The 71,888-nt window shown below is 35.1% G+C and overlaps 6 protein-coding genes and 2 non-coding genes across 13 annotated transcripts; 3 read left to right on the top strand and 5 right to left on the bottom strand.

Annotated features, from left to right (window-relative positions):
• Window positions 1-8,934: 8,934 nt before the first annotated feature.
• On the bottom strand, window positions 8,935-10,247 carry LOC148206571 (senescence-specific cysteine protease SAG12-like). Its single transcript, XM_088113819.1, has 2 exons — window positions 9,762-10,247; window positions 8,935-9,673 (listed from the first exon to the last, which is right to left on the bottom strand). The coding sequence occupies exons 1-2, from the start codon at window positions 10,192-10,194 to the stop codon at window positions 9,105-9,107; spliced, it is 1,002 nt and encodes a 333-aa protein (XP_087969945.1). The 5' UTR covers window positions 10,195-10,247; the 3' UTR covers window positions 8,935-9,104.
• A 429-nt stretch (window positions 10,248-10,676) lies between these two features.
• Window positions 10,677-10,749, bottom strand: TRNAA-UGC (transfer RNA alanine (anticodon UGC)). Its single transcript has one exon. It is a non-coding gene; the product is annotated as a tRNA-Ala (tRNA).
• A 14,868-nt stretch (window positions 10,750-25,617) lies between these two features.
• On the top strand, window positions 25,618-25,690 carry TRNAA-UGC (transfer RNA alanine (anticodon UGC)). Its single transcript has one exon. It is a non-coding gene; the product is annotated as a tRNA-Ala (tRNA).
• A 429-nt stretch (window positions 25,691-26,119) lies between these two features.
• Window positions 26,120-27,432, top strand: LOC124827235 (senescence-specific cysteine protease SAG12-like). Its single transcript, XM_047300245.2, has 2 exons — window positions 26,120-26,605; window positions 26,694-27,432. Exons 1-2 carry the CDS (start codon window positions 26,173-26,175, stop codon window positions 27,260-27,262), a joined length of 1,002 nt encoding a protein of 333 aa, XP_047156201.2. The 5' UTR covers window positions 26,120-26,172; the 3' UTR covers window positions 27,263-27,432.
• A 9,966-nt stretch (window positions 27,433-37,398) lies between these two features.
• On the top strand, window positions 37,399-39,285 carry LOC148206569 (protein FAR1-RELATED SEQUENCE 5-like). Its single transcript, XM_088108094.1, has one exon. It carries the CDS (start codon window positions 37,399-37,401, stop codon window positions 39,283-39,285), a length of 1,887 nt encoding a protein of 628 aa, XP_087964220.1.
• Window positions 39,286-43,353: 4,068 nt separating this feature from the next.
• LOC148206568 (uncharacterized) lies at window positions 43,354-46,052 on the bottom strand. 2 transcript variants are annotated; one of them, XR_015783609.1, is made up of 3 exons: window positions 45,001-46,052; window positions 43,995-44,830; window positions 43,354-43,910 (listed from the first exon to the last, which is right to left on the bottom strand). XR_015783609.1 is itself a non-coding variant. In XM_088104385.1 (3 exons), exons 2-3 carry the CDS (start codon window positions 44,046-44,048, stop codon window positions 43,488-43,490), a joined length of 477 nt encoding a protein of 158 aa, XP_087960511.1. In that variant the 5' UTR covers window positions 44,049-44,117; window positions 44,201-44,338; the 3' UTR covers window positions 43,354-43,487. The 2 variants fall into 2 exon arrangements, 1 of the variants encoding a protein (XP_087960511.1); XM_088104385.1 differs by lacking the exon at window positions 45,001-46,052 and having other exon boundaries at window positions 43,995-44,117; window positions 44,201-44,338.
• Window positions 46,053-49,240: 3,188 nt separating this feature from the next.
• Window positions 49,241-51,923, bottom strand: J20 (DNAJ-like 20). Its single transcript, XM_047313398.2, has 2 exons — window positions 51,432-51,923; window positions 49,241-49,587 (listed from the first exon to the last, which is right to left on the bottom strand). Exons 1-2 carry the CDS (start codon window positions 51,843-51,845, stop codon window positions 49,438-49,440), a joined length of 564 nt encoding a protein of 187 aa, XP_047169354.1. The 5' UTR covers window positions 51,846-51,923; the 3' UTR covers window positions 49,241-49,437.
• Window positions 51,924-59,989: 8,066 nt separating this feature from the next.
• Window positions 59,990-67,524, bottom strand: LOC124837916 (RNA recognition motif (RRM)-containing protein). 5 transcript variants are annotated; one of them, XR_007028785.2, is made up of 10 exons: window positions 67,418-67,524; window positions 66,610-67,149; window positions 65,623-66,057; window positions 64,937-65,456; window positions 62,525-63,873; window positions 62,395-62,449; window positions 61,775-62,304; window positions 61,336-61,410; window positions 60,969-61,114; window positions 59,990-60,400 (listed from the first exon to the last, which is right to left on the bottom strand). XR_007028785.2 is itself a non-coding variant. In XM_088104384.1 (7 exons), the coding sequence occupies exons 2-6, from the start codon at window positions 67,142-67,144 to the stop codon at window positions 62,409-62,411; spliced, it is 2,880 nt and encodes a 959-aa protein (XP_087960510.1). In that variant the 5' UTR covers window positions 67,145-67,149; window positions 67,418-67,524; the 3' UTR covers window positions 61,771-62,304; window positions 62,395-62,408. The 5 variants fall into 5 exon arrangements, 1 of the variants encoding a protein (XP_087960510.1); XR_015783607.1 differs by having other exon boundaries at window positions 61,820-62,304; XR_015783608.1 differs by having other exon boundaries at window positions 64,937-65,294.
• Window positions 67,525-71,888: the final 4,364 nt, after the last annotated feature.

The raw sequence follows: 71,888 nt of genomic DNA, 5'->3' as shown, positions 1-71,888 counted from the left end.
GACGATGCGTGCGATCACACATGTGCTTAAACCTTTAAAACATTTTTTTTAATTTTAAAATATTTATAATTTTAATATATTTTTTTTGTAATTTGTATGGAGAACGAAACAAACGAGTCTAATAGATATAAATAAAACAAAGTGGTGTCTAAACCACTTTTCTTTCTAATAACGGACTGGGCCTAAGCCCAAGCGGAAAGCACTGTGAAAAGGAAAATAGGGGGTGCAAGGAGGAATATCTTTCTTTGTTTTTTTTTTCGTATCACAGTTTGGCCCAATTTTGTCCAGAAATCCCTAGGGGTTTGCCATCTCCCCTTCATTCCCCACACTATTCTCATTCTCCAGAGACCCCAAGTCCCTTTCCCCTCACGGAGATTCATCGCCGCTCCAGCCAGAACCGGCCACCGCGCGTTGCCATCCAGACCATCGCCAGCTCTAACGCCCGCCGACGAGACCATCACCGGCCACCGCTCTAGCTCTTCCCCTCTTCCTTTCTTGGGTGCGAGAGAGGAGCTCGCTTTTCTCCCTGCAACGTCGTCGCCGCTGCCTCCACCGAAGTCAGCCGACACGGGGGAATCGCTAGCCACTACATCGGACCCTCATCCTTGCTTCTCTTCTTCGCGCGTGAGGGAGATGATCATCTTCTTCCTTTTTCGGCAGCCAGCAGCCGGTAACAGGGGATTGGTGGATTGGATGTCACGGAGCTTGAAGGCCGCGAGTGGTGGCTCTCTCTACTTCTCTCTCTGTGATCTGTTTAGTTTGGGAATGAGGTGTGGTGTAATGGTGATAGGAAGCACGGTAGGGGTAACAAAGTGAGTAAATTCTTCCTTGTTTTTCCAGTTGTTGAAGAAGATGAAGGTGAGAACGAAGGGTGAACTGGTGATGATGTGCAAGTGAATAGAGGAATTGAGAGTCGTGTGAGGGGCGAGTGATGGTTGGGAGTGATGGGCCGAGGAGTGGCAAGATATGGCCATGAGTGAATCTGGATGGTGAAGTGGGTGATGGACCGGAGCAATGAAGCGTGGCGAGCAAAATGGTTTTTGTTAAGTCCAATGGGGTGGATGATGTTTGGTACGGGTCAAGAAGAGAGTCTCGTTCCTCCTTAGGCCGTGATCATAGTCTATGTGATGGTTGTGAGAAAACGTTGATGATGGATGGATGGAAAACAAGGGCACAGAACCGGACAAAGTAACATCCTAATATAATTACATGTTTAATCCAAAAACCAGAAGACAGACCAAACCAAGCATCATCGAACCAAATGCAAGCCAACAACAATACTATGATCCAAGATTGTAAACATTTATGCTGATGAGCAATGAAGCTTGAAGACTTACCTTTTACGTTTTCTCCTGTATTTCCTTGTACCTCTCCTCCTTGTGAATAATGTCTCTTGTTCCTAGAAATGGATGATCCTCCCTCCTGTATCCTCCTCTTCCCTCTCGGTTGTAATTTCTTGCCCGTTTTTTTAGCTCTCAAACCCTGTGCTTTCTCTAGGTTACCCGTGATGACCCCCCGGAGCAGGACAGATAGTGGTTGGTCTTTTGAAGGTGAGAAGAGTCGAGATTCCCCCTTCCCTTCTTCACGCTTCAGATCCAGCTTAGAGTCAAAAGCCTAGCCTGTCCAATGGTTGCTTCTTGCTTCCTGCCACAGACTCCTGTTTTGCTCCACTAAGACAGTGTAGGTGCAGCATGCATGGCGAGCAGAAGATTTCACCAGAATGGGAGATGGCGTGGAAAAAGAAAGCAGAGAACGTTGACCTTTGCCATTTTTTTCTTTTTGTCTAGTTTTAACATTTGGCGAATAAATTAAAGTAAAAGAAGACAAAAACAAAATAAATTGACGTAAAAAAAAGAAGATTAAAATAAAACATAATGAAAGAACTCTAAAAAAATAATCGAAATAAGATTAAAATAAAATAAATGAAATAAAATACAGTATATTAAAATAGACTCAAATACAATAACTTAAAATAACAAAGTAAAATAATAAAAAAAAAATAACATAAAATAAAATAAAATAAATTTCATCAAAACTATATTATTTAGTCACCCGGACGAAATTGGGTGTTGACACACTGTTGTGCAATTTCACAACTAAAAACCTCAATTTACAGTTCATTTTTTCTAGTGCAAAGTTCAATCCAACTCTGATTTTTGAATTTGTGCATTTGTAATTGGTTTGGGTTGTAACAAAAGCTAGGTTGTGATTTGAATTGAAACATGTGAAAAAGAAACATTATACAGGTGCTAAAAGGCATTTACTCTAATCCTGTGACATTAGACGGGTCCTAATTGATGGTTGACAAAGATGCCACACCAATGCAGGTATTATTTGTATAATGAAATTTTCACTTATGTTTTCTGATCCTGAAAGAATTCCTGTTTGAATGCATTCTAGTGTTCTAGTTTGCTGCTATATGGCTTGAATGAGTGGTTGGAGTGGGTGCCCATATATATGAATCTGAATCTGTGTATGTTTTTCCACCTTTTACAGATTAGAGTGGGTGCCCATATATATTCGCAAAATCCAGTTCTTCACATAGGAAGTCCTCTTAACCTAAGCATAAAAGGTGTGGACATTTTGGATGGTTGCTACTAATTTATTTTTCTAACAATGTCTTATCTCTTGAAAAAATTTCTTTTCTAAAAGGTTGTACATGTCAGAGATGTAATGAAACCATTTTTAGCTTTGTCTAACATGATTTTTAGAGTTACTTTGTTAACCCAGCACTGGAGCAAACAATTATTTCAATTGCTTGACTGAGTTTTGAGTTCAGGGCATTTCATCTTTTCCTTTTACAAAATTATTCCATAGTGGTAATGGATTTTACCTTTAAGTTTCAGGTTTGAGTGATACAATTTAGGGACAGTGGTTTACTACAAATAGAAGTGTAGTATCCGTTGATACACTATCTGGGATGGCCAAAGTTATCGAGCAAGGTTCAGCCCAAGGTGCTAGATTATATATCCACCCCTGCTTGACGAACCTAAGCCTGAAAGAACCCAAGCCTTCCCAACTCTATGATTTCGGTGACTTGGGACTGAGTTCGTGTTCATTACAGGGTTAAATTTCCAGACTGAGAACTTCAGATTGGTGATTCCCATCAATATGACCCCCTTTTCATCTTTTAATGAGGATATTTATGTTCAAAGAAAAGGTTATTATAAACCACGAATCCGAATGATGGGTTAAACGAAGTTAATGGAAATATATTAACGTTGTTAATATCCTCTCAGACCACAACCAATCACAACATTCAACATTCAATTACCACAACCAATCACAACTTACAAACATCAAACATTAGCAGGATTGAAATTACATTGCAAATAGGCATTTTCTTAAATAAAACTAACCTGGTTCGATTTGCAGAGAACGAGACGACTTATTCGTCCAAGCCCAGAGCTGAACCAAACCTCTACCTCGCTGAACGGACCAACAAGCCTTTCCTTAGCACTGTCGCCTCCTCACGCCAACGTCGACAAACCACGAAGCCTCCGCCAACCACCAAACCCTCGTCCCACCACGATTCAACTCTAACGGAGCCTCCTACACACCACGATTCCGCAAGACATTGGTCAGATTGGGGGAAAACACACAAATTAAAAAGAGGTTTTGTGCAAGGAATTGACAAAAAATACTAAGGCAGACACTAACCACGTCATCATAGAAATCACGGCAAAGCACTCGTCCAACGATTTCCTAGCTAGGATTGATGCGAAAACCAAGTCTTCGAGCAAGTGTTTCGTGCAATGGAGAAGGGTTTAGCGTTTTCGATTTTGGAGAAGGGACGAGCTGTTGGTGGGAAATGAATTGCAGAGAGGGAATACGGTGATTTGGGGCAAAATTAATCGAAGAAATTACCGAAGGCTGTTAGGCCGTCGATACTTTAATTCCTCAACTCATTACCGAAGGCTTTAAGGCCGTCAATAAATTACCGTCGGTAATCAGCACTTTTCCTGTAGTGTCTGTTGTTATTTGCTCTATTGGGTAAAGAAGTAAGAGGTTAATTTAAGAGGTTGGAACGAATAGGAAACAAATTAGTGCACGTATGTTCTAACAGTGTGTGTGTGTGTGTATGCGCATGTCATCACAGTCAAGGAACAGGAAACGAATTAACATGTCCCAGACGAACAAGAAAAGGTCCCAATTATGCACGAGTCAATTGCAAGAAAATCATGATTTTGGTAGCTTAGATTTTGCTTCCCACTCATACCGAGTTATGAGTTATCATGCGAAGACTTAGTTAGGTTTGGTTTCAGAGACAGAGAGTTGAATTTTGATATGCAATGCAATGGAAATGCAGAATGTGTGGGTCACTATGTTCCCTTCCAATGGTGGAAAAAGACCTCAAAAGCTAACACTCAATACAACTTTCCTTTCACTTTTTATCCGACCAGATGTTAAACTTTTTACTTTCTAAAAGTATGATAAGTGGTTTACTTATTCTGTGGTTCCAAAAGAAAACAAAATTAAAAATAATAAAAATGAAAGCACAAGCTCAATTATTCAACTGAGGTGTTTGACACATATCATTATAAAAAATATAAATTGTTTCGGTATAGTAGTTGAGGCCGAGATACGAATCCAATGAGTCACGTCCTCTCCTTCCAATAATTCAGTTATCTTCACGTCTTCTTCCTATTTGGAACTCGTCAGGGAGAATGGAGTGGGTACCTGCGAAGGCACTCCGACGCTCAATTCAGAAAAGGGAAATCGTAGAACTCTTTCAGTTCAATAATAGAAGAAAAATATATTTCTATCCTTTCTTGATATTCAGAAAAACGTACCTTTTTTCCTTCTGGATTTTCATATTTAACCTAGCAGTAAGATAAAACCGTTTACCTGAAAATCCGGTTGGTTGGAGAACTTAACTGCTTGGAAAATACAACCGCTTGGTCGTACTTGATATTGGGTTAGCTGGTTCCACGATTTGTGACATCATGGCCACCTATTTCTAACCATTTTATTCTTTAATTTGTCAGGATTTAAAAGATTCATTTTGACCAAAATTGACCAAACACTTGTTGACTTTTACCTTTGACTGGGTTTAATCAACAGACGATCGCTACAAGACGATCTATGATATAACGATCGCTCTTTCTTGTGGTTAACCAAACATTTGTTGACCTTTACCTTTGACTGGGTTTAATCAATAAACGATCGCTACAAGATGATTTGGTGAATATAATATAACGATAGCTCTTTCTAACGGGTGGACGATCGTTCGGGAATAGTCATATGACAGCTCATTATCCTTGGTGATCGTTTGGGTTGCTAGTCGATCGATTCAAATATCCTCCCATACATAAATTAATTTTAAACACGAAAAATAACTATCATTATATTAACTAATTTATATATATCAATTTGTAACTTAAAGTTAGGCTTAATACCCTCTTTCGTCCCCACTTTCATTAGATAATGTCAATTCAGTCCTCATTTTTAAAAGTGTTTGGAATATGTCTATAGTTAGTAAAATTTGCGTCTAATTTGTCCCTTCCGTTAAGTATAATCAAACGGAGTTAGTGTGTTGATGATCTAGCACCATATATTGATGACGTGTCAATTTTGTGGGTGCTGACGTGTTACTTTCTTTCAGAATTGGGTCTTCTTCTTTTTGTTTGTCTTCTTCTTCTTTAATAATTCATTCCCTCATTTTCCCACCTCACATAACCAAGCTCTATGTATGTATAATCAACCTCAAAAACATCAAATTCATGCACAACAGAGGTTTCATTCTCATTCTCATCTTAAATCAAAAGATCTTATATCATCAAATCATCAACAGCTTCCAAAAAGAAGAAAGAATCAATTAATCTGATCACACCTCGCCGTGCAAGCTGGATCAAAGACGCAATTATTAACGCAATTGAAGTGTTCAAAATCAGCAGCTCAACAGTTAGTCTCACTGGACAAAACCCAAACCCTCCTCCTCAAAAGCCTAAGGTTCCCTTTAGCTCAAACAAGAAAAGTAGCGTCTTTATGAAAAGCCGAGAAGCCATACTAGGAGTAGTTGCAGGTGTCCTTTTGCTCTCTTCTATTCTTGTTTTCTTCCTCTTCAAATACAAAAAGAATATCGCCCTTGAAAGTGGTTCCAGCAAAAAAGGCGGAACTTCTCGCGGGGGTGGCTCATCGTCACTGCCAACCAACCTCTGTCGCTACTTCTCCATAGCAGAAATCAGAGCCGCCACCGATAACTTCAACGAACAATTGATGGTTGGAGTGGGAGGCTTCGGGAACGTGTACAAAGGCTACGTAGATGAGGGTTCAGTACCTGTTGCAATTCATTAGGGGTTCTCTTTTGATATTTGATTTTTTAGAGTTGGGATGCAGAGTTTCGTTTCGCTCTGTTTTTGGGAAAATTCTTGATTTTTCTGATTTCGATTTGGGTTGAGGTTCTTCCATCTTGCTGATCAGTGGCAAGAAGTACGGTTTGATTTCCTGTTCTTGCGTTCGTGTTTGCGGAGTTGCAGATTGTTATCTGAAGTGTTTCTATGCACGTTTTAGGGTTATTTGTTTTGCGATGTCTGATCTGTAGTGACGATGCTGGTTGGACCAGTGGAGCGACGAGGGTGGTCTTGGCGTGGACGGCGAGGTCGAAGGCGTCACCGGAAAGGGAGAGGCGGATGTTGGCGTCGCTGGGGAGGGAGAGGCAGATGTCGGCGTCGCCGAGGAGGGAAAGGTTGATGTCGGTGTCGCGATGTAGAACCCTAAATCAATTTTCCCCTAATATAAAAACCCTAACTTTAAAAACCTCAATAATATGGTGTTTTATTAACAGCTCAGCACCGTACCAAACAATAAATTGACACGTCATCAATATCTGGTGCCACATCATCAACACACTAACTCCGTTGATTACACTTAACGGAAGGGACAAATTAGATGTAAATTTTACTAACTGTAGACATATTCCAAACACTTTTAAAAATGAGGATGAATTGACATTATCCAACAAAAGTGGGGACGAAATAGGGTATTATGACAGCTCATTATCTAACGGGTGGACGATCGTTCGGGAATAGTCATATGACAGCTCATTATCCTTGGTGATCGTTTGGGTTGCTAGTCGATCGATTCAAATATCCTCCCATACATAAATTAATTTTAAACACGAAAAATAACTATCATTATATTAACTAATTTATATATATCAATTTGTAACTAAAAGTTATTAACATGCAAACAAAATTTTATTAAAAATAAAAAATTATAATTAATTTTTAAATTAAACTTTAAATTTTATCACGATCCTATTTTAAAAGCATCACATAGAACTTATTGTTTTTATTATAAGATTTAGTTTGTTGCATTACTAAAATTAACTCGTGAATAAATTTAAAATTTTAATACTTATGAAAAAACATTCCATAATTGCTTTTAATAGTATTTGATTGACATTTGTCTGTGCTGATTTTAATAGCCCTTTGCTTCCTTTTATTTGATGTATGTTATATATGTAATTATTTGTTTGTTTGGATATATTCTTGTTTTGAATTAGTCTTAGATTCCCGTTTGAGATTCAATACAAAAATTATTTACTATCTCCAGATTTTTCTGAACAAATGTACGTTTTAAAAATGAATAGAAAGGAGATGGTAATAATAATTTATAAGTATTAAATCTTGAATTGTCCGGTTGGACAGTTTAAAAAGAGTAATAACTTTTTCATAATTTATTAATACATATAAATTTTAATATACATGTCTTAAATTTCATGAAATTTTGCAGTTGTGTTTTGTATTTATCTTTGGGTGCATATTTGATTGTGATTTATAATCACTTTCATTTCATGTAACCTGAAGACCAATGCGAAATGTTGGCAAAATTTCGTGAAATTTTAGATATGTTGTTTAAAATTTATATGTTTAATAAACTAAAAATAGTGAATCTTCTTGAATTGGATAGGGTCACACCTTGAATACAAACACGAACAAAGTGATCATTAAAGATTATTGAAATTGTGTAAACAATTTCAGTAAACATGGGTACGGATCGAGGGTGGATTAATTTACCACGCATCAGCATTGAGTACGAGAGGTAGAAGAATTTATAGAGTTTGCGCAACCTAATGCGAGTACAAGTGGTGATGATGAAGTCAAGTTCAGATGTCCTTGTGTGAACTGTTTGAATGGGAGGAAGTTGAACGCAACTAATATTAGGGAACATCTTACCTGTGATGGTTTCGTACGAAGTTATACAACATGGATATGACATGGCGAATATGCCTCGGTTAAGGTCATAACCGAGGTAGAATAACCCCCTATGGCCTCGGTTAAGGTCACACCCGATGCAGAAAGGCTGGCGGACTGAAAAAAAAAACAAAAATGCACTCTACTGTCTCAGTTAGGGTTACAACCGAGGATATAGAAGGGGACTTTATGCCTCGGTTCAGAAGGAACCGAGGCAGTATGTCCTACGAAAAAAAATAAAAAAAATAAAAACATCTACTGCTTCGGTTAAGGAAGAACTGAGGCAGTATCTCACCCTTTTATGCCTTGTTTCACACCCGGGGCAAAAAGTAGTAGACTTATTGTTTCGCCTGAATATGTCTCGGTTCGGGAACCGCTGTCTATGGACAAAAATAACCGGTGTCGTTTTTCCTTAGTCCTTTTAGTGTCCTTAGAAAATATTTATTTGTGATCATTTTCATTAGATCAACCGTACGTCAACAATTAATGTTTTAGTAAAAAGTTGTGAATTACAGAGTACATTCAATCATGTAAGAACACAAATTTTGATAGCATTTTTAAGTTGTGTATTTGTGATCATTTTCATTAGATGAAGCGTAGACGTCAACAATTAATGTGTTAGTAGTTTTTTCTTACTACAAAGGTCACGAGTTAATTGTATTGTCAATAGTTAATTAGTGTGTCATGTTTTATTTTTAATTATTAGTTAGTAAGGCTGAAAGAAAGAGGAAAAGTCTAAATTGAAATGATATAATATTGCATTAATAATATAACAAAAGTGAATAAGAATGATTGACACAGACAGAGCTGATGTCAAAACATAGAGCATGCTACATAATTGTAGCTTAATTAATTGAACGAGAAAAGGAAAGAGGTGCGTATAGACGTAATGAAAAATAAGCGTACTTAGAGTAGGGGATAAGTGGCATGCATGTTGATGCCGCATAGACCTTCGGGGACGCCGGTGTTCCTCATAATCTTCATGTAACCCTCCTCTCCCCATCCTTCACCCCAAGAATTTCTTATCAACCAGTACTTGCCATTTGCATCCTCATCATACCCAATTGCAGTAACAGCATGGTTAAGTTGAGTTCCACACTCACCACCGAAAACTCCTCCCTTGTAAAACTGAAATGCTTGTCCACTAGCATCAAGGATTACAGAAACGGGTTGCCTGCTCACTGCCTGAAGAAGTTCCTCCTCCCTCTGCTGAGGCACCATTTCGAAACCTCCAATCCTGGCTGCAGGATTCACAGAATGGCAACTCCCAGTTGTTTCCTTGTAAGGGTATTCTGCATCAGTTCCAAGACCCATGCTTTTTATATACCCAAAGGCGTTTTCCAAGGATTCTCCGTGGCATCCGTCATGGCTGGCACAATCCACCAATTGTTGCTCAGACAACGAAATCAAGTTTCCAGTTTTTATTTGGGTAATCCCCTCAACTGTCGCCACAGCTGAAAATGCCCAGCAACTCCCTGCCACCTCAAATCAAAGTCATCATCCAAAGGAATATATATATTAATGCATGAAATAGGTAGTTAGGGTGGCAAAGCAACAACGTACCACATTGGCCTTGGTACTTAATTTTGTTAACGGCTCCTTTCTTTCTCCAATCCAAGCTTGACGTAACGACAGAGAGACTGCGGTTGATGCTGGAGGAAGTTGGTAGAGTGTGTGGGTTATAAAGAGCTCCTGTGTGAGACGCGAGGAATTCATCGTTAGTTAAATCAGCAAAAAGGTTTACGCTTAAAGTGTAGCTCTTGTTTTCTTGGCTGTTGTGTTTGCGTATGAAGTCCAAGTTGTCCTTGAATATCTGTTGGCGTCTGTCCTTCTCTGCGCTATTAGCATAAACACGGCCATGCAGGACAGCCCAGTCTTCATGCAGTGCAGCAATGGAAGGTTCAGAGAGTGCCCGGGATGTAGCACGAGATGTGCATGTCCACAAATATATGAACAAGGTAACAACTACAGATTTTGTGTCTAGTGTTGATGCCATTGCAATCAGTCGGTTAGCTAGGAGTGAATGAATGTGTTTAAGTGATTGTGAATGGTTATATTTTGTGAAGAAGTGTACAAGTATAAATAGAATACAAGTAGGCACGTCCCAGCGTGCCCGATGGGTTACAACTTGACAGATCATCTCCGGCAATCAAGCCACTTACGCACAGACCAAACCAAACAACATCATGACTTGTTGTGTTACCGTGTTGCTTCGTTTGCTGTGTCTGTCATATATCATATGCTTGTCTTCGACTCTTGTGGACAAATTTAAAACGCTAAGTCATTACAAAATCATTTGTTAGTTTTACGTTAATCTTCCTTTTTAAAATTCTTAAGAAAATCATTTACTTTTTCTATTTAACATTTTATGTTAAAACCCTGCTGTAAAGTGTAAAAACAAGTAAAATAAAATATCAAAACTATATATAGTGGCCAGATATAAGATACTTGTGATTTAATTCAAAAAGTCAAAAGAAATGGAGATGCAGGGGATCGAACCCTGTACCTCTCGCATGCAAAGCGAGCGCTCTACCATTTGAGCTACATCCCCCTTGTATAATGCATTGTCACATCAATTAATATTTTATATTATTCATTGTATACTGCCACTAATCTAACAAACAAATTTTGTATTTATTTCTTATGAGTTATTTTATAATTGAATTATATTGGTTTTAACTAGTAAAACAACTTGTTTACTTATAATTTATTATTCTTTATAATTTTTTTTAGAAAATTAAATTTATAGATTTAAAAGTTTGTTTAAATTAATATATGATCTACGAAGGAAATATCTTTTATTTTTAAAATTACTTTTAAGTATGAGTTTGAAATTATTTTAGAATTTTTATTTTTTATTTATTGTAGAATGACAAAAAACAAATTACTGATTTTCATCAACATATTCATTCATGAGATAGTCATAATATTGTATTGACTTGTCACTTTCTATCTCCTAATTCGTTTAATATTTCATTTAGTGATACAAGTTCGATATATGTGACCCATTTTTTTGAGATGAATGTAAGCAGTTTAGAGATAAATGAAGACCTTAGTATTGATGCAAAGTGACTCTAGAAAGGGGTACAAACATATTACAATAAATACAAACAATGTAAGGACTAAGGAAGAGAAGAATCCACACAAGAATCTATATTGGTTCACAATAAATACAAACATATGCTTAAGAAATACATTAATAAAAACCTTTTGACAAGCATAAGTATCAACCACTCTTGGATACTGTTCAGACTTTGACAAATGTACCAAATTGTTCATGTAATAAATCGGTAAGACCGGAGATTGTTTCCCAAGAGACTTATGTCACCAAACAATCGTATAATTTCTAACTAACTTAGACAAAGAATGATTCCATAATTTGGGTTTTAGTGCAATTAAAGTAAATATAAGACAAGAATGACAAAAATGAATTTTGGTAACTCAAACACTTAGGAATGGAAAGATTAGAGATGATATGGAATTATATTGTTTGGAGTATGATTTCACCTACTTCACTCTTATGCATGGTAATTCACTTTCTCTTCATTAAAATGTCAATGTCAATCTATAAATTTACTCAAACACAATCCCTTGGTAGAGAGAGCCTAGACTTTCTTATTAGACTTCAATCCCTTGGAAAACCTAACAATTGTTTCCGCATTAAGAATTGAGATTAACGACAACCAAAGGTCCTAACTCTATTCCTAGATACAATTTCCTTTTGGTGTTTAATCCAGTTCCAGATTCACACAATATTTCCGTATTTTAAGCAAACCCTAAAATCATGTCATGGTTGATTACATCATAATAAGCTTTAAGTAAAGGAAGTAAACACTAACAATGATGCATATAATCATTCAAAACATTGTAGTTTACATAAGAGATTAGTGGTTACATCAATCCCTAACAATAAATGAAACTAGCTCTCCATGAAGGAGAGCTTAAGCCTATAACAATGGTGGAAATGGAAGAAGAAAGATAACCCAAAGAAGAAGAAGGACTATTCCCACAACTCCTAGGTTGCCTCCAAGTGCTCCAACAGAGAGAAATTGCTTTTGGGTTCCCAAAGATCCAAATCCCTTCGTGTTTCAGCCCTAAATAGACCAAATTTGCCACATCAGCGTCGCCACCGCTCAGTTGCACCCCAGCTACAAAATTACAGTGACAGAGCGCTCAGCTGCACCCCAACTGTAGTCTAGTGGCAGCGTTCCAGAGAGTAGGCGCTTAACTGCACGCTAGCTGCACGCCAACTACACGCTAGTTGTGGATTCCAGAGAGTAGGTGCTCAACTACATGCCAGCTGCACCCCAATTATAGCAAGCCGAGATGAATGGGGCTCAACTGCACCCCAGCTACAAGTGTCATGTTCAATATTCTTCTTTTCACACTTCTTTTTGTTTTTATGGTTCTTTGATTCTTTGGATTGGCACACAAGCTTCATGTGAATGATCTAAACATAGTAAAAAGTGGGGATTAGTAATGAAATTGAATCAATACAACTCAAGATGTAACTACTTAGAAACACAACAAATTGAGGCATAAAGAAGGTAGAAAGCTAAGAAAGAGTTGATTTTGTTTACTTATTCATAATAGAAATATAGGTAAAATTCAACATTATCAGAAACAAAGTGGCTCGAGAAGGAGGAGTGAATAGATCTTGTAGACATTTAAAATTATTTTCTTATAGACTTATTACAACAAATATAATTAATGTAAGGAGTTAAGAAGATAATATTGCACTTCACCTCTACTTGAGACTACGTCCAGTTTCTTAAGTCATCTTCTTAAGAAATTAATTAAGAAACACTCCTACGCTATCATTAACATTATTCAGTTATCACTACTTAACCAAGACAACTTCAATATTTTCAAGTTAGTAGTTAACAAACTATATAGGTTAAGTTAATCCTGAGTTGTATCCCAACAATATAGAATTGATTTTATGGATTTTTATGAAATTATATACAAAAGGTTAGTAAACCACAACACAAATAATAAAAGATAAAAGTAAAGATCTAAACTATTAGAATTAATAAATAAGATTGATATGAAAAAAGTATAAATGTGAATTTGATAAGAATAAATGAAATAACAAATTAAGAAAAGACTTTTAAACAATTCTAATAAAACATGTTAATTCCACAACTTTTCCAAAATATATTCATCATCAATTATCTATAGATTTTTTATTTCAAATTAATTATAGTAAATTCTTAATTAATTGGCGTTCTCACTATTAACCAAAGTATATTCTTTTAACTGCTAACTAAGTATTGTCAAAGCGATGCAACATAATGATTAGCGTGAACAACATACCAAGAGCGGGTGAATTGGCTTCTAATCACAAATCGTGCCTTTAGATATTTTCTCTTTTGATTTAAATTCCTTAACAATAAATTAAAACAAATAAGAGAATAAGGAAGAGAGAAAATTGCACAGGTGCTTTTATACTAGTTCAGATCGCAAAGATCCTATGTCCAATTATTAATCTCAAATGAGAATTAATGATCAACTACCACAAACCAACAAACTGTTACAATCATAAAGAAAATAAACAAGTTTAAGGTTAGAACACTTCTCTTTTTATCCCAAGAGATGAAACTCACTTCCCTTGAAATCCACAAGGGATGAACACCTCCTATGAATGTTTCACGAAGGATGAGCACCTCCTTTGAATCTTCATAAAGGATCACAAACTTTAACTCATCAACAACAATAGCACTCAATCACAACTCCCGTGAAAGTTATCGTTGTCGCAACCGGGATCGCGACGGGACGGCGAGCCGAAAACAAAACAGGTTTGAGAAAAGATTTTGGGAGTTGCACCATAATTTATTATGGAAAAACTATGGAAAAACATAAAATAAGACATGGTCTGCGAAAACTGGATTTTAGGTTCAGGAATCAGTTACACATAAGGAAGGTATTAGCACACTACTACGCCTTCCCAAAAGCAGTACCTTTAATTAAATGTATAAAGTTGACGTGGTTTTTCAAAATATTTAATTTTCCTAAAAATAATTATATAAAGAAACTAATAAGAAACAAAAAAAATATTTTTTGATTTATGAACCCGACAAGGATTGACCTTCCTCCTATGTATATCCATTTAGAATGGACAATCAGGGATCACGTAGTTCTTTATCTAGAAAAAAGTTTGTGAGTTTGTTTAAAAATCACTATGGATTGATTTAGATTTTTAAAAAGTGAACCCGACAAGGATTGACCTTGCTCCTATGTATATCCATATGGAAAATCAGGTATCACGTAGTTCTGGTAAAAAAAAGGTTTTTAGTTTAACAAAATTGACATTTTTGGTTTTAAATATTTTTTATTTTTTATTTCAAGAATGGTGGGAAAAAGGAAAGAAACCAAGCCATAGGCCGACACGTACTTATATTAAAAAAAATTATGATTTTAAAAAAACATTATTTGTGTGTAGTGAAAATAATAATACCTTTTAGAAAAAACCTCCAAGTACAATAAAAAGAGAAAAATAAGGGTATAGAGGTAACATACCTTTTTAGCTTTTGATACTCCCTTAGTGCTTCTTTAGTAGTTGTCTTTGACAGAATCCTTATGTGTGAGAACGTATTTTTTCCATACTCTCTTTCTATTATTTCTGCATGTCTCTCTCTATTTTTTTTTCGTCCCCCTTATCAATGATAAGGTGCGTATTTATATACACACATTGTAATATTATGGTAATCTTGTCCTTAATTGTGAATTAATTGACAACGAACAAAATAGGGAAAGAAAATGTCTTGGTTCCAAGAAAAAGAAATCAAATAATATTCAAGACATTGATTATAATTATTGTCAGAAAAATTGTCCATTTTTTAAATCATATTTTCCTCTTTAAAAGCAATTGACGCAACAAATTATATTAATATACTATTTTAATTACTGCTTATAATTATTGCCATAATATTGATTCAAATTATTACTATATCAAACTAATATTTCAAAAATATTTTCTAGTGATGTGTCCTGCATTAAGGAAATTTATTTTATTATTTTCCTTTTTCCTTTTTTTTCTTTACGCACCATTAATTATTATTCTCTTATTTTTGTTTTTTATCTTTACTTTTAATTTCTATTTTATTAACTTACCCGGACGAAATTGGGTTTTTACACTCGCTCTATGCGAACACCAAGTTCTCAAAGCCACAACACAAGGGTTACACAAACCCTAAAACACACTTATCATAACACACAACAAAACAGATAAGCTTTTAAACATATACATTTTTCGTTTTTCGTTATTTTAGAATGAGAGTCTCAATCCAATATATAGAGATCTCACTCAAGCATACCTTCAAAAATTCGGTGTCAGCTCAATCAAGTTTTATATAAAAGACCTACGAGAAGTAGAAAAGAAAGCATTAGCAACTATTTTTTATGCAATTGTCATCCACCACATCCCTCACCTTCTTTCCATCTTTCTTACTTTTTCTTTCATTCATTATGTCTTTCATCCATCCATGGAGGACTAAGCTTCTAGAGTTGGTTCCATTATAATTTTATTATGGATTCTAAGGTTAGATTAAAATAATGTTTTTGTTCTTTTAATTATTATTTTGGGTTTTCATATATTTATGTCTTTTATCTCTAAATCCCATAAAAAATAATGGTTTTTACATCATAGATAATCAACAAGGTGTTTTAATCTATATGCATGTTGATTATATGAGTCTAATTGTTTAGTTTTAATTGGGAATATATATTGATTAAAGTTAGAAACTTTCATGTGATTAAATGACTTTTTGTTACCAATTGAGAATGTACTTTGATTAGTAGTAAAAACTTTAACAATAATTAATCAAGAATGTACTTTGATTAATTAACCTTTTACTTAGTTGGGAGGTAAAAGAATATACACGATTAAGCATAATAGAATTTCATTGAGAATGTATTTATTTGTTATAATTTTTAAATTTATTCTATTTACTATGTTTTGAATTATGCCTCCTTGATAACTCTCAAATTTCTCCTATTTTTCTTAGATTAGAAGTTATTCTAAGATCTTTTAGTTTCTAACACTAGTGCAATGAAAAGATATTGCCTTAGTTGCTTTGGCTTTATGACAGCGGTTGTAGAACCGAGATATATTCAAGCGAGGTAAAAAGTTGAGACTTTTTGCCTCAGTTCAAAAAACTCGAAGCTGTAAGCAAAACAAAAATTGGGTCTATTGCCTCGGCTGGATCTAGAACCAAGACAATAGACCCTTTTTCGCCTCGGTTTGTACCAGAACCACTATCTAAAGTATGTTTTCTTTTTAAAAAAAGTGATCATTTTTGTAACCATTTTAGATTTGCACACAAACACTGTCCAAAAACACTGCACACAAAATGCAAAACACTATCCTGAAACACAAAAATAAACACATATATAAACATATCTGCACACAAAACACTGTCAAGAAAATATTGTTTTCTATTTATTAAGAAAACAAAAAACATGAAACGTCTAGAAAACACTGCACACAAAACGTTGTGCAACAAACAACCAAACGAAAACACGAAAACCCTAAAACGGATCTAACCTTGAAGGTGATTTTGGGGTTGAAACAAAACGAAATGAACATCTCAAAGCGTTTATTCGAAGAGCACCTATGCACAAAATCAATTGGTCAAATTGAAATAAAATTATTTCTAAGCACTTAATCAACAAAAAATGAAAGAAAAATTAGAAGAAATGTTGAAGATGGTGGTCGCGAAATCGAAGACAAGAGAGAGCGGCGCACAATATGACTTCTTTCCAAAAATGCCTCTGTTCGCAAAATTTTAACATAAACGCATGCTATTACCTCGGTTGTTTTTTTAAACGAGGCAGTAAGCCTCTACCGCCTCGGTTCTATAAAGAACCGCTACCTAAAGTCTATCCAAAAACAAAAAAAGAATAAGTTATTTTATGTCTCGGTTCTCTAAACAACCGAGATCGTAGACCCCTTTAGGCATCGATTCTTTTTGAACCGAGGCATATACGTTTACGATAATTACAAAAATGTCACGGTGTCATTTTATGCTTCGGTTGTGACAAAACCGATGTCAAATGGGCGAGTTAAAATCCTTATTTTTTACTAGTGTAATTTTGTAGAATTAGGATAGTTTAGAATTTTTGCTTTAATTTTAGAGTTTATATATAAATAGTGTTAATTTTTGTGTTTTTAGATAATAAATAGTAAATAGTGTTTTTCTCTTTTCTTTAAATGTCAAATTAAAAATATTTGTTTAGAGTTTTGTTTTGTTATTATAGGATTTTTTTTTCCTTTTGATTAATCCTTGCCTATTTCTTTCTTTTTCCAGGAAGACCCCTAGTCAAAGGGGCCGAAAAATTGGTCAAACTAGATTCAGGTTGGTGTTGAATTTGGCCGAATTGAAATGGGCTAGTGCATATTTGAAAAAACTTTATTTTGGGCCATCTGCATTAGGCGGAAGCCTTTATTGAAATATAGCATTTTGTTTAGGAGAGTTGCTCTCCTCCCTTCAAACCCAAACTAGGTCATTCTCTTTCTCTCTCTCTCTCTAATGCTCCATTTTTATTGCTTACTCTTTCCGACTAACTACTTCCATCAATGCCAGGGACCAAGAACAAGAAGAAGGAAATGACAATCCTTCTTCCATCTCCATGGATCGCAAAGTTCATCTGCATGTTCGTTAGATCACTAAGTTCAATTTGGCGAGGATTTGCTAAGGAATTAGGATCATAGAACAAGAATGTTCCCTTGAACTGGATCGAAAATGGATGGGTGTGTTACTTGGAATTTAAAGGGACCGATCACATTCAGTTTAAATTCGTCACTGTAAAAAAGGACTCGACTTTGGTCTGGGAAGCGGGGGAATACAGAGACTTGAAGTTGCTTGTGGCAGGTAATTTTGCCACCCTCGCTGCATGGGATGCAACCCAAGAAAATTTGGACTTGCACCCTTTGGATGAACCTCCATTTTTTTCTCTATCTCCTCCTAATTTTCCCTTGCACGATTCTTCAATGGATGTCAACATCCATGGACGGATATCGAAATACGTTTGTCTTTCAACGGATGTCGATATTCGTCCATTGATGTTGACATCCATTTAAGAATCCAATGCATATTCACATCCGTTTAAATATTACTGAAGGACAAAAGAGGAATGAAGAGGTGTAGGGAGCTGTATGTGGTGGTGGAGGGAGTAACTCTCTTTGTTTAGGCTTGGCAGATGAGGCTCAGGGGGTATAACTCGAGAATGTCTCATTTCCTAGAAAGAAAAAAAAAACCTACGTGCTAGGGTTTTCATAGAGCAAACCGAGAAATAAGAGAGAATGAAAGAGGTAGAGGAAGCCATGGCTTGTGTGATCTGAATCAGCACTTGATTACTCAAGGCACGTCACCGGAGGAGGTTAAATCAACAAAGGAAATGAAGAGGGTGATCGGAGAAGGCTGAATCAGTAAAGGAAATGAAGAGGGTAATCGAAGGGTTGAAGGCGCGACTCGAAGCAAGACGAAGAGAGGCCATCCAATTTGAGGAAGTACGAAGTGTTGAAGGTTTTTGACTCATCTTCCCTTTCCCCTTTCTTCCCTTTTCATTGTTTCTCTAGTTGACGCTATAAAAGGGTATGTAAATAGGATTTTGGGGGGTTAGACAGTGTAATGCAGACGGTGAGAGACTCTGCTTGAGCGAGATATCTAGTTAGGTTTTTTTTCGCATTTTTCGTAGATTAAGTCTTCGTGTTCTTGAATTGTTGATGAAGACTCACGATGGTGACAACTCGTGAGTATCTCAGTAGTGCTTTTCTATACCAATTTCTTGTAATCTTTACTTTCCTTATAATGAAATCCCAATTATTTTTGAACTACTCTGTTTTGTTTGTAATTTCTTGTTTTGAATTTGATTTCATGCAATTTAAATGTTGTCTTAGTTCAGTTGTGATTTTATTTTGTTTAATTGGATTTGATAATGGTAAATGACTCTGGTTTTGGTTTATGATACTTTGGAAAGTCATTTGATAGTGTTAGATGAAGTTCTATTTTGAGTTTTGATTTTTCTGGTTATTTGATTTGAGTAGTTTAGAATTCATGATTTGATTTACTTTTGTTTCAACCTTTATATTTTTGTTGTTATGATGCTTTTTTATCTTGATGTTTTGTTTTTGTCCAATTTTAATTGGTTTATATTGCATTTCATTTGTTGCATTTATCCTTTAGTTCCGTGATTTTGGTTCTTTATTGCATTTCTTTCATTCATTATATTGTAGCTTGTTTTTAATGAATTGAATTCGTGTACTCTACACATATAGGTTTCCTTTTCTGGAGATTACATGACCCCAAAGTGGGCATGACTTAATCAAGATATCTTCTTGAAGTAGAGTTGAAGGAGTTAAATGCATTTCAAACTCTTTGTGGCTTTCAATTGTCTATAATTTTGAGTATGTGTGATTTGATTTCCTAGTTCTTTCGAAAATAAAGTGTTTTTAGATATTTGATAATATATTAAATAAGTGTAGAGATTGTTAGCATAAAGCTAAAGGGCGGAAATTTTGATGATGTCTCAAAGTCAAGTCTCAAGTGCTCTTATTGCAGGAAGATCTTCATGAAAACTTATTTTTATATTAAAGCTTTTATAAGTTAGTAGATTTATGTATATGATGTGGTTTATATTTGATTCTATGTATTATTTGTCTTAAGTTTCGTTAAAACTTATTTTGAATCAGAAAACCTCATTTTATACTCAAGATAATTGATTATCAATTTATAATAATCGATTATCAATAATCAATTATGACTTACCATAAGTAATTATAATGAACAATTATGAGAATTTTTAAGCAAGTGTTTTTTTACCATTGAGTATTCATTAAATGCCTAATTAATTATCATAATTGGATAATTGATTATCACACGTTAATTAGTTGACAACATATTTTTGGAGGTATCCTTGAGTGAGATCTCTATAAATTAGATTGACACTCTCATTCTAAAATACAAAATACAAAATACGAAATCAGTGTATTTTGAAAAATCTTATCTGCAGTGTGTGGTGATAAGTGTTATAGGGTTTCCTGAACCCATGTGTTGTGGCTTTGAGAACTTAGCGTGTTGGCATAGAGCGAGAACTTTAACACGGAGTGTGATTGAGTGTTGCTGATGTTGTTATTGCTGAGTTAAAAGCCTATCATCCTTCGTGAAGCATTCGGAGGAGGCGTTCATCCTTTGTGAAGATTTAGAGGAGGTGTTCATCTCTTGTGGGTTACAGGGGAAGTGACTTTCATCTCTTGGGGTAACAAGAGAGGTGGTTTCCAAAATTTTACAAATTGTTTCTTTGTGATTGTAATTTGTAATTGTTTTTGTGAGTAGTGAATTGTTTATCTTGATTTGAGATAAGCGACTAGATGTAGGATTGGTAAAATCTGAACCAGGATAAAATTATCTGTGCAAATTTCTCTCCACTTTACTCTCTTTATTTGTTATTATTATTTGCTTGGTAAGTTTAATTGAGTAGAAATTAAAAGGCACACGTTCGTATTAAAAACCCTCTTGGTTTGTTATTCCACGCTAACCATTCCGCTGCAGCCACTTTGACAATTGGCATCAGAGCTTGATTTGATAGTTATTCAAATGGCAGGATCATATCAAACTTTTGCAGAGGGTGCTTCTATCAATAGACCACCTTTATTTACAAGTGAAAATTATGCATTCTGAAAGGTTAGAATGCAAATATTTATTGAGTCTATTGATTGTGATATTTGGGAAGTTATTGCATTTGGTCCGTCTGTTCGTACTAACAATATGCAGGAACCAAAGCCTCATGTTCAATGGACTGCTAAAGAAAAGAAAAGGTTTCAAAACGATGTAAAAGCTCGATATATTATTTCATTTGCTTTAACCGTTGACGAGTTTTACAGGATCTCTGTTTGTAAGATTGCTCAAGAAATGTGGGATTGCTAAGAGTAACCCACGAAGGTATAGATGACGTAAAGAGAGCTAGAAAGAATACCTTGATCCAAGAATACGAAATTTTCAGGATGAAGCAAGGAGAAACAATTTCAGACGTTCAGAAATGCTTCACCAACATTGTTAATCATCTCATTGGACTAGGTAAGTCTTTCGAAAATGATGAGCTTAATATTAAAATTTTGAAATCTTAGACAGGTCATGACAACTAAAAGTGACTCCAATTTCTGAGTCACAAAATCTAAACACAATGACTATGGCGACATTATTTGGAAAATTGAGAGAGCATGAACTTGACATCGGAATACTAGATGAAGAAGAAGCAAAGACTAAGAAAAAAAGGACTCTAGCCTTAAAATCTGAGGTAGAAAGGAGCAAAAGAAAAATAGAAGATGAAGACTCAGATGAGGAAGAAAATTTGAGACTCATGATAAAAAGGCTCAACAGGTTCATGAAATCAAAAGACAAAGGAAGATTCAAATACGAAAAGAGAGAAAATCAAGGATCTTCCTCAAACTATAGATGTTATGGTTGTAGAGAAAGGGGCATTTAAAAGCTGACTGCCCAAATCAAAATAAGAGTGGAAAAATAAAAGAAAAGAAGTTCTTCAAAAAAAAGAAAGCCTACATCGCATGGGACGATGACAATGAAACAATTTCTCACTTGAGCAATTCTGATGAAGAAGCAAACATCTGTTTAATGGCGGACGACGACACTGTTGGAAGCCATGTAAGTACATCTAGAGATTCTGATAATTATAGTCAATATAGTGAAGATGAATTGCACGAAACTTATGCTGCTTTAATAATAGAATTTGAAAAATTAGATAAAGCTCATAAGAAATTGAAAAAGAATTTCAAAGATTTAAAATTAAATTTCGAAAATGTTCTTGAAGAAAATGAAAAATAAAAATTAAATTTTAAAAATATTTCTGAAGAAAATAAAAATTTTAAATCAGATTTTGAAAATATTTTTAAGGGGGAGTTTTTAACTTGAAAAAGAAATTGTCAATTTTTTTTAACTACTTCTTTTATCCTGTTTTTATTTATTTATTATGATTTCTAAATTTATTGTATTTTCTATGTTTTGAATTATGCCTCCTGTTTCCCTTTAATAAAAACTATGATAATTGTTATTTATTTGTTTATGACTTATATTCAAGGGGAGTTCTTGTATTTAGGGGAAGAAAATTTTTTATATTATACATAGCGCCTTTTTAATAATGATAAAAAATGGGGAGAAATATGTTTAAAGGCTTAATTATATTTATCTTTTGTCTACTAATCCATCTTCTTTAAGTTATGTATGAGTTACAAATTAGTACAGGTTACAAAAAGCTTTAAATTAAAATATTTTTTATCATCATCAAAAAGGGGGAGATTGTTAGCATAAAGCTAAAGAGCATAAATTTTGATGATGTCTCAAAGTCAAGTCTCAAGTGCTCTTATTGCAGGAAGATCTTCATGAAGACTTGTTTTTATATTAAAGCTTTTATAATTTAGTAGATTTATGTATAGGATGTGATTTATATTTGATTCTATGTATTGTTTGTCTTAGGTTTCGTTAAAAAAAATTTTGAATCAGAAAACCTCATTTTATACTCAAGATAATTGATTATCAATTTATAATAATCGATTATCAGTAATCAATTATGACTTGCCATAATTAATTATAATGAACAATTATTAGAATTTTTAAGCAAGCTTTTTGTTACCGTTGTGCTTTCATTAAATACATAATTAATTATCATAATTGGATAATTGATTATCACACGTTAATTAGTTGACAACGGATTTTTGGAGGTATCCTTGGGTGAAATCTCTATAAATTAAATTGGGACTCTCATTCTAAAATACGAAATACAATATACAAAATAAGTGTATTCTGAAAAATATTATCTGTAGTGTGCGGTGATAAGTGTTCTAGGGTTTGTTGAACCCCTGTGTTGTGGCTTTGAGAACTTGGCGTGTTAGCATAGAGCGAGAACTTTCACAGGGAGTGTGATTGAGTGTTGTTGTTGTTGCTGAGTTAAACGCCTATCATCCTTCCTGAAGCATTCGGAGGAGATGTTCATCCTTTGTGAAGATTCAGAGGAGGTGTTCATCCCTTGTGGGTTATAGGGGAAGTGACTTTCATCTCTTGGGGGTAACAAGAGAGGTGGTTTCTAAACTTTTACAAATTGTTTCTTTGTGATTGTAATTTGTAATTGTTTTGTGAGTAGTGAACTGTTTATCTTGATTTGAGATAAACGACTGGATGTAGGATTGGTAAAATCTGAACCAGGATAAAATTATCTGTGCAAATTTCTCTCAACCTTACTCTCTTTATTTGTCATTATTATTTTCTTGGTAAGTTTAATTGAGTAGAAATTAAAAGGCACACGTTCGTATTAAAAACCCTCTTGGTTTGTTATTCCACCCTAACCATTCCGCTGCAGCCGCTCTGACAAAGATTAGATGCAGAAATTCCCTCATATATTATCATTCTGCATTGTTTTCATTGCTACTTGGGTTCTGTAGAGCATGTGGAGAAATTGTGATTGTAGTTTGCATTCCAAATTATCTTCTCCATATTATGTTTTGTTCTTGCATATCATATCTTTCATTTGTTTTACACATTCATCTCGACTCTCATGCATATCTAAATGGGGCTCATTTGCATATGCTCTCTTGCATTCCATACCTCTCTATTTGTTTTATTTTATCTAAATGAGCCTCATTCATCTCGGCTTGCTGTAGTTGGGGTGCAACTTTCCTACAACTAAGCACCTGCTCTCTGGAATATGTCGCTGGCGTGCAACTAGCGTTCAGTTAAGCGTCTACTCTCTGGAACGCTGCCACTAGACTACAGTTGGGGTGCAGTTAAGTGCTCTATCACTGTAATTCTGTAGCTGGGGTGCAACTGGGCGGTGGCGACGCTGATGTGGCAAATTTGGTCTATTTAGGGCTGAAACACGAAGGGATTTGGATCTTTGGGAACCCGAAAGCAATTTCTCTCTATTTGAGCACTTGGAGGCGACAGAGGAGTTGTGGGAATAGTCCTTCTTCTTCTTTGGGTTATCTTCCTTCTTTCATTTCCACCATTGTTATAGGCTTAAGCTCTCCTTCATGGAGAGCTAGTTTCATTTATTGTTAGGGATTGATGTAACCACTAATCTCTTATGTAAACTACAATGTTTTGAATGATTATATGCATCATTGTTAGTGTTTACTTCCTTTACTTAAAGCTTATTATGATGTAATCAACCATGACATGATTTTAGGGTTTGCTTAAAATACGGAAATATTGTGTGAATCTGGAACTGGATTAAACACCAAAAGGAAATTGTATCTAGGAATAGAGTTAGGACCTTTGGTTGTCGTTAATCTCAATTCTTAATGCGGAAACAATTGTTAGGTTTTCCAAGGGATTGAAGTCTAATAAGAAAGTCTAGGCTCTCTCTACCAAGGGATTGTGTTTGAGTAAATTTATAGATTGACATTGACATTTTAATGAAGAGAAAGTGAATTACCATGCATAAGAGTGAAGTAGGTGAAATCATACTCCAAACAATATAATTCCATATCATCTCTAATCTTTCCATTCCTAAGTGTTTGAGTTACCAAAGTTCATTTTTGTCATTCTTGTCTTATATTTACTTTAATTGCACTAAAACCCAAATTATGGAATCATTCTTTGTCTAAGTTAGTTAGAAATTATACGATTGTTTGGTGACATAAGTCTCTTGGGAAACAATCTCCGGTCTTACCGATTTATTACATGAACAATTTGGTACATTTGTCAAAGTCTGAACAGTATCCAAGAGTGGTTGATACTTATGCTTGTCAAAAGGTTTTTATTAATGTATTTCTTAAGCATATGTTTGTATTTATTGTGAACCAATATAGATTCTTGTGTGGATTCTTCTCTTCCTTAGTCCTTACATTGTTTGTATTTATTGTAATATGTTTGTACCCCTTTCTAGAGTCACTTTGCATCAATACTAAGGTCTTCATTTATCTCTAAACTGCTTACATTCATCTCAAAAAAATGGGTCACATATATCGAACTTGTATCACTAAATGAAATATTAAACGAATTAGGAGATAGAAAGTGACAAGTCAATACAATATTATGACTATCTCATGAATGAATATGTTGATGAAAATCAGTAATTTGTTTTTTGTCATTCTACAATAAATAAAAAATAAAAATTCTAAAATAATTTCAAACTCATACTTAAAAGTAATTTTAAAAATAAAAGATATTTCCTTCGTAGATCATATATTAATTTAAACAAACTTTTAAATCTATAAATTTAATTTTCTAAAAAAAATTATAAAGAATAATAAATTATAAGTAAACAAGTTGTTTTACTAGTTAAAACCAATATAATTCAATTATAAAATAACTCATAAGAAATAAATACAAAATTTGTTTGTTAGATTAGTGGCAGTATACAATGAATAATATAAAATATTAATTGATGTGACAATGCATTATACAAGGGGGATGTAGCTCAAATGGTAGAGCGCTCGCTTTGCATGCGAGAGGTACAGGGTTCGATCCCCTGCATCTCCATTTCTTTTGACTTTTTGAATTAAATCACAAGTATCTTATATCTGGCCACTATATATAGTTTTGATATTTTATTTTACTTGTTTTTACACTTTACAGCAGGGTTTTAACATAAAATGTTAAATAGAAAAAGTAAATGATTTTCTTAAGAATTTTAAAAAGGAAGATTAACGTAAAACTAACAAATGATTTTGTAATGACTTAGCGTTTTAAATTTGTCCACAAGAGTCGAAGACAAGCATATGATATATGACAGACACAGCAAACGAAGCAACACGGTAACACAACAAGTCATGATGTTGTTTGGTTTGGTCTGTGCGTAAGTGGCTTGATTGCCGGAGATGATCTGTCAAGTTGTAACCCATCGGGCACGCTGGGACGTGCCTACTTGTATTCTATTTATACTTGTACACTTCTTCACAAAATATAACCATTCACAATCACTTAAACACATTCATTCACTCCTAGCTAACCGACTGATTGCAATGGCATCAACACTAGACACAAAATCTGTAGTTGTTACCTTGTTCATATATTTGTGGACATGCACATCTCGTGCTACATCCCGGGCACTCTCTGAACCTTCCATTGCTGCACTGCATGAAGACTGGGCTGTCCTGCATGGCCGTGTTTATGCTAATAGCGCAGAGAAGGACAGACGCCAACAGATATTCAAGGACAACTTGGACTTCATACGCAAACACAACAGCCAAGAAAACAAGAGCTACACTTTAAGCGTAAACCTTTTTGCTGATTTAACTAACGATGAATTCCTCGCGTCTCACACAGGAGCTCTTTATAACCCACACACTCTACCAACTTCCTCCAGCATCAACCGCAGTCTCTCTGTCGTTACGTCAAGCTTGGATTGGAGAAAGAAAGGAGCCGTTAACAAAATTAAGTACCAAGGCCAATGTGGTACGTTGTTGCTTTGCCACCCTAACTACCTATTTCATGCATTAATATATATATTCCTTTGGATGATGACTTTGATTTGAGGTGGCAGGGAGTTGCTGGGCATTTTCAGCTGTGGCGACAGTTGAGGGGATTACCCAAATAAAAACTGGAAACTTGATTTCGTTGTCTGAGCAACAATTGGTGGATTGTGCCAGCCATGACGGATGCCACGGAGAATCCTTGGAAAACGCCTTTGGGTATATAAAAAGCATGGGTCTTGGAACTGATGCAGAATACCCTTACAAGGAAACAACTGGGAGTTGCCATTCTGTGAATCCTGCAGCCAGGATTGGAGGTTTCGAAATGGTGCCTCAGCAGAGGGAGGAGGAACTTCTTCAGGCAGTGAGCAGGCAACCCGTTTCTGTAATCCTTGATGCTAGTGGACAAGCATTTCAGTTTTACAAGGGAGGAGTTTTCGGTGGTGAGTGTGGAACTCAACTTAACCATGCTGTTACTGCAATTGGGTATGATGAGGATGCAAATGGCAAGTACTGGTTGATAAGAAATTCTTGGGGTGAAGGATGGGGAGAGGAGGGTTACATGAAGATTATGAGGAACACCGGCGTCCCCGAAGGTCTATGCGGCATCAACATGCATGCCACTTATCCCCTACTCTAAGTACGCTTATTTTTCATTACGTCTATACGCACCTCTTTCCTTTTCTCGTTCAATTAATTAAGCTACAATTATGTAGCATGCTCTATGTTTTGACATCAGCTCTGTCTGTGTCAATCATTCTTATTCACTTTTGTTATATTATTAATGCAATATTATATCATTTCAATTTAGACTTTTCCTCTTTCTTTCAGCCTTACTAACTAATAATTAAAAATAAAACATGACACACTAATTAACTATTGACAATACAATTAACTCGTGACCTTTGTAGTAAGAAAAAACTACTAACACATTAATTGTTGACGTCTACGCTTCATCTAATGAAAATGATCACAAATACACAACTTAAAAATGCTATCAAAATTTGTGTTCTTACATGATTGAATGTACTCTGTAATTCACAACTTTTTACTAAAACATTAATTGTTGACGTACGGTTGATCTAATGAAAATGATCACAAATAAATATTTTCTAAGGACACTAAAAGGACTAAGGAAAAACGACACCGGTTATTTTTGTCCATAGACAGCGGTTCCCGAACCGAGACATATTCAGGCGAAACAATAAGTCTACTACTTTTTGCCCCGGGTGTGAAACAAGGCATAAAAGGGTGAGATACTGCCTCAGTTCTTCCTTAACCGAAGCAGTAGATGTTTTTATTTTTTTTATTTTTTTTCGTAGGACATACTGCCTCGGTTCCTTCTGAACCGAGGCATAAAGTCCCCTTCTATATCCTCGGTTGTAACCCTAACCGAGACAGTAGAGTGCATTTTTGTTTTTTTTTTCAGTCCGCCAGCCTTTCTGCATCGGGTGTGACCTTAACCGAGGCCATAGGGGGTTATTCTACCTCGGTTATGACCTTAACCGAGGCATATTCGCCATGTCATATCCATGTTGTATAACTTCGTACGAAACCATCACAGGTAAGATGTTCCCTAATATTAGTTGCGTTCAACTTCCTCCCATTCAAACAGTTCACACAGGGACATCTGAACTTGACTTCATCATCACCACTTGTACTCGCATTAGGTTGCGCAAACTCTATAAATTCTTCTACCTCTCGTACTCAATGCTGATGCGTGGTAAATTAATCCACCCTCGATCCGTACCCATGTTTACTGAAATTGTTTACACAATTTCAATAATCTTTAATGATCACTTTGTTCGTGTTTGTATTCAAGGTGTGACCCTATCCAATTCAAGAAGATTCACTATTTTTAGTTTATTAAACATATAAATTTTAAACAACATATCTAAAATTTCACGAAATTTTGCCAACATTTCGCATTGGTCTTCAGGTTACATGAAATGAAAGTGATTATAAATCACAATCAAATATGCACCCAAAGATCAATACAAAACACTAATTAACTATTGACAATACAATTAACTCGTGACCTTTGTAGTAAGAAAAAACTACTAACACATTAATTGTTGACGTCTACGGTTCATCTAATGAAAATGATCACAAATACACAACTTAAAAACGCTATCAAAATTTGTGTTCTTACATGACCGAATGTACTCTGTAATTCACAACTTTTTACTAAAACATTAATTGTTGACGTACGGTTGATCTAATGAAAATGATCACAAATAAATATTTTCTAAGGGCACTAAGAGGACTAAGGGAAACAACACCGATTATTTTTTGTTTATTTTTGAGAAATTAATAATGAGCTCTATTTCATATAATATCACATAATATCAATATATACTTAAATATTAGTTTTTGTTTATTTTTGAGAAATTAATATCTATATGAATCTCATTAGTATCTTTATACTTCTTTAGTCTTTTTGGACTAAAATAATAATTTAATATAGTGCAAATAGGAAAATGTGATAAACAAATTTAGACGTTGAGCACAATAGTTGATTTCAATTTGATTACCTTTAATTATATTGAGTATGGTGGTGTCATTGATTTAATCTTCTAACTTTTAGCCTGTGTTCGCATGAACAGATTGAACTGTTTATGAGAATTTGAGAGCGACGATTTACCAATGCATGGTTGTTTCTTTGAGCTGAAATGAACGGATCATCGAGGACGGATTTGCGGGACGCACTCCATTTTCATCACTCGCAAAATTGAAGAGATTTGCGTGGATTGTTGATGAAAAGTCGTGTGTGCCCTCCACTTGATACGCAACACAAGGGTGGCGTAACCGGTTACAGGAGAATCGTAACCGGTTACAGGGGTATGAAGCAAATGTAGTGGGAGGGTGGCGTAACCGGTTACAGAAGCATGTAACCGGTTACAGGAGCATATGAAATTTTGGTGGCACGCGTAACCGGTTACGCAAACGCGTAACCGGTTACAGGTTTTTTTTTATATTTATTATGCAAACTTATTTTTCAGTTTTTTTTATAATTATTTTAATATTATAATTTAAAAAAATCTAGATCTTAATAAAATGAGGTATATTATATTTTTTAATTTATTAAAAATAAGTTGATTATTTAATTTTTATAATTTTTAAACATTAATTTTATAAATTATTCATAATTTTTTTTTTCTTTATAAACATTTTTACAATTAAATATAACATTTATAAATAACATTTTATATTATTTTTATAACTAGGGGCATTTTGGTAATCTTTAATTTCTACCAATTAAACTCATTTTTAAAGTCTATCACATCAATCAAATCCTATACTAATTCTCACAAACTTTACTTCCAAATCCACTCTCAATTACCCACAAACCCACTCAAAAAAACAAAAAAAAATTACCCTCAAATCCACTCAAATCTATTCAAATCATCTCCCCCAAATCACTCTAAACGAACAAAGCCCGATATTTGAAACTTTTACTTTTTGATTAGACAGATAAAAAAGGTTTTACAATTTAGTCGGTGTCACTGGACAACTCTGCTCTGCAACGCTTTTTTGGTGTTTTCCTATGTGATCGTGCTATATACTATATATTTGGAGTTTCTTAATAGAAAAAAATGAGTTGACCCAAAGCAAGTGGACTGGTATTAAAGAAAAAAAAAGGACAACAAAATATTAAGGAATATTTATTTTTTGTATAGATTTTCATTTTTATTATTCTTCTAGTATGGGCTGGGATCTTCAGGTTTGTATTTACTATAGAATGCAAAAGACAAGTAATTGTGTGTATTATTACATACAAACATTATTTTATAAGAAAAAAAAAACTAAATTTCATAACGAAAAAACAATTGTATATATATACTAATATTTAAATAAAAGTAACCTAGTATACTTCAAAATATTCAAAGCCCTGTGGAGGTGAATTTGAAATTATTGAAGGTTATGGTTTGCAGGTGGGTTGGGCATGATAACAGTTTTAGAGTAAGTCAAAAGTTGGTGCCCTTCAGAGTTATTGATGTGTTCATGAGCATAGGTTTAGAAATAGGTGGTTTAGAGATTCCCTTTGATGAAGTAGTTGGTGGATTGGTTGGTGAAATGTTCAAATCAAAAACCATCAGTTTGAATGACTTGACGGACATGTTTAATGTCATTGTTCATGATAAAAACATTGATGTTGATGTAGTGTGTAGGTTATATATATTAGTTTGTTTGGTTGTTTTCTATTTCCCTAGGAAATCAAGGCATGTTTGTAACATGCCTTTTGCAGTGTTAGATGACTTAGACAGTTTGTGTCTATATGATTGGTGCACCGGTGTACATAAACATATTGTAGAGAATTTAAATAAATGTAAGAAGAAAATTATGGGAGCAGGTATCCCCCAGTCACTCACTCTTAGTGGCAATGTGGCAGTGTTGCAGGTAATATGATTTGTAGTTAACTATTTTGATGTACTGCAGAACATTGTGAATTAGGTTTGATGAAATGATTTTATGATATTGTAGGCTTGGGCGGTTGAAAGACTTTCCTTGCATGGTCATCCTTCGCACAGGTTTTTCCCGCGCATAATGCGATGGTTCCCGTATAAATCAAGGACCGAAAAAATTGAACATATTTTTATGACCGGAGATGTAAGTGTTTTGTTTTTCATTATTTTGTATGTTAAAATGGATTGTGTATTTAGTATGAATTTGTTGTGTGATATTGGTGCAGTTAAATATGGAGTGGTATCTACGAAAGGAAGATCGTCATAGGCCGGAAATCCGTGCAGCTTTCAACATGGATGACGGAGGGATGAGTGAAGGATCCTTGGGTGAAGGATCCAAGGTTGAGAAAGATGATGATGATGACGAAAGCTCTGATGACGGGACATGAGAAGCAGGAGCCGAGGAGAGATTGAGGAAAAACAATGAAGATATCAGAGCATTCAATGCCAAGATTGGAGTTCTTACTAGGGAGTTATTTGAAATTTGTCAAACTCCAATCTTTCATGAAGCAGATGCATGTGGCACTGATGAAGAGGTTGGTGGTGGAGTTGATGAAGCAGCTGGAGTTGGAGGTGAGGAGAAGCCTGAAGTTGGGGGAGACCAAGAGGCTGAAGTTTGTCCTGATTGTGGATTTGAAGAAGAAGGTGATGGTAATGCAGTTCATGACCCCCTAGGTGCATATACTGAAGTAAGAGGGGAGGATAAAACCGCACATGAAGAGGAGATAGTTTCAAGAACTGTTCATAACATTCATTTTATTGAAATAGATGATGATGGTGATGAAGAAGAACGGGAGGTCGTGCCATTGGTTATACCCCCATTGCGCAGTTTTGTTGGTGATCCAAGCACCACTGTTGATGTAGACCAATTTTACACAGCAGTCAGCGTCAGAGAGATGACCGTATACAGGTATATGGTATGAATTGTAGTTGTGGTTGACGAATCTCCATTGTTTGTGATTGACTAATATTTGGTATGTTTAGGGTTGTAAGCGAGATAATTGGGCAAACCTTGAGCACGACTTCATTTTACACTTTGGCCCCGATAAAATACGTTGATAACATGGTTAGTATTGTCACATTTGGTTGTGTTTCATGTTTTAGTTTATGTTACTCATGTGAAAATTTTTTATTGTGTAGGTGGTGTTATTTGCTTGTACGATCTTTATGTACTTTGAGAAAAGGTTGTGCGGTGTTGTTAAGAGGATTCATTTTAGTCTGTTATACTCCGTAAATAAAATTTGATATTGTATGATATTTATGATTGAAGCAAGTATTTTTGATTGATTTTTTATTGATGATTTTGAAATTGTCCACAGCACCATATTCTTACAGATTATAGGAAACGTCCACAGAATCGCCATGTTTGGACGCTTCATAACTATAACAGTTATTTGCGTTCCGATCATTTTGGACTTGGAGACTTTGCCACAGCGAACTTTGTGAGTAACCTTTAATTTGCAAATTATGTCGACTTTTGGTTGTAAATGTGTTACTGAAATTGTTTATATTGTTTGTAGTTGTTTCTGCCATTTGTCCACGATGATCATTAGTGGTGTTATTCAGTGAAATTGAGGTCATTGGAGATTTTTGTGACTGACTCATTGGGTAAGGGTATGAGAGACCGCAAAAGGATAGACACAGCTGTTGTAAGATTCGACATCTTTCATTGTTGTTGACCGTGTGATTATGACATAACCCTGTATTGTTTAAGTATTTATTGTATTTGTTAACTGGTAGGCTGAAAATATGGCACGGTTTTTTTGCATCTTGATGAATACACCGGAAGGTAGTATTGGTCCTTTGACTGTTAAACAAGCAATTATCTCATCCCAACCAAACTTGTAAGTTTCTTCAACTGTACTGCCGGATTCTATTGTGTTGTCATGTATATGGGCAAAAGTGATTTGATGTTGTGGGTATATTATTTCAGACATGATTGTGGAGTCATAATGTTGAAAGCAATGGAAATCTGGGATGGAGACGAAAAATACAACGGGAAAAGCATGCCTCAATATACAACTGTAAGTTGGAACTGTGTGTTTGATAATATTCTTGTATGTGCTGGTTTGTAATGTGGACAATGTTGGTTTCAGGAGGAGCTGCTTGGGATTAGAAAGAAATATGTGTGTGACTGGATCCTGGACAACGAGAACATAAGAAGAATGGAAGCCCTACAACTATATGGCATTGTTCAGGATTGCTAAGAAATGATAAAATTTGACATGTATAAGATGTTCAAATATGTACCTAATGTTAGTTGACAATGTACAGTATGTGTTTGTAATAAGATTAGTGGTTGGATTTCGAAATGAATTGTTTTTACTTTGTGTTTGTGTTTGTTATAATGACAAAATTAGTGATTGAAGAATGAACGCAGAATTATAATAAGAATTTGAAAAGTACGAGACCATTTTAAGTAAAATTAATGGTAATTAATGGGAAGGAGTTGATCAAGTTCTGAGTGGGGAGATGGGTGTTGGTGATTGATGTGAACGCAAGAAGTGTGGATTGATCCGTGATGAGTAGGGGGACGAAGTAGTGCAAGGGATGAGTTAGGGTGTTGAAAAAAGGGTCTGGTAATCGTTTACAGCATCCCTGTAAACGATTACCCGAGAGGAAATTGGATTTTGTACAGAAAGTCCAACACAGGTACTCAGTCAGGTGAACAGGGATCACCATTGGGAAAAAATGTCAGTTTTAGGCACTTCTGCACCTGTCTGAGGCTGGTCCAGGTGTTTCAGTGGTGGGAGAGGGTGGTTGGTGATGTGATGTGAGGCCAAGGAGTGTGGGGTGACCCCTCATCAGTTGGAGGAGAACCGTGTGCAAGGGATGAGTGAGGGTGTTCAAAAAAGGGTCTGGTAATCGTTTACAGCATCCCTGTAAACGATTACCCGAGAGAAAATGGGAATTTGTACAGAAAGTCAAACACAGGTACTCAATCAGGTGAACAGGGGTCACCATTGGGAAAAAGGTCAGTTTTAGGCACTTCTGCACCTGTCTGAGGCTGGTACAGGAGTTTCAGTGGTAGGAGAGGGTGGTTGGTGATGTGTTGTGAGGCCAAGGAGTGTGGGGTGACCCCTCATCAGTTCGAGGAGCAAGGTGTGCAAGGGATGAGTGAGGGTGTTCAAAAAAGGGTCTGGTAATCGTTTACAGCATCCCTGTAAACGATTACCCGAGAGGAAATTGGATTTTGTACAGAAAGTCCAACACAGGTACTCAGTCAGGGGAACAGGGATCACCATTGGGAAAAAATGTCAGTTTTAGGCACTTCTGCACCTGTCTGAGGCTGGTCCAGGTGTTTCAGTGGTGGGATAGCGTGGTTGGTGATGTGATGTGAGGCCAAGGAGTGTGGGGTGACCCCTCATCAGTTGGAGGAGCAAGGTGTGGAAGGGATGAGTGAGGGTGTTCAAAAAAGGGTCTGGTAATCGTTTACAGCATCCATGTAAACGATTACCCGAGAGAAAATGGGAATTTGTACAGAAAGTCCAACACAGGTACTCAGTCAGGTGAACAGGGGTCACCATTGGGAAAAAAGGTCAGTTTTAGGCACTTCTGCACCTGTCTGAGGCTGGTCCAGGTGTTTCAGTGGTGGGATAGGGTGGTTGGTGATGTGATGTGAGGCCAAGGAGTGTGGGGTGACCCCTCTTCAGTTGGAGGAGCAAGGTGTGCAAGGGATGAGTGAGGGTGTTCAAATAAGGGTCTGGTAATCGTTTACAGCATCCCTGTAAACGATTACCCGAGAGGAAATTGGATTTTGTACAGAAAGTCCAACACAGGTACTCAGTCAGGGGAACAGGGATCACCATTGGGAAAAAATGTCAGTTTTAGGCACTTCTGCACCTGTCTGAGGCTGGTCCAGGTGTTTCAGTGGTGGGATAGCGTGGTTGGTGATGTGATGTGAGGCCAAGGAGTGTGGGGTGACCCCTCATCAGTTGGAGGAGCAAGGTGTGCAAGGGATGAGTGAGGGTGTTCAAAAAAGGGTCTGGTAATCGTTTACAGCATCCCTGTAAACGATTACCCGAGAGAAAATGGGAATTTGTACAGAAAGTCCAACACAGGTACTCAGTCAGGTGAACAGGGGTCACCATTGGGAAAAAAGGTCAGTTTTAGGCACTTCTGCACCTGTCTGAGGCTGGTACAGGTGTTTCAGTGGTGGGAGAGGGTGGTTGGTGATGTGTTGTGAGGCCAAGGAGTGTGGGGTGACCCCTCATCAGTTGGAGGAGCAAGGTGTGCAAGGGATGAGTGAGGGTGTTCAAATAAGGGTCTGGTAATCGTTTACAGCATCCCTGTAAATGATTACCCGAGAGGAAATTGGATTTTATGCAGAAAGTCCAACGCAGGTACTCAGTCAGTTGAATAGGGGTCACCATTGGAAAAATTAACTTCAAAACTTTTGTATGAGATAAATAAATTCATGATAACACACCATTAATAGAGATTCAGGTACATAACATACACAACAATAATACATTGCACGTTTGAAATATTACAGTTATGCATGAAATACTTATAATGGTGTTCGTACAAAATTACAGTTATCCTAAACCCACTATTGGTTGTGTGCTTGATTGGACGTTGATGGTTGGTCAGATGGACGTACAAATTTGCGGAGGATGTCATCCACATTGAGTTCCTTCTCTGCCCACATAGGAAGTCGAATCACAGGTTTTGGTGTCTCCTTAACAAGGTCAATTGTAGGAGGAGAAACTTCAGCTTGAAAAACCTTGACTATAGAGCGATGCGTAATATTGAGGTAGTGGTTTTGCCTAAATGCAGTGAAGGGGTGGACCTAAATGTACAAACGAAATTTGTAAGAAGAAGAACACTTAAATACCAAAAAAATAATTGTGGTAGTTAAGTACAAATTTGATGGCTTACAAGATTGAGTATCATAACGGAACCAACTCTGATATTGTCTGCAATTTCAAGATCTTCAAGAACTTTCTTGTGCAAGGAAGCCTTCATCGTGGCAGTTGGGTCCTTCAGAAGTTGGTTTAATAAGTTAGTAATGTAGCATAAAATGTTATGTTGTTCAATAAAAGCAATATTACCTTAAGAGTCAACTGCATATCTCCCAACCCATTTGGTTTGCACTCTTTCAATATGCAAACAACCAATGGAAGGACCTCAGCTGATTTTGCCTCTTGGAGGGAGTTAACGTTGTCGAATTTTCCATCCTTTACGAGACCTATGATAAAAATAAATGAAAACAAATTACACGTAGTAAACGTAATAATGTTGTTGGAAGCGTGTATGAGATTCACTGTATCGTGGTGTTCAATAAACATATGTGCCCATTTCCAAGCATTGGAGTTGAAATCTCGTTCATAGGTTGCGTCAGCAACATCACGAGAAAATTCTTGTGTCGATTTCGGTTGTTCTGTTCCCGTTCTATTCATGAAAGCTGCTTGGATGTTACCTGCAGGACCAGGAATAAGCGTTGCGGAAGCATCGCATTTTTTCAAAAACGATTCAAGGACATCATCATCATAAACAAGGTCTTCCCATGCATCCATGATTATGCAGAAATTTCCTGTCCACATTAAAATTCTAGGTTAACGACGATACATCAGTAGGATGATTAAAGAAGTCACTCACAACTAAACAATGGTAAACGGGTTACAGATAGTGTCACCTGATTGAAGCGTACACAATTGGTTTGTCCCCGAAATTTAAATACAAGTACGTCGACAATCAAATTACATGAAATGAATGTAACAAAAAAATATTAATATTACATCTATTTCCATTAAGTTAACTTGTTAAAATGAAGTTACATTAATTGTGGGGAGATAGTCTGATTTGATGGGTAGGCTTTTTTTAGTGAAAAGCATTGATTGGGGGTTAGGAGAGAGAAACTTTATGCTGACAACCATCAATGCATGCTTTCACAGATAAGCAAATACGTGCTCCAGAAGGCAAAAATCTGACTTTTGGCGGGACTACACAGCTGCGTCAACAACCAACGTTAACATCCAACGTTAACATTTACTTCCATTAACCAAGCACTTGCAGACAACTTACCCGGGTGTTCATTAAAGAGAAGGGCCACAACGAAGTTCGGAGGTTTGGTGAGAAGCACATAAGGTTCATTTATGGTGGACGTAAATGTAGAAGATGAGGTTGGTTAGGACCACTAACCTTCATTAAAGGGCACACGATTTTCCACCACGGTACGTTTTAATTACTTGTTCGAAAAGATTATATTTTCATTATTTTTGTAGTTGCCAGTGGTCATAGTGGTAAGTGTGATGAGTCAATATAATTTGCTTTATCTCTAAAGGTGGGTTTAATGTCAACGCACACAATGGATGGGGATCAAGGGAATGACTATAATGACAATGTTGATGAGGCTAATGAAAGTTTAATGGAGATGGACCCAACAGTGCATATGTGTTTTGACTCAATGGTTGAAGCAAAAAAATTTTACACAAACTACGCCATTAGACGTGGGTTTGCCGTGTGGACTAGAACTTCTAAAAAAGATAAAGACAACAACGTCTACTACCTCAGAATAGTTTGTTCAAGGGAGGGAAAATATGTGTCTTCCGTCAAACCAGTGGTAAAAACACTTCCAAGTCAAATTAACCAATGTCCTGCTGGGATAACCATTGCAAAGAAGGAGGACAAGTGGTTTATAAGGACCGTTGTTCTGGACCACAACCATGATCTTTGCGCAAATAACTCCAAACTATTTGCAGCCAATAGAAAGTTAAGCATGCATGCAAAACACACGTTGGAGGTCAACAACGATGCTGGAGTTAGGTTAAATAAGAGTTTCCTTAGCATTGTCAACGATGCGGGGGGCTATGAAAACATGGACTTCGTCGAGCGGGACGCAAGAAACTACATTGGCCAACACAGAAGATCTTTATGTAAGGATGGTGATGGTCAGGCACTCCTACGACACTTTTCGTCAATGAAAGATAGAAATAACGAGTTCTTCTATAAAATTGCACTCGATGAAGGGAATAAAATCTGTAGTGTGTTTTGGGCTGATGCAAGAAGTCGTGCTGCATGTGAAGAATTTGGTGATGTTGTTTCCTTTGACACCATTTACTTAACAAATAAGTACGACATGCCATTTGCGCCTTTTGTTGGAGTTAACCATCATGGACACTCCATTTTACTTGGTTGTGGATTGTTGTCTTCGGAAGACACTGTCTCATTTGTATGGTTGTTCCAATGTTGGCTAAGATGCATGCGTAACAAGAGTCCTCAAAGTATTATTACCGACCAATGCAGAGCAATGGCCAACGCTATTGAACAAGTGTTTCCTGATACGAGGCACAGGTGGTGTTTATGGCACATTTTGAAGAAGTTGCTTGAAAAATTGCACGGGTATAGAAATTATCCAGTTATCAAAACCGAACTACATGCGCTTATATATGATTGTGTTTGTTCAACAAAATTTGACCATGGTTGGAAGGAACTACTTACCAAACATGGATTGGACCAAAATGAATGGCTATGTAATTTGTACGAAGAGAGACATAAATGGGTTCCGTGTTACTTGAAAAAAGATTTTCGGGCAGGCATGTCTACGACTCAGAGAAGTGAGGGAATGAATGCCTTTTTTGATGGATTTATCAATTCTACAACAACACTTCAACAATTTGTGGTCCAATACGACAATGCAGTCAGGGTAAAGGCCCAGAAGGAAATAGAAGCGGACTTCTCCTCCATGAACACCACTATTGCATGTGGTTCTCAGTCACCAATTGAGAGACAATTTCAAGTGGAATACACATATGCAAAGTTTCAGGAGGTCCAAACTGAGTTCCGTTCAAGGATGAATTGTTTCATCAAAGACACCTTAAAGGAGGACTTTTGGAACACTTACACTGTAAAAGAGGAACGAATGTGGGAGGGTAATCGTGTACAAGATAAATTTTACAAAGTTCAATTTCATCCCGTCACACAGACAACCACTTGCTCTTGCCAACTCTTTGAGTTTAGAGGAATTATATGTCGCCATTCCCTCTTGGTATTTGGTCAAGAAGATGTTTACAGTGTTCCCACACAATACATTTTGAGGCGCTGGAGCAAAAATATTCGAAGAAGACACACACTAATAACAGCATCGTATAGTAATTCGACAAATGAACCACGCATGGAAAGATACAAACTGTTGTGCAAACGTTTTTATGAAATTGCTGAAGTTGCATGTGAGTCTGAGGAAGCTAGTACTTAATTGGAAAAAGAACTTAATTGTTTGGGTAAAAAATTTGGTTTCAGTTCTTCCATGACAAATAACATCATCAGTGATACAGGCCAACTAAGATACGATACTGGTGCATGCACGTCAATACCACTTAGTCCAGTTGGAACATCTGATGTCCTTGTAAACAGTCCTGCAACTGTTAAGCGAAAAGGACGTCCACGCACAAATAGGTTGAAGTCCACTGTTGAGAAAATAACCAAAAGAAGAAAGTCAAATTCATTCACAAAGACTTCAACTTCACCCACCGAACAATGCGTGAGTAATTAATTACGTTCAAAATTTTCATTAAATACTTTTTAGTCTATCAATTATGTTTAACTTACTACTTGTGTTGTTTCAGGGCGAAAGAGCAAGTAATGTTGTTGAACGTGATGACCGTGTACAATTTGAAGCGGACACTATCCAACTATCACAAGATACCGAAATTGGTCATTTTGGATTTTTGTCGTTGTTGTCAACTGTACATAACAATTTCGATAACAACATCAGTTGATATATACAACTTCTTTGCTGTTTTTTTTTGTTATTTTTTTCTGTTTTTGTTAGTTATAATGGTCATCCATGAAATCCCATTAATGAATGTTTGGAATGCATATGACTACACCAGAATTTGACACAGTAATCGATTACGAGGATGTGGTAATCGATTACTGTGGTCAGTTAATTAAACCAAACTGTCCCACTGCATAACGTCTATATATTGGAATCCTATACATAACCGCCTATTCACGTCCTTCCTCGAAATCGTTTGCAAAAGCTCACTTCTAACAGTGGAAAACCCTAAACGAAATACAATGGGTGATCGTGGAACGAAGAAACAAAAGGCATCTTCTTCCGTTGGTGGACGTCGACGCCGCCGGAGTCCAACCCCATCACCATCGTCATCCCCTCCAACGCCCACCAATGATCTCTTCTCGTCGGAACAGCAACAGGAGAAATATGCCCAACATTTTGTCAATCGGGAAATTTTGGAAAGTAAGTATCTAGAGTACGAATACTTTGAAGGAAAAAATTTTCAATTCTATGACATATTAAACGAAGCTGGGCTGACTGAATTTGTGTGTTTAAGAAGACATTACCACCCACAATTAGTCAGAGTGTTCTACAACAACATGTCAATATCGGATACTGGGGTTATTCGAAGCGAGGTTAAAGGTGTAAAAATTAGGGTTAGCCGTAATCTTTTTCAACAACTCACTAATCTCCCATCTGATGGTGTTTGTTACGAAGGAAAACTTGTAGATCAGTGGAAAGAACAATACGATTTTGTGACTGCAAGGCAACTACTGTGTAGAGATGATGCAGTCATACATTCTAGAATACTAGCGGGGCAAATGAAGGTTCAACCAAGGATACTTCATTACGTTCTCACTAGAGTATTAATTCCTCGTGCAACGAATATTGGTCAGGCATCCGAAGAGGATATTATGCTGCTATGGGCATTTTTCAATTCCATTCACATTAACTGGGGACATCTTATTAGATATAAGATGAAAAGAGCATTAAGGGACAACGCAAAGTTGCCATATCCACATTTGATAACCATCTTCCTTGAACACTTTGAAGTCCCTACTGAAAGTGATCCCATTTCAGAACTCAAGTTGAAGCAAAAAATTGGTTGTGAAGTTGTAGCATCATTTGGTTATGTGCAAAATGATGAAGGAGAATGGGTTCCCAAAGGCAACGCCCCCCATCCCCCCTTACAAGAAGTTCAACATGAAAAAGGACAAGATGATGAACAAGGCAGTTCATCTACAACACTAAATAATGTCATCAACCGCATAGAACAACTTCAAACCTTTGTTGGTACAAGATTTGATGCCTTTGAAACTCGATTTGATGCCCTTGAAACAAGATTTGGAAACATGGACGTGGTCATCAATACAAGGTTTGATGCGTTGCAATCGCGCGTTGGGAACATTGAACAACAACTGCAACACTTCCAAAGTGCTTCTCAAAACAATCCTCAGACTTAGAATTGGTTGTTTAGGCTTTATTTTATGCATTATAAAGAACTATGTACCACAGTTCCTGCTTTGATCATTTCAAGTATTTAATTTAATGAAGTTGTTTACTTTCAAAATGGTTCCTCAATTCTCGACATTTATTATGTAATGTTCAATTTATGATACACTTAATAGCATGACAGTTGTGAGTAAAACACCAATACCACTAACCAATACCACTTAATAACACTGCAGTTGTCTGTAAAACTAAAACTGACTTTTTTTCCCAATGGTGACCCCTGTTCACCTGACTGAGTACCTGCGTTGGACTTTCTGTACAAATTCCAATTTCCTCTCGGGTAATCGTTTACAGGGATGCTGTAAACGATTACCAGACCCTTATTTGAACACCCTCACTCATCCCTTGCAGAGCTTGCTCCTCCAACTGAAGAGGGGTCACCCCACACTCCTTGGCCTCACATCACATCACCAACCACCCTCTCCCACCACTGAAACACCTGGACCAGCCTCAGACATGTGCAGAATTTCATAAAAGTCACCTTTTTTCCCAATGGTGACCCCTGTTCACGTGACTGAGTACCTGTGTTCGACTTTCTCTACAAATTCCCATTTTCTATCGGGTAATCGTTTACAGGGATTCTGTAAACGATTACCAGACCCTTTTTTGAACACCCTCACTCATCCCTTGCACACCTTGCTCCTCCAACTGATGAGGGGTCACCCCACACTCCTTGGCCTCACAACACATCACCAACCACCCTCTCCCACCACTGAAACACCTGGACCAGCCTCAGACAGGTGCAGAATTGCATAAAAGTCACCTTTTTGCCCAATGGTGACCCCTGTTCACGTGACTAAGTACTTGTGTTGGACTTTCTGTACAAATTCCCATTTTATCTCGGGTATCGTTTACAGGGATTCTGTAAACGATTACCAGACCCTTTTTTGAACGCCCTCACTCATCCCTTGCACACCTTGCTCCTCCAACTGATGAGGGATCACCCCACACTCCTTGGCCTCACAACACATCACCAACCACCCTCTCCCACCACTAAAACACCTGGACCAGCCTCAGACAGGTGCAGAATTGCATAAAAGTCACCTTTTTTCCCAATGGTGACCCCTGTTCACCTGACTGAGTACTTGTGTTGGACTTTCTGTACAAATTCTCATTTTCTCTCGGGTAATCGTTTACAAGGATGCTGTAAACGATTACCAGACCCTTATTTGAACACCCTCACTCATCCCTTGCACACCTTGCTCCTACAACTGAAGAGGGGTCACCCCATACTCCTTGGCCTCACAACACATCACCAACCACCCTCTCCCACCACTAAAACACCTGTACCAGCCTCAGACAGGTGCAGAAGTGCCTAAAACTGACCTTTTTTCCTAATGGTGACCCCTGTTCGCCTGACTGAGTACCTGTGTTGGACTTTCTGTACAAATTCCCATTTTCTCTCGGGTAATCGTTTACAGGGATGCTGTAAACGATTATCAGACCCTTTTTTGAACACCCTCACTCATCCCTTGTACACCTTGCTCCTCCAACTGATGAGGGGTCACCCCACACTCCTTGGCCTCACAACACATCACCAACCACCCTCTCCCACCACTGAAACACCTGGACCAGCCTCAGACAGGTGCAGAAGTGCCTAAAACTGACCTTTTTTCCCAATGGTGACCCCTGTTCACCTGACTGAGTACCTGTGTTGGACTTTCTGTACAAAATCCAATTTCCTCTCGGGTAATCGTTTATCAGGATTCTGTAAACGATTACCAGAGCTTTTTTTTGAACACCCTCATTCATCCCTTGCACACCTTGCTCCTCCAACTGATGAGGGGTCACCCCACACTCCTTGGCCTCACATCATATCACCCCCCACTCAAATTGTCCTTCAAATGAACTGGTTTTGACATTCGTCACCCATGTTACCCAGAAACACTCAAACACGAACATCTTACAAACAAGCCTGCAACTTAGGAGACACAAAAAATGACCACATTCTGAAATCCACAAACCCACAACTCATAATAACAATGGTATTGAATAAATAAAATATGAGACCAATTCAAAACCAAAACTCAAATTTTATTTCATTGAAATAAATCGGATACATTAAACATTGTTTTCTTAATCTATTTACAATGATTACAATTATCATTACTTTCCAAATAACATTTTCCATCAACTAAATACACAGATCACTCATTTTTTATTCTAAGCACTGCGGTTCCGGTGTATGGAGTCCTAAGTGCTCTTCCCTTGTAACGCCTTCGTGATCCAACCCTAACATACGTTTTCAAAGGTTGTTCATTTCCGTCAATGTCAGTAGGTGATACAAAACCAGTGTTCACGGATGGTTCTGTACGAGGCACACTTTGTCGAACGTCATCTTTATTTTGCCTTCTTGCCTTCTCTTCAGCCAATTGTGCCTCCAAACTTCCAACCCTCCTTTTAAGTTCTTCAATTAGAAATTCTTGTTCCTCTAAGGCACGCATAAAAGTTTCTCTGCGAATTCTTTTTTGTTTCTTCTTTCCTCTTGGTTTAGCATCCTTTCTTTTAGGTGTTGGTCTGTATTCCTCCTTATCCTTGGTTGAAGGACCACCATAAACATCGTCAACAACCTGAAATTTAACAACACATTACAGATTACACAACTTTTGTCAATATATGAAAACATAACAAACTTCCGATAACAAACAACTTACCAAACTTGTCTCCATACACCGTTTTACGAACTTGTCTCCAACACTTATATTCATCCAATGCAATATTCATGGAAATTTATCAATAGGACCTTTTGGTGGAACAAAGAGCTCAAAAAACCATACCTAAGACAAATAAATCATCTTAACTTGTAAGAAACTTAATTCAAAAAACAATTTAAGTAATTACATCAAATACTATTAATTACCTGCAGCATGTAAACACAACCATCAACGTAAACGTTTGAAATACCTTTGCATTTCTTCAAGCCTTCTGAAGCTTTGCACAAACTACGTAACAGAAAACGATAAACTACACTACCCCAACAATAACTACCCAAACCACTTAAGTTGTCAACAAGATTAAACATTACGGGAAACACTTTCCCGCTACGTTTTGGAAATAAAATCTCACTTATCCCTACCAGGAGGTAAAGGCTACAAAAATGAGAACAAGGGATCTTTTTCTTGTGTTTTCGCATTAGAATTTTGTATATCGAATTCAATTCCTTTGTTCCTTTGCCTATGTATTTCACACATTCAGTATTGCCTAACTTTTCCTTTAAGTTAATATTTGCACCATCTGTACTCAATCTCAACCCTAAATAAATATCATTTTCATTTATATTCAAAACTTTATTCCCAACTAAAAAACCACTACTACAGTCGTCCCACTTACCCAATAACTCACTCAATGTATTTCTACCTACTTTAACATTGACATTGACATCTAAAAACCACGCAAATGGAGTCCTCGCAATCAATGACCGATGCTCGTCTGTCAAGCGTTCGTTCAAAGTACATATATACTTTGTCGAAAAAGAGTGACGAACACTCAACTGCATAAACCAAAATAAAATCATCAAAACAACGAAAGCCAATAACCCAATAACCCAAGAACCACAACACAAGGATACCAACCCCAAACCTTAACCAAAACCAAATAAGCATGCTACGAGATGCCCAAACCGAATAACCAAGCTACGACATGGAATGGAAAACCACTTACCTTCGTCGTCGGACAATGGTCACCGGAACTTCCCATTCCGCACGATAACAGGAGACGAAACTGGACGGAGACAACACCACGCACACAGAACAAAGTGAAGCGGCACGAAACGCGACCTTCGACCTTTCAAGAGAACGGTCCTTCGTTTCCAATGGAACAGAGAAAGGGCTATTTTCGGATTTTCACTAAAAATAAGGGTTACGGACTTCCGTTTCGTAGGTTTTAAAAAAATATTATTTTTAAAACAAACCAATCAAACAACGACACGTGGCGTTGTCAAAATAGTGTTAAAAATACGTTGTTGGAATATCGCGGTCCTAAAATAAAAGGGATTGGATTCCCAGTAACCATAATCGATTCCTTACATCTTTTTAAAAATATTATTGCTACAAATCTGCACATGTGAGGAGTAAATTTGGTCTCTTTTGAAGGTAAGGAATTTGCTAGGTGAAGACGAAGCATATTTGCGCCTGAAGAGGAAGAACGAAGCCCATCAAGGAAGCTGCATTCGGTTACGCAGGAGGAGTATTCGGTTCCGGTGAAAAAAGCAATATTAAAGGGTGTTGTATTCGGTTCCCATCACTGCTGTATTCATTTCCAGCCATGTTATTCGATTCCAAGCTTGTTCATTTGGCAACGGAGTGGTGTATTCGGTTCCCAGGTCTTCGTATTCGGTTCCTCATTGCACGTTTCCTTACATGATGGTTGTGCGAGGTTGGAGGTTGAAAATGGTTCCGAGATTGGACCCTGGCATGACGGTGACGGAGGTGGAGGATGGTGGAGAGTGGAGGATGCAGACTGGAGGATGTAGAGTGTGTTTGAAAGGAGTGTTGAAGAACATCTTAAACTATAACAAGAAACAAAATAGTAAGAAAGGAGTGTATGATGCAGAAGAGGAAGAAGATGATGTACTGTTGTGCATGAAAGCAGATTCAACAATGGATATGAAATCTGCAGAGAAGATTTCGATCCCATTAAATCAGCTTATGAAATGTGAAGAAGGTGACAAGTAGTTGTGTTTCCTTTGCTTTCATTGAAAATGAAAAAGAAAGATAAGAAGGTGCACGAAATTTCCTAGAAACTTCCTGACATAATATATACGGTGGTGGTGGGTTTTTAAGTCTATGGATAATTTTTATTTATATTATATTATTGTTTTTATTGTGTTCAAATTATAAAAGAAACTCTTCCATGTTTAAAAACTTTGGGAATATTTTCAATTATAACCTTTTATTAATTTTTTATTCAAATATTTTAACATGTGATGATATTCGTATCTTCTTAAAAATAAATTCATTTTACTAAAATAATTTTTTTTATAATATTAAAATTATTTTTAATAATTAATGTTAATTTTTTACTCTTTATAAACATTTTTAGAATTAAATATAACATTAACAATTATCATTTTATATTATTTTAATAATTAGGGACATTTTGGTAATCTTTAATTACTATCAATTAAATAAATTCTTTTTATTTGTCACATCAATTTTACCTTCAAATTCACTTTCAATTACCTTCAAATCTATTTAAACAAAAAATAAAAAATTTATCCTCAAATTCATTCAATCATTCTTCCCAAATCATCTTCTCAAATATCCTTAAGTCAACAAAACATAAAAGATAAAAACATATTATCAACCTTTATTTAAAAATATTTCACAAGGTTCCACGTAGACTTATTACATTATTCAATGGAAATACTATATATCTTAAATATATTTCTATTTGAAGGACATATTCTATAAGTACTGGATTCTATTGCATTTATAAAAGTAAATTTGTAGTCTTAAGTCGAAAAATCCCATTTTAAGTAAGTTATTATTAAGATTGATGTAATGATAGATATTGAACAGTGTGTATAATAGCATAAATTCAAACCTCATTAGCATTAAATGTCATAAAAAAACACTTGAGTAAGTTGTGGCCAAGGTTGTCTGCTAATTTCATTTTGTTTAGTTTTTGTGTATACTGATTCGGACCCGTGACAGGGAACATGCGAGGAACGAAGTAAATGCAGTTGTCAAATTTGAACAGCAATCTACCATTAATCAGGTCTATTATAATCCAGTATACTCCAATAAACTTTAGAAAAGTATACACATAATTTAAAGATAAGCTAATTACACTACGCAAAACATTTTATATAATAATACTATAATTTGTGAACATGACTGTTATTATTAATTACAACAGCTCTGTCTGTGTCTGTGTCAATCATTCTTATTCACTTTTGTTATATTATTAATGCAATATTATATCATTTCAATTTAGACGTTTCCTCTTTCTTTCACCCTTACTAACTACTAATTAAAAATAAAACATGACACACTAATTAATGATTGACAATACAATTAACTGGTGACCTTTGTAGTAAGAGAAAACTACTAACACATTAATTGTTGACGTCTACGGTTCATTTAATGAAAATGATCACAAATACACAACTTAAAAACATATCAAAATTTCGTTTAGCAAAAATAGAATACTAAGAATTTTTTGTAATTGCTTTCAAATTTACATTTACAATGCTTTAAAATTGGTGAAGTATAGAACAAAATTATTTAAATTTTAATTTAATTTCTATGAATAAGACATTTCTCATAATTAAGATATAAATAAATTTTAAAGATAAGTGGTATTTTCATGGTGGATTGTGTATTTGAAAAAACTGTTAAATCTTTTGAATTTAATTATACATATATAAAAAAAGTAATTCATATAGAAATACTATTTGTAATACACCCAAAACTCATAAAACATTATAAAGATACTTAATGATACTCTCAAAGGAGAGAGATGTTCGTCAAATAATGAGCTTCAAGTCACCACAAAAAGGATAAAGTATATATGCATAGACTTTTAGACTTAAACAGTAGGAAATTTAGAGTGAGTATATGAGTAAAAAGTTATATGAAATTGGTCTACTCCTTATAATAATATCCTATAGCTTATAAATGTTCTCTCTCCCTTAGAGATTAAGATATTACATGAATCTTAGATCTTTTGTTTATTGGACTCTTTTAAGAACTACTAAAAAAGTAAAATATATGTTGGGTATTGTACATAAGCCCCTCGGAGTTAATAACTGAAAACTAAGTTATTAAATGAACAAATTAATATGTTATTTTTAGCTATTGATCGAGTTTTACATGTTTTTATTTGTTTCTTTAGCTCATGGTTAAATTATATTCAGACATTTATATAGTTATGTTTTTAGACACTTAATTTATATTCATTTATTTTCAAATTCATAGTCAGATCCTAATAAAGTACTTGGAATTTTTCAAGTAAGCTCATAATTGGACACTTACAAGGTATTTGGAGTGTTGTTCTTATAAGTTTATGATTGAACGCTCTTAAAAGTACTTGACATGTTTTTCAAAGTATATGATCGTTCATTTGTAAGATACGTGTTAGTGATTTGAACAGGTGACAACTAGTGATATGTAATATTAAGATACAGGATTTGTGTTTCGTGATGGGTTGATTTGTTATAGTAATTAAGTATTGATCGGAAATCAAGATCTGGAAATATACTTCCGGAAAACGTCACCCGGAGGTGGAAAATATATTTTGAAATTTTGTTTCGGGATAAGGAACTATGTTTCCAGAATTTTCTTTCTGAATATAACTTCCGAAATTCATTTTCCGGACAATTACTTATTTCTTTCGTAATCTATTGTCTGGACCACTTGTTACACTATTGCAACTCCCCAATCGCTAAAAAGGATTATGCAGAAATCACAAAAAGACTCACCAACTTCTCCGGTGAAAACCGCTACACCAGGCCGCACGCGCTGCAATGCTCTTCTCCGGTCGCAAAAACATGGCTCTATCGGTGGAGGAGCAAACGCTCAATCAATAGGGCTCGATGGAGTCCACACTAAAGGGGAGAGCCACACTTAAATTGGGTTTGAGGTTATTTTGACTATTCACACTTTGGATAGGGTGCAGGAAGAAATACGATAGGGTGTAGGAAGCAGAAGCCGCTTTCAAATGTATTATTTTGTGGAGTTTAATTCAATATCAAAGTTCATTATCCCACTACCGGCAAAGAAGACTAAGATAATTACCATCTTCATGAAACAACATTTATCTCCCTCCCACCTTCAACATAAGTAGGCACCCCAAGTACTTTCTCACGGCCAAAAATTAACTACAAAAAAGTTTTGGTTTGCATTAAATAAATAAAAAATATTACTGAATTTGTCTACTAATTTACTTTCAGAATAAATAAAAAAAGTAAATGCAAAAAACTTTACTTCAAAATTATTTTTGCAAATGTTCATTAAAATGGCCTAGAGTCGCAAACTTTTGTTTCAGCAATGGCACATTTTCTCATGATTCATATTATATATCTGATTTGATCTAGAGTTCGGAGATGTACACATCTATCATATATATGTATATATACAATTAGTTACGTCCTAGTCATGATTCATTAGCCAATTCATCCCTCTGCTGGCGCATTCTCGCTGCCCATGACATATTCCCTCCACCCTCCTTGCTGTTACTTCTTCTCTTCAGCTCCGACAGTTGAGATTGCCACCGAGATTTCCATTCAGTTTTTTGTTCCACCACCTTTTCAAAACCAACAGCTTTATCAGTGAATAAATCAAATTAGTGTTCTAACCAAACTACCATGCCCCCTTTTTCCCAAATTTAAATATACAAGAACAAAAGAAGTTACATGAGAACAAGTCACTGGGAATTGGACACCCCACCACCCAAATACAATTAATTAAAAGGTCCCCATCTCTTTAGAATGCATGATTCACGAATTCCCATTGTATGTCCTACTACTCATTTATCACCATGAGGAAATGGCAAACATGAATAAAGAAATAATTAAGATCACAGTCCATCTCATTATTGTTGATATTTTTAATTATATCTTGGACACTGTTAACCTCTACAGACTTTTAATGTGCTGAAAAGCCAATTATTACATGTTCGACAGGGAAAGCATGACTACTCAGATTTTGTTGTGGTGAGCAAGGAATGAAGTTGACATATTAAAAAACAATAAAGAAATGGAAAAAAGGAACTAAAGGCAGAATAGGAAGAAACAACCAATTTATATTTAATACCAGGAAAATGTTATAAGAAAGTCTCTGCCAAAATCCCTCATACATAATTGTGAAAATAGTCTTATTGGGAGTAGGTACAGTGCTAAAGTTAATAGACATTGCAAACAACAATACCAGCTCGCAGCAAGGACAAATCAAGTGCAGATTTCATGTGCTGAAGAGGCAACTATATATTTAATATACTACAACACACAAGTGCAGATTCTGCAGTGATGAGCTGGGATTGAAATCGACATCTTCAAAATGGAAAAAGGAATAATCCAGAATGAAAATAATAATAATAATAATCTATTTATGCCAGGAAACTTTCATAGGGAGCCGTGTGTCATAGTCCTCGTAAATTGAAGAATCTAAATTATGGATAGCTGCAGAGCACAATTCATATTTGTAATAAACATATTAAAGACTGATATGAGTTCTTAGCCAGAATAATCTGTAACAGCACCATGAAAAAGACCTTTTAAAGAAGAAAGGTGACGCCTAGAACTGTAAAATTTTTCAACTTGAAAAAAGGAACAGAACAGAGAAAGAATTTGCCTATATCAAGTTATGACAAGCACCCAGAAATATCAAATATCAGAGTTCAAAAGTACATGATGATTTATGAAATAATTCTCATTCCAGGTTAAAATTGTATAGTCAAATTCTTTGTTCAAGACTGAGATAGGGTAAACAAATTGGTAGAAAAAAAACCATCTGGAAATCCTAACATGTATCAAATCATAACTTCAGACACACGGTGAAAATAGCCCAAATAAATTAGATATAAATGACGGATAGTGCTCGATGCTACAATTATACACTAGAAACTGACAAAAGAATTATCCACAAGATTCTAGAAACATTATAAGCGATATGTAATATATCACAAGTCAGAAAAGAAGATAATCAAAACAAGGACATGACCAAACAAGTTAACACGGACTGTAAGTGCAAAGCCTCTTCATTTAAGATTTAGAAAGAGCATAAGAACAACCAAACATAAAGTCCTTGACTTTGGCACAAGTGGTTAGTGTGTTGAAGGTAAAATCATTTAGCCACAGTCCAAGATCCTTGTGGTAAGGGTTTACATACCTACCGGCCAAGGAAAAGATTTTTGGGACATGAAAAAAATTGTTAATTAAAAAAAAATAACAAAGTAATGAAACAATCAAACAAGTAGCGCACTAATTAAAGGTATCTTAATTATTTTCAACATCTTTGATGAGGATCAGGGGGGAAAAGCGATTCCAAAAACAGAAGAGATCATTGAATCATGTGAATCAGAAACTGGGCAGTCACAGAATTGAAATCGGGGAGAAGTATTTATGCAACCCTAGATGCAACGAGATGTACCTGATCGTGGTAATTGCGGCGTCTGCGGGCGTTGAAAGCGAAGTTAATACCTTTAGCCATGTCGTGATCGTACATGGCTCTTCGGGAAGGATCGGAGAGAGTTTCGTAGGCTTCCTGCACCTGAATAAACCGTTTGGTGTATTCCTCCACCCGACCCGGAGGAGACACATCCGGGTGGTACTTTCGGGCGAGTTGCTTGTACGCGTTCTTGATCTCCATCAAGGAACCGGATTCGGGTATACCCAGAAGCTCGTAGAAGCTTAACTCCATCACTAGTCCCTCGTTCTTCAGGCTAGCCTTAGGAAACGCGATACGGGTGACGGGTCGGGTGGGTCTCAAGAACACCGGAGACACGGTGGGGACGCAGAAGCCACGGTGGTTGCTTCCGTGTACGGTTAAACCATTACACCGCATTATTATTATTATTATTATTATCTTTCTATCTGCTTTTCTCTCGCTCTTACTTGTGTTTTGGTGTTGTTGCTCGTTATGACTTGTCGATTTTATATGGTTCTGATTATTTATTTACTTTTATTTTTGGTTTTGGATTTTGTGATTGGTTTGAGGTTAGCTAGCTGTCATTTTAGCCTATAGAGAAATCAGTGGGAGGTAATCGTGTGGAGTTAGGCAAATCCTGATTTTTACATAGAGTCACATATTTTGATAAGACAAGACAACAAAAGATAATACCATAAAAATATGACGTTTGTTAATTCTATTTATAAATTGTAAAATTCTTCAATTTATAATCATTCTTCTACCACGTGATGGGATTAAAATCACTAAATAATAAACACGCCACAGTCTTTTAAATTGGGAGGATTCATGCTCTAAAAATAATTAGGAATAACAATTTTTAATGTTGTATTATATTTATTATCTACGACAATAATATATAATACAAACAATAAATAATAATACTTTATTAATGGAAATTGGCATTTTAATAGAAACGATATATGATATGGATGATAAATATTACGTCAAGTTTCATTATAATAATATTATTGTTGTAAATTTGATAAAAAAAATGTATATTCACTTATCTAAAAGATTTGATTAAATTGAAAAATAAAAATAATATGAAAAACTTAAAAATCTTAATAGTAAAATAAAGTGAAAAGACTATTAAACCTATATTTCAATATTTATTTTTATTTATTGTCAAAGTTTTAGTATTGGAGGAAACAGGACTGAAAAAAACAGTAACCGTGTTAATTTTATAACCACATATTTGGGTCAACTTTATAAAACGTAATCCTAATTAACTTTTAAGTCATTTATATATTATTTGTAACTTTATGTGAATTTTGCATTAAAGGGAAATTGACATAAAATTAAAGTCATCGTCAACCATCTAGTATAATAAAAAAAAATTATTAACAAATGTTCAAAATGTTGGTTTTTTTAGTCATATCACATTACTAATTTACTCTTATTTATTTTGTAATTATAACTTTTTAAAAAGTTGATTTATTTTTCTATTTATAATTTATATTTAAAATACTAAATTTTTTCTAGACTTCTTTTATTAATTTTTAATTATTTTGTAATTTAATAAAATTAAGTATAAAAAATAGCTTTCATTTTTATTTTAAAAACTAGTTTTAAACTTATGTTTACGGGTTGGGAATTGTTTGTGTCTATTAAAAGAAATTTAAACATCGAAGAAAAAGATAATAAATATTTTAAGTTTATAATTAAGTTTTAAATAGAATCAACCTTAAAACCTTAAAAATAATTTATAGATTTAGAAAGTCAATATATCTATAAAAACATAAATTATAGACTTTGTATTACAAAGGATAAAATATGTGTAAAAATATGGTAGACTCCGTATAAAGTATAAAGGTTATGTAGTTTATTTTAGCTTCTTTATATAATTCATGTACTCAGGTTTTTCCACACCAATTTTTTTGTGTTTGGGTGGCAAGCAATTGTATTGTTTATGTACTCTTGTATTAGAAATGTTGAATTGTGCTTTGAACGTTATGAGTTTGAGGTTCTTTTGTACTTGGGTACATACTGTATTATAAGATCGAGTTTGTTTTGTACTCAAGTACTTGAGACTTCCATCAGACTTAATTACTGGGATGTCAACCTTTGTACTTGGTTAAAAGAGATGTTTGTCCCGACTCGTATAGCTTAGTGTGAAGTATCTTTTTACTTTTTAAGTAGCCTAGAGCCTTGCTTGGAGGGTTTTTGTGTCTTTGTTTGCTTTTTATGCCTTACTTTGAAGGCTTTTGGTGTCCCACTTGGAGGGCTTGTGGTGCCTCACTTAAAAGGCTTTAGGTGCCTCGCTTGGAGGACTTGTGTCTTTGCTTACTTCTTATGTTGTTGTATGATCATATCTATATTAATGTTGCATGGTCATTGTTGGGTTGGACTCTATCTTGTGAAAAAGTTGTGATGGTGATCATGGGAAGAAGAGGCCGAGGAAACCTTTTACCAGGCCCTACGGTAGACACCAATGTTCTTACTTGGATCATACCGTGAACTTGTGGACAAGTAGCGAGATTCTAAAGATGGTTTGATTGTTCCTTTTGTTTGGAAATGACCTACTTGTTGTTAAGAAGGGAAGGAGATCCACATGCAAAAGAATCTCCAATTTTCAAGTTAGCAAGAGAGTTAAAATCTTTAAAAGAGGGTGAGAGTAGTTTATAAAGTGAGTATTCATTGAGAAATACTAGATTAACCTAGATGATGGGTCTATGCTCCTATTAGAATAATACTTACCTAGGAAATATAATAACGATATAATAAATGGTAACAAGATGATCAATAATAATTAACATACCAAACTACCGAGATTTAGTAATAATATGTAAATATGACTCAAATTGGCGTAGGTTTTGGTTGCTTCATGATGAAGAGATTTAAAACACTTTATTGAATCATGTTTTTTAATATGTCTATTAGGTAGGATAAAAACACAAACTAATTTAAATTGATTTATTTATTTTCTTAAATAGTTTGATGAAGAAACTTGTCTAAGTATAACATAAGAATAATAAATCTAAGTATGGTCACTTGTCATTTTAAAAGTAGGTATTTCATATTGGACTTGTTCTTTTAAAAGGAAAAAGAAGTTAGATGGTTGTTAGCTAGTTTACCTACTTTTTAATATTTTCTTAATCACTTGAATAAATAAGATATAAATAACACTTTCGTACATAAATATTGTTTGAAATCGGGCGAATATGAATTGTTTACTTCTTTTTTTTAATTGCATACGCCTGTGAGTTGAGAATTAAATGAAATTAAATCATTTGGAAGAAATCAGTGTTATGTATTTGGTGATCGTGCAGTTAATTCATAAGCTCTATCATTTTCAATAAATAAAGGGGTTTTTGTGCACAAAGATTGCTATTTGATATTTTTGTTTCGCATATCTTTTAAAACCAATCCTATTTAAAATATTATCAAATATTAAATGGATTAATAGACCCTTAGCACGTAGGAAGGCATGTTATAGAGGAAATAAAAGTCAAATTAAAAATAATAGTCTTAAAATAAATTAATCTTTAGGCGTTAGTTTTGAGAAAATTGGATTGTTATTAAATTTGAAATAACATCTATTATTGACTTATAAATCATAATACAATAATAAGTATTATAATATATTTTATGCTAAATACTTAATAACATAAAAGACAAGTCATTGTGATATACTTAATTGATTTAGGGTAACAAAAGGTTATTTAATCATCATGGATATCAGGAGTAGTGCGAATATTCATCTAGTCTAAGGTAATTGAATGTTATTCGCTGACTGAGGATACTAGAAGTGGTGCGAATACTCATCCAGTTTAGGGTAACGAAAGGTTATTCATTGACTGAGATATCAAGAGTGGTGTGAATACTCATCCAGTTTAGGGTAATGGAATATTATTCGCTGATTGAGGATACTAGGAGTGGTACGAATACTCAACTAGTCTAGGGTAACTAGAGGTTATTTGCGGATCAAGGATACCAAGAGTGGTGAAAAGTACTTCACAACCAGAAGTGAGTTAAATTCAATTAGAAGGTGTATCAAAGTGATACTAAAAGCTTTAACCAGGAGTGGTGAATAATACTACAGAATCAGGAGTAAGTAAAACTTAACTAGTCAAAACTAACAATGGTTACTCAATAGGACTAGGAACACCAGGAGTGGTTTAAAACACTCAGATGTACTTCTTTGAATATTTAATGAAACCCTCTAAGTTAACTTAGAGGAGAACTTGATGTAGCTCTACCGAATGAACCAGTATAAAAATTGTGTGTGTGTTGTAGTCTACCTATTAAACGATTGCTTCATAATAGAAGTTATCCTTAAACACACTCAAGTTAACAACTAGTCATCAACAATATGTTATATCTTCAATAGGTATTACCTAAACACCTCTTGAAAAACATTGAGTTAGTTCAATAAACGATCTACACGGACTAACGTTTATAGATGAAGCATAACTAACTCTCCTTCTAGTGTTTTTCATCGACTACATAGATTAGGATTTTACTTTTAGTTGGTTATGTATATATCTATATGAAAATATATGTATATACTTTTTTGACAAACTTCTTATTGCACTTTAGTTTTTAAGTGTAAAAAAATTAGTTGAACTTTCCTTTTTCTTATATATATTTTACTATTATAATTATATTTAGATAAGTATAACCATTTCATGTATGTATTTTGTTTAACGGTTTTAGTTTATTAAATACGTGATGATTTTTATAATAGTGTTAATATTATTAAAAATTTGGGATGTTACATGTAAAAATGAATTAGGAATAAGAAAGAAGGAAGAAAGGAAAAGAAAACAAAATGTAAAGAAAAAAGAAAAAAAAAAGAACAACTTATATATTTTATTTAAATTACACGTCTCACTTAAATGTTTTGACCTTTCAAATTATACACGTCCTCACTATTTGATGCAATCAAAAAATTCGAGCATAACTCGTTAATAATCACAAGTGGGAGTCCCACTCTCCTACATCTAACTCCTTAATAATTGAAATTTGTGATAATTACCTTAAAATTTATTTTAATTGAATGAAAAAAAAAAGTATTAATAGTACATACATAAAAACAACAATATAAATTATTGAAGTAGACTTTTAATTCTGATCACATATTAGTCGTATTCGTTCTGATTTTTTTTTTTTTATCACGAGTGCTTGATACTTCAAATTAATTAAATGCATTATTGATAGGCCGAGATATGCTGAGAATAGAACACAGCAAACTTCGTCATAAATATTTTTTATTAAAACTATAATTGAGTTTTTTCAAATTAGCTTTTATTCAAAACTAATTTAAGGTGATTTATTCTATGCTTAAAGATTTTTTGAAGAAGTTTGTACAAGTATAACATAAGAATGATAAATCCAGTATGGTCACTGGTAATTTTAAAAGTAGGTATTTCATATCAGACTTTTTCTTTTAAAAGAAAAAAAAAGTTAGATATGATTGTCAGATAGTTTACATACTTTTTAATATTATCTTAATCACTTGAATAAATAAGATAATAATAACATCATCGCTGTTTGGTACAGAAATCTTGTTAGAAATCGGACAAATATGAATTGTTTATTTTTATTTTTATTGGATACACCTGTGAGTTGAGAATTAAATGAAATTAAATCATTTGGAAGAACTCTATGTTATCTATTTGGTGATCATACAGTTAATTCATAAGCTCTATCCTTTTCAATATATAAAGAAGGGGTTTTTATGCACAAAGATTGCTATTTGATATTTTTGTTTTGCATATGTGTTTTTCAAAACCAATCCTATTAAAAATATTATCACATATTAAATGCATTAATAGACCCCTTAACACATAGGAAGGCATTTTATAGAGGAAATAAAAGTCCTATTAAAAATAATTGTCTTAAAATAAATTAATATTTAGGTGTTAGTTAAGAGGAGACTGGATTGTTATTAAATGAAAAAGCATCAATCATTGACTTAGAAATCATAATACAATTATAAGTATTATAAATATATGGTACGCTACATACATAATAAATAAAGAGAAGCCATTGTGATATCACGGGGAACAATGTGTATAATTTACACCTGAATTTTTACTAAAAACTAAAAAGGGGGGAAAAAAATGGGTTCAGTAGAAGTTATTAATTACCTCCAAATCCAAAATTTCACTTGCAAAACAAGTATATATCTTAAGCCAAATTACTCCCAAATTCATAATGTCATTAGTAAAAAAATATCTTAAACATAAACTTCCAAATAAAAATACACGTAATCATGTTAGATTAGGCATCCAAACATAGATATATTATTAATGAGCATATAAACCTTTTCATTTCTAAAGCAATTTCCAATTCTTTTATAATAGTAAATGGAAGCGTATGGATTGCCTGGTATATGATTTTCCATAACTATAGAGTATTTTAAGTTTCTTTTTTATTTTTTCTTTTAATGGAATAATAAGAAAGAAATAGAAATAATTGTACATGTTTATAAATGAGGATTATGACTCTTTTATATAATCTTTGAGAGTTATTTTTTCTTAAGTTTGGATATTTTAATTTGACCCCACAACAAATTAAAATATTGTTAAATTAAAATATTACTTATGACCTTTACATAATAAACTTTTGATGACATATATGTTGTTAATCATAATTTAATTAATTAAATTACTTTAATAATTTGATAATAAAATATAATGATCTACATATTTAATTATTTGTTATATATACATGAATGATTCAAATTACTAACCCACTTAATTAAACTTTGACGCAAGTAAGTAGAGATTTTTTATGAATTAAACTAAATATAAAATGAGTATTTAGTTAGATTACTCCTTGTTTGTTATAGGAAGTATTTAAAGGTTTTGTGAGCCTACTACTGCCCACAAGATATTAACAAACATGATAAAATTATAGTATAAATATAGGTATTATAATAGGATTTTGTTCATATCTTCTCATGTCAATACGTTCAGGTAAGTTAATAAAAAAAAACTAATATAAAACGAAAGAATAATAATAAAATATTAATGGTGGGTAATAAAAAAGAAAGCAAAAAATATAAATTAAATAAAATAAATTTTCTTAAAGAAATATAATAAATAAAGAAACTTTCTTTAAATTTTCAAAAAGAGAAAATAGGATAACAAATAATATTAAAATAAAACAAACCCAATTTATTTTTAATCATTTTCATCAACCAAAAGCCTAAGAGTTTTTATACATATATTTACTCCTCTTTGCTCTTTATACCTCTCACAAGACAGTCACTAGAAAATATGGTTGAGATCTTGATTTCTAGATAAAGGTATGTTTTAAATATGATAATATTATGTCAATATTATTAGATACATGAATATTTTTATGAAAATCATATAAATGAAATCCTACTTTCTAAAGATTAACAAATATTTTAACCTATGCAATACACAAGATAAATTGCATATTTCATATTATTGCATTTTAATAAGTACATATTTCACAATATATCATATTATAATAAAAATGAAAAAATTTCATTGCTGTAAAAGAATAAGATTAAAAATTAATTTTAGAATATGTATGTGTGTATATATATATATAAACATTAAAAAAACAAATTTAATGAAACATAGGTTAAATTTATAATGATATAAAAATAGTTTTATTTTTGTTACCTTTTATTCCTATAACATTCTGCGTTTGATAGTACCTAAATTGTTGATAAGAAAACTCCAAATAAAATTTTCTTTTTAATTTAAAATCTAACAAATAAAATCAAGAGATAAAAACGAAAGAGAGAGCAGATGTATGTCTATCTGCGAATGGTATTGTTACGTGGCTGCTATAATAGGCCAGCTTTCATCTTATCCAATCTCACCAACATCTGTACCCCATTCGTCAGCAACTTACCCCACCATCAAATCTTATAAAATGATTCAAGAATAATCTAATAACAAATTAAAGAAACGAAACCATCTAGAAAAATAAAATCTTCATTATACAATAAGAAACTTCTTGGTTCTAACATTTGTAATAACTTTTCTCTTTCTTCCTCAACCACACCAAACACACTCAACTTTCTCCACCTCCACAATTCCTTAAAGCAATGCATAACTTCTCACCAACTTATATTATCTCAATATTTATGCTTTTATAACCTAAAATTAGAAAAGATTTGTTACAGCCCACCAACTGAAAACTGGGTCAAAGAGAAAAATACCTAATCCAACAAATGGGTTATAACATCATTCGTGATTTGATTAAACATTTTCGGGAGATTTTATGGGGATTTAAATTTTAGTCTTGCTTCCTGTTGCTTATCTAAATAAAACTTCAACAAGCTCAGTTTAAATATGTTTGCCAAGATAAAATTTACCATAGAAGAGCGACAATCGTTTGGAAAATGTACGCAAGTACTCCGATAAAATTTACACGCATAACGAAAATGACGCAAGTACTCTGATAAGAGATTTCCTCTACAACAATAGCTATTAATAAGCTTTTTCAACTTCAGAATAAAAGTATAAATTTCACGAATTTTAAAATTGGGTTGTGCTTCATGAACCAAGAAATATAGCGATCAACATTAATTTAATCTAAAAATTTTGGATTTATTTTCGAGGGGGAAATTCGATCAAAATATTCGCCGAGAGCCTGGATCATCAACGTGCCAACAGTTTCCTCAATTAGCCACTACCCATTGCATATGCCACGCATCAAAATATTCAGAATTCGACAATAACCTAGATCAGTACCTACCCATTTCGAGCCCAACCTTGAAATTGTTAAAATATTCTATTAAACCATGCAGAATTATGAACAAACACTGTATGGTAAAGCCTAAGAGCCAACTGGAGAAGCCATAACATTGGTGTGACTACACCAGGTGGTGCAAAGAAAGGAAACTAAAACACCAATAGGACTTCCAAGAACATACTTCACACAATCATCTGGTGAAGAGAATTTGCAGCAGCTCTAAGATCATCATATCCAATGCTTACCTAACCAGAAAAAGAAAAAAAAAAGGATGGCAGGAGAGGGGGAAAGGAGAAACGGGGCAGGGGACGGAGAAAAGAGTACAAAACAAGGGGGAAATTTAGTTGTGATCAACCGAGACTAAAAAACCCTACTCCTAAAAAAAGGAGAAAAAACCCAGAATTTCTTTAGCACCTCTTAGGACAAACTCTAATTTTTTTAAAATCATAAGTCTCTGTAACCATACCAAGTCAACTGGATAAATGTGTTCCACAATATTTTCTCAGAAAAAATCCAAAAGTTGTACCACTACTCAGCAACAAGCTCATGTTTTTTAAAACTAGAATTTAAGTTGTGACACCAAATCAAAATCAAATCAAGCAAGTTCAAAACCAAAAAAAAAAAAACTAAACACAATCATTAAGATGACACCCAAAACCACTCAATTTACAAATAATTGTAAAATTAATGAAAATGAAAAACATTATTGTGAACAGGGCAACATAAAGAACTAAGTAAACCACGGACAAGACTGACAATTAAATTGAAGATGCTACACAAAATGAACCACCCAATAGTTTCACGGAGAATTACCTGTTGAAATCATTTGCATTTCAGCATTTACATAAGTAAAAACTGTAACTCAGCCAATTCTCAAACGCAACATGGTGAAACTCATTGCAGCAACATCCAGGTTCAGTTGACCTTTACATAGAAGCTTTACCTAACCATGACGATTTCTTGGGGGGAAAATAAAAAAGAAAGAAAACAAAAGGAAAATGGGGAAAAATGTAGGAAAATATAAGCCACCAGATGATGGTAAAAAAATTGAAAAACAATACGTAGAGTAAATGCATTCATATAAAATACAAAGTTAACAAGCCTCCCATATTGCTCTCAACTTGCTAGAAGAAAAACAAGTATGCTCTAAACCATAGAGCATCAGAATCTGGCTGCATACCTTCATTTACACAAGAGAAAAATCAACCCAGCATAACTGTATCTCAAAGCTCCAACAGATTTCAATGAGAATAACCTGCATTTGTTTTGGATATAACATGCCCACCATACCACAAAACATGAGTAAACAAAACGGAGCCAATGGTTGGCCACATCAAATAATGATGCTCGCAACTTAACAAGATCATAATACAAAAATGGCCATACCAGCTATGGAATATAAACATAACCGATGAGGAGACAAACTAAAAAATTTCACTAATTTCAATTTACCACATTATTGCAATCATTAGCCAAACAAGTTTTAGATGCAAATAATCGGACACTGGTTTAAAAGGGTTTCTCCGTCTAAACTATCTTCGAAGAACTAGAAACCAAAAATATTAAGACACCATCAAATTTTAAAAAAAAATATCAAAGCCAGACATAGCAAAAATTACCTTTAATAAAAAGAATATTATACTTAAAATAACATTCCAACATACATCAATCAAGCAGTATGCACTGTTGATCATGACTATAACAGGAAACTTCTTGAAACCTTAAACCACACCAACAGCTGTGGGATTCTACACCTGATCTTTTCCAACCAGACCTGCAAAAAAAAAGAAATAAACAACCGAAGATGTTCATAAGCCAACAGAGAATAATCTGGGGACCAATCAAATAGTGGAGGCATCATCCTAAGAATCGCAACCCTCCCATGAAACCATATATTCCTAGGAAAGATCTTGCTCAGGAAATCTTCAACATAGAAAGTCATGATATATAGTGACAAGTAACAAAAGCAGTCTTCGTTGGGTGATGCTGCTTCCTGATAGGCATTTGTAAGTAGCGAGCTTCAATTATCCTTACTCCTTAGATACTTCTGATTCAAGAGCAAATAACAGAAATCTGTACTAATAGCTATATTGTTAGCACTATCAGAAAGCGAGGTAGAATTTTGGATTATCATTTGGAACCAATACTCCTGCAACACAGAACGTACTAAGTATTAAAAAACAGGCAATGAAAATGTATAATCACTTCTCTTCCTATATGTAAGGTCATTAGTCATTACCAAGCCATGTTTGCTTAATATTTTACATTTCCCACTTCTTCCACGCATATCCATCCTGCATCAAAAAGGGTTCTCAGATTTTTAACACTAACTGAACAAAATTAACAACTTTTGACAAGACTTCCTGTACCTGGGTTATCATCAGCTTCATTTGACCCTTCTAACTTGTAGTTACCATTCACTGAGGTCAGCATCTCAGTATCATTAAGGGTACTTGAGTCCTTGACTTCTCCAGAAAGTTTTGAGTTTTCTTCACAGGTAGTATCTTCTCCATCATTCAAATTATGCTTAACTTCTGCAGATCCAGAATCAGATTGTGATTTCCCCTTTGATTCATAATCCTCGAAATTTCCTTGGAAGGACCCACTCCCATCAAATTGTTTTGATTTTGATTTAGGTGGGGTTTTCTTTTGATGATCTGATTTTTCATCTCTATTTGCATATTTATCACTGGAGTGATGCTTGCCTTCAGGGAACTTTGAACTGGACTGTTTCAGTTCAAAATTTCTCTCATCCAAATTAATATGGGGTGAAGTGCCTCTTTTCTCCAGCTCACCTTCTAATGATATTGACCTTGAACGCCTTCTATCTCGATGTTTTGATTTCTTATCTCTATTTTCACCAGATTTATCTTTAGAGCGATGCTTCCCTTCAACAGATTTTGACCTGCCCCTTCTAGAATCACGATGTTTTGACTTTTCATTTTTGCTTTCACCCACCCTAAAATCAGCCTGATCCCTATTTTCTGTAGATCTTGACCTAGAGTGCCTTTTATCATTATGCCTCAATCTTCTATATCTGTTTTTATCCAATCTCTCGGGGGAGTCATGCTTATCATCCACAGATTTAGACCTTGAGCGTTTTTTGTATCTGGATCTACTTTCATCCACTTTTCTCGGTGATGACCGGCTCCTTCTGTGAGGCTTTTCATCCACAGACACTGACCTGGAACGAATTCTCTCTTTTTGTTTAGATTTTCCATCCAAGATTTCTTCATTTTTGCTATAGTGAAGCCTATTATCGTCTGATGATCTTGACCTTGAGCGCCTTCTGTTTCTTAATTTTTTTTCATCAGTCTTTGGAGAAGACCTACCTCTGTGACGGCTTGGAGAGCCTGAATCAGCACGTGACTGTTTCCTTCCTCTATGAGGTGAAGTGTCTCTATGATGTTTTGGAGAAACAGATGATTTCCGTGTATGAGGACTAACACTCCTACTTTTGTTCCTTCTAGAAGCAGATAAACGGTAATCAAGTGATCTATCCAAATCTCGCTTTCTGTACCTATCACTATGTTCCCTAATATCTCTATAGCGCCTTTCCCTTTCATAGCTCGAGTAATGATGTGACCTCAATGGTGACCGAGAACGATGATCCCTAGAGTGACGCACAGGTGAATAAGAGCGAGATCTTCTCCTTCTTCGGTAATTGATAGGAGACCTTGATTTTGATCGAGATCTTCCACGAGGGGGAGACGGTGATCTGCCAAAGGAAATTAAATCTTAGATTAGACAGAAAACTTTATAAAGAGCAGAATGTGACAACAACATGCATAAATTAAAAAAATATTAATAACAAGACTTTTCACCACAATTTAATTAAAAATAAAAATGAGTCCGTTATCAATGACAATGATAGACTTGAAAATTGTCCGGCCATCAACAACATATTTCTAAACGCAATTAATTTTTATTCTACCCAATACTTAGTTTATTTTTAGCATCTAAATGCACATACATAACCCTACCATATCCAGCAAGGAATAAAGAAACTTCATTTGGTTCAAATATCCAGGACAGCTTGTTGGTCCAAGGAGGGTATCTTGTCAATAATCAAATCACAAGCTCAACAAGGTATTTCAGTTGAAATTCTATCCACAGCACATTACTTCTCTAATGAAAAATCTCCCCCTTCACAAAATCTCCAAAGGATGTGGTTCATAAAATTCTTATTTAGTTCAATAATTGGATGTAAGGAAACTAAATTCTTATTTAGTTCAATAACTGGATGTCGTTCATTAAAAGAAATATCTCTTATTTGTCAAAAACCTTATGCTCAATCAAGGTATGATTAACTAAAACGTGTATTGTGTAGCTAAAAAAGTATTCATATAGACTTTAGATATTTCAAGTGTGTTCTAACATAATACTAGATATATATTATTGGACCAGCACAGGACCATCTTAAGATTGCTCAGATGATTGCCAGCATGTAGGTCCTTCATGAGCGCCATTTTCCGGGTTTCAGTTAGGATAGTTAATAAATTGACACATCAGTTGCAAGTTGTTGCAACTGTTTTCTAAAAATACTGTATCTTTCATAATCCTGGACATAATAACATACAGAAACAATTGTCTCAGTTTTGCCAAAATTTTACACCATTAATTCAAACATAATGACTTCATGATTCCTACTTCAAATATATATAAAATACTAGTACTTCCCTGAATAAAAAAACAAAGAACTAAAAGAAATAAAAGTTTTGAAATACGATCAAGACAAAAGCATATGTTATCCTCAAAATAATTCACTGAAGAAAACAAACCTGGATTTTTGCTTCGCCTCTTTTGCTTCACTTTCAAGTCCATCAGGATTCAATTTCTTACTTATTTCTGCCGCTCGGGCTGCAGCTAGCTCTGTGGCAGATTTCATGGTTGCAGCTCGATTAGCAGCCTGCTGTGCAGTCATGGTTTGTTGCATCAACAATGCTTGCTGGAATTGCATCTGTTGCATTGCAACAGCTTGCTGCATCATCAGAGGAAGAGATGACGAAGCAAGTGAAGAATTCACCACCGATGGCTTTTGTGGAAGTGATTTTGCCATTTCAACATTCAAAGGGCGCCCCCCAACATCTATGTTGTTTAACGCCAGAGCAGCAGTTGCCTCTTCAGGCTTTGAGTACTCTATATAAGCAAAATGCTTTGAATCAGTGATCGTACATTCAACTACAGTGCCACAGAATGCAAAGAGTTGCTTTAGCTGTTCCACAGTGAGAAGAGGGCTAAGATTGCTAACTTGAAGGGTTTTCTTCAATGCATCATCTTTACTAGACTTTTCAGGAGAACCTGATTGTCGTAACAAATACAATTATAAGAAAAAACTAGGAAATAGTAAAACACAACTGGGATAAAATATCACAGTTGAAATGAAAAAATCAAGGAGAGATCTTTGATCAAGTGAAATGAAAAAATACCACCAATAAAAACCAAAATTGGCATGTGAACAGCATACCAGAAGAATCTTTTGCAGACTGAGCTTGCACCTGAGCTGCATGCGCTTGAAGGGCTTGGGCAGCAACTATTGCCTGAGCTGCAGCCATTGCAGCAGCAGAAGGTGCCATAGGAGCTTGGCTAAGTGTTCCCATTGAGGTTGTCGCAGCTAAGGCAGTCATCAGCAAATTATGAGGTGGGTGATTCAACTTACAATCTACTTTTGCACAACGCCCATTAAGGTAATCACGACAAACTTCCCCAAGTGAGGCACCAATGCCAGGCAAAATAGCACCCCCAGAAGCTCCAGCAACAACCCCTGGAATCATTCCCAACAATCCAGGGAATGCCCCTGAAACTGATCCAGAGTAATTTGGCATGTTGGGCATAGTTTGATTAACCAGGTTTGGAAATGTAGATGCAGGAGCTAAACCCAGCAGCCCTCCACTACCATTACCTAACCACAAAAATCAAAGCATTGAAAATTTACCACAATGAAGATCATTAAACCAAGAAGCATATGTGCAGCAACAATGTTATCTTCAAGTTTTGTTTAAATAAAAAACAAAATGCAATAATGTACACAGAGCATAACACAATTTCAACAATGAAAGAGAAGCTTAGCAACAAGTTCAATATTTCTCTCTTTCCTTTCTGTTACTACCCAAAACTCCACCTACGCATAAACAGTCCCGAGCCAAGGCAAAGTAAGAGGGTTGCATTAAGCCTTTGCCAGACAAAGTAAGACCCATTAATATACTGAACATGAATTACTCACAACAGACATTTAACTGATCAAATGTTATAATAATGTGATCCATGTAGCCAACTTCCACTGGGGGAATAAGACTTTTGTTGTTTGTTTTATCAGTACCCATTATACCAGACAAACCAATACAACAAATGATATAAAAACCATTCAAATGGAATTGATAACCAAACCTAGAACAACTCAAAAGAACCACATCAGAGCATCATATACATTACATTGAAAAAGGGAAAGTAGTACCTGCTGCACTGAAAAACACAGGAAAGGGACTCCCCATGATAGGCCTCCCATTACACTCAACACTGACCATATAATTCCCTCGCTTGGGCACCACATATGTCACAGTGTAAGTTCCATCACCCATATCCTTCACCATTCCCTCTTGTTCAGACCCTCCAACACCCAACCCGGGCGTCACCCTCACCTTGATTTGCGCACCCCCATTGGAAACCTTCCTCTCATCGGCGTCCTTAGCAACCACCACAAACGATGACGGAGCACACGCCGTTCCACCGGCGATCCCGGTCCCCGCGGCAGTGCACTTGGAGGGATCGACGGGCCCAATGGGCTTATGAGCCAGGTCCTCGTACTCCTCCGACTCGCTGTCCGATTGAACGACACCACCACCCTTCTCCCGATTCTTCTCCAAACCCTTGAACGTGGCCTCGAAAGCCGCCTTCGCCGCCGCGGTCTTCTCCGCCTCGCTCTTCAGCTTCGCCTCCTCCGCTTGCTTCATCCAAATCGGTTTCGCGGCGCTCGAACCCCGATCCCCCATCAAACCTACCTTAAACACCAATCGCCAATAAATAATACCAAAACCTAATTTTGGGGAAGGGGGATTTTCGGTAAGTTTATTTTAATTTGCAAAAATACGAAATATCGAGCACGAGGAAACCCTAGGGTAAAAAATAAAAATATGAATAATGGTAATGTGTAGGATTTGAAAGATTGAACAAAGAGAAAAAGAAAAGGCGTGGAAATGGTTGTCAGGGTTTGACGGAAGATACAGGGTAAATTGGGAAAAGAGATAAAATGGGAGAAGGTGTACCTTTTTCTGTTCGTTGTGACGGCTAGGTTTGGTTGGTACTGGAGCTTCGGGCTAAGTCTGAGCGAAGAAGATCGACTTGGTGACAGGCTGACAATATATAAGCGAACATGCTACAAATAAATAATATACATTAGGATAAAGAAAATTATACCATCCAACTTAAAGAAAAGGTTAATATTACAATTTTCATTATTTTTGTAATAACCATAATTTCGTAAAAAGTGGTTGGCTCCATATTCATTACAAAATATGAAAAAAATTGTTGAATGAAATATCCTTACCAATATTATTTTATATTATTAAATAAAAAATATTCAATATTATTTAAACCGTTTGTAGAGTTGAGGTGAACTGATTTACTATTGTATAGATTGTTGGAGGTTTAAATGCTCGTTTTCATCCTACCGTTTGTTTTTATTGTTTGTCCTTATTGTTTGTATGTCATACTAGAAAGTTACTTGTAGAAGGTATTTCGATGTGAAAATCAATATATATTAGATAATTTGAGCTATTAATGCGTATTAAATGTCATCATCTACCTATTTACTTGTATTGGTAAATTTTGGAATGGACTTTGGATCAGTAATGGCCTAATTATGACTCAATGGGTAATAATCATACTTTATCTTAAAAGGATCGGTGTTATAGGTAATCTCCATAAGTTGATCGTTTGATCTATTGATCGCAACAGTCTTAGGAGTAACACCTAGTCAAGTTTGTGGCATGGCTGGCCATTTGGACCATCCAGTCCAAGGTTGACCGAATGATCATATGTACACAACCCTTATAAACTGGAGACTATCATGATAGGTGAAGGGGTTTGCGATGAAGATTGTCTCGATCGTGTTCTGTGGTGCCTCGCTTGTCTTAGTGGTCAAAACTGATCGTCGTGATTCATGGGGATATGATAGTTATAGAGAAAGTTATAACTGTTGGAATAGAGACATGTGGCACATTGGTATTCATGCGCTCCAAAAAATAAAGAGTCGCACACTATGGATCGTTAAATTTAGCTCGATCAGATGGCCGAGGATAGCCCATTAGGATGTCCCTACTCGACATCATTTTCACCACTATTCTCCACTTTTCTCGAATAACCGAGCATCCACATCTCTCTTGTTATCAAATAATATTGTCGATCGTCTATGTCTCTTCGTTTGAGAAGTTTGAAGGAAAAGGAGGTCGAGGATATGCAGATGGTGTTTTTTCTTCTATCATTGGTTGATTGCTCCATCCTAGGGTCAACCAAGTGGGATGCAGAGTCTGCTGACAAGGTGACCATTATAAATAGGAATAAGGTCATGTCTCGGGGCGACGAGGAGGTCATCATGGAAATAGAAGTTGATGCGACGAAGAAGTAGATGGTTCATTAGAGCCATTATCAACCGTTCCAAGTTAGGATTGGGCACCCCATGAAGTTGTGGAGTACGTGTCTTGCTTAAGCATAGGGAGTAGTCTCAAATGGTTCACTAGGCGAACTACAGTAGTAGAATCCTTGGAGAACGCTAAGTTCTTTAAGCTCGTCGTTTGGGACGAGCAGGTCTTTCATGACAGGGGACAACCTCAAGGAATTTCTTTTATTCTTATCAAAGACCTGCTTGTTTGTCTCCCATTCAACAATTTATAGATAAGCGTGCTAAGAGGACTTAATGTTGTCCCTACCTAACTGCATCCGAACCAAGAAACATGTTGGTTGTTCGGGCTATTGATCACAACCATTTAATCTCAAGAATAACACCTAGACAAATTTGTAGCATTATAACTGTTTAAATCATCTAATTTAAAGTTAATCATCCTATCATACGATACATAAACTAAAAAGGGTATACATTAAATTAAAAACATTTAGATATTAGAAGATTTTCTAACAAAAAAAATTGTATCGTTTCGTTAAGACCTTTCAATAATATACAGAACTATTGTTATTTAATTTAGGCTAGTGTGACTTTTTGAGAAATAAATAAAATATAATTGTATTAGAGCTTATGGAAAGTATTATTACATTTTAAACATACATAACGTGACTTACTGAATTCTATTATATTTCTTTTCTGTTATAGTATTGTTTCTTTTTTTAATTCCTTAAATAACACTACAAATATTGTTTGCAATAATAACGCATTTTATTATTCATTATCAGAACTCAGTGTTTGACAAGCTAACTGTTAACTATAATTTGTGTGTTTTAGATCGCAATGTCGAAATTCGAGTAGGAATCAAATTCCGGTTTAGAGCTTTTTATAAAATATGAATATAATCATTAAAATATAAATAAATGTTGTAATTTTAAAAAGTAATTATTTAGGTTTTTGAACTAAAATATTTAATATTAGAAAAATGTATTTGGAAAATGAAGAAAAGTTAGAAATAAATATATTAGGTATTTAGAATGAAAAAATGTAAATAATAATTTAAATATTTATTCATCGATAAAAAATATATTCAATCAACTTTTTGGTTAAATTGTGAATAAATTAATCATAAAATTGATTGAATAATAGAGTTCATTTTTTTGTATTTTGTAATTTGTATATAAGGAAAAGAAGATAAATAAATTTTGTGTTTAATAAATATGATCGAAGAGATCAGAATATTCATTTATATATTTTTGGAAAAATTATAAATGTAAAAAAAGAATTAACAATGATATTAGTATAATTTTGTCTTTAATTTGAATTAATAATGATTTTAATATAATTCAATACAACATAGAATTTGAATCTAGTAATTCAAGATAATTATTTGATGTGTATTTTGGTGTTAGATAATAGAAACATCTTTTTAGACATGTTTTTTTATGTCTATTTTAGTCTTAATTTTGGAGGATTATAGTGACTTTTTAGAATTCTTTTTACTTGCAAGATTGGGACAGACTTATGGATTTCCGTGTGTGGATTTTCGTGTGTTGGCTAGTAATATTTGTGTATGAGTTTCCAAACAAATTGTTATATATTTTATTGGAATTGTGGTAGGCATGCTTTCATGTGATAAGAACATGAGAAAGTGCTAATGAAAAAGTATAACATATCCATTATTTTTATTAAGTACTGAAAGTATAAAACACAGTTGTATTTCGTTTGTAAGATGCAAACTTTATTAAAAAGGCTTAATATCTTTTTTATCCCTTGAAAGGAAGAATGTCCAAGTGCGTCCTACGTTTTTTAAAAAGTTAAATGTGTCCTAACTTGTGAAAAAAGTGTGCAATTAAATCCTTTTTGGTTATGGCGTTAATTTTTAACGGTACAACTGACAGCGTGGACAAAACATAATTACGTGTCTAGTTTATATCATTACGTGGAAGTAACGTGTAAAATTTAAATTTAAAAAAAAAAAATTTGACAGAGAATATAGTTGCTTGCTTGCGTTGAAGATGGGCCAAGCCCAAACCCGTCTTAGGGTTTCCTCCGTGAGAATGAGCAAGAGAAGGGAGGCCTTTAGGAGGTGGCAAGGTGACCTGCTGCGAGTTAAGGTGTTGGCCGTTTGGCCTCCCAAGAAGAACGAGAAGCAGGCCGGAGACACCATGTCTCCGACGACGGTAAGCTTGGTGGTGGTTTGGGGTTTGGGTTTGGGGTCGCGGTCACGGTCATTGCGCAAGGGTTTGGGGTCGCGGTCACGCGACTCACAACAGTATGCTGGCGACGGTAAGCTTGGTGGTGAGCGACGGCGGTGGTGAGCGACGGCGGTGGGAGCTTCACGGTTGCGGTGGAGACAGGATGTGGATGGGGGTTGGGATGGCTAGTTTAGAGTTTGCCAACTAAGTGGAAATTGGGAGATTGGGGATGTATTCTTGGGTTGAATGTACTGAATTTGAGGGATTTGTTTGTGCTTTGATCCGTTTTTTTTTGTGCAGATGAAAGAAAATCTTGAGATTAGATGAAGATCACGAGTTGGTATCTTGATGTTGGGTATCTATTGGTATTGAAAGTGGTTGAGAATGAACTTGATGCATTGTGTAGGATGGGTAGGATGAGGCGTGAAGTTGAACCTAAATGGGTATGATGAAAGTCACCCATCGCGAACTCTTCGAACCTGCAAGTAAATCCTTCATCGCCAGTCTTCCATCAACATCTGCATCTTCTTCAATACAGAGCAAACAGCCCCTACCCCTCAAAATATATTTTTTTACACGTCATTTACCTCAGAAAGCCAACATTCACATAAAATAGACACGTCGTACTGTTCAATCCATGTTGTCCATTACACCGTTAAAAAATTAACACTATGACAAAAAAGGATTTAATTGCACACTTTTTTCACAAGTTGGGACCACATTTAACTTTTAAAAAAACTTAGGACGCACTTGAACATTCCCCCCCTTTCGAGGGACCAAAAGAGGTATTAAGCCTATTAAAAACAACAAATAACGAAAGAGGTGAGTGTTTTATTTGTCAAACAATTTTGCAATCTCATATTTATGTTTGATAAACATTTATACGCGTGGACATAGTTTAAAGTTAATTATGAATATCTA

This window comes from Vigna umbellata, chromosome 1, assembly GCF_029865625.1.
Source record: "Vigna umbellata cultivar VRB3 chromosome 1, Vumbellata_1.0, whole genome shotgun sequence".
Lineage (NCBI taxonomy): Eukaryota > Viridiplantae > Streptophyta > Magnoliopsida > Fabales > Fabaceae > Vigna > Vigna umbellata.
This window is presented reverse-complemented; position numbering and strand designations above follow the sequence as displayed.

Coding starts and splice junctions, on each gene's coding strand:
- LOC124837916 (XM_088104384.1), bottom strand. CDS start 67,144: ATGGGGGATCGGGGTTCGAGCGCCGCGAAACCGATTTGGATGAAGCAA. Junction 63,874..64,936: donor GAGGCGAAGCAAAAATCCAG/GTTTGTTTTCTT, acceptor TTCCTTTGGCAG/ATCACCGTCTCCCCCTCGTG. Junction 62,450..62,524: donor TGAAGCTGATGATAACCCAG/GTACAGGAAGTC, acceptor TTTTTGATGCAG/GATGGATATGCGTGGAAGAA.
- LOC148206569 (XM_088108094.1), top strand. CDS start 37,399: ATGGATGGGGATCAAGGGAATGACTATAATGACAATGTTGATGAGGCT.
- LOC148206568 (XM_088104385.1), bottom strand. CDS start 44,048: ATGAATATAAGTGTTGGAGACAAGTTCGTAAAACGGTGTATGGAGACA. Junction 43,911..43,994: donor GGTGTATGGAGACAAGTTTG/GTAAGTTGTTTG, acceptor GTTAAATTTCAG/GTTGTTGACGATGTTTATGG.
- LOC148206571 (XM_088113819.1), bottom strand. CDS start 10,194: ATGGCATCAACACTAGACACAAAATCTGTAGTTGTTACCTTGTTCATA. Junction 9,674..9,761: donor TAAGTACCAAGGCCAATGTG/GTACGTTGTTGC, acceptor TTGAGGTGGCAG/GGAGTTGCTGGGCATTTTCA.
- J20 (XM_047313398.2), bottom strand. CDS start 51,845: ATGCGGTGTAATGGTTTAACCGTACACGGAAGCAACCACCGTGGCTTC. Junction 49,588..51,431: donor GCCGCAATTACCACGATCAG/GTACATCTCGTT, acceptor GGTTTTGAAAAG/GTGGTGGAACAAAAAACTGA.
- LOC124827235 (XM_047300245.2), top strand. CDS start 26,173: ATGGCATCAACACTAGACACAAAATCTGTAGTTGTTACCTTGTTCATA. Junction 26,606..26,693: donor TAAGTACCAAGGCCAATGTG/GTACGTTGTTGC, acceptor TTGAGGTGGCAG/GGAGTTGCTGGGCATTTTCA.